Below are 72,089 nucleotides of genomic sequence, written 5' to 3'. Positions count from 1 at the left end.
ACCTACAGTCTCTGTTACAGGTGGGGCAGACGGTGGTTGAAGGGGCGGGTGGGTGGGGTGCTTGGGTTGACGTGCGCTCCTTGCGCTGCCTGCGCTTGGCTTCTGCTTGCTCCCGGCGAAGAGACTCGAGGTGTTCGGCGCCTTCCCGGATGCTTCTCCTCCACTTTGTACGGTCTTGGGCCAGGGATTCCCAGGTGTCGGTGGGGATGTTACACTTTTTCAAGGAGGCTTTGAGGGTGTCCTTGAAGTGTTTCCTCTGCCCACCTGGGGCACTCTTGCTGTGTCGGAGCTCCGAGTAGAGCGCTTGTTTTGGGAGAGTCGTATCGGGCATGCGGACAGTGTGACCCGTCCATCAGAGCTGATCGAGCTTGGTCAAAGCTTCGATGCTGGGGATGTTGGCCTGAGCAAGAACACTGTCGTTGGTGCGCCTATCCTGCCAATGGATTTGCAGGATCTTGCGGAGGCAGCGTTGGTGGTATACCTCTCCAGTGCTTTGAGGTGCCTGCTGTACATGGCCCATGTCTCTGAGGCATACAGCAGGGCGGGTATCACTGCTGCTCTGTAGACCATGAGCTTAGTGCCGGGTTTGAGGTCCTGGTCTTCTAACACTCTCTTCCTCAGGCGACCGAAGGCTGCACTGGCACACTGAAGGTGGTGTTGGACTTCGTTGTCGACGTCTGCCCTTGTTGACAGTAGGCTCCCGAGGTATGGAAAGTGGTCCATGTTGTCCAAGACCTTGTCGTGGATTTTGATAATCAGGGAGCAGTACTGTGTGGCAGGGGTAGGTTGGTAGAGGACCTTTGTCTTACGGATGTTTAGTGTAAGGCCCATGCTCTCGTACGCTTCGGTGAAGGTGTTGACAATGGTTTGGCATTCGCCCTCCGAGTGAGCACAGACGCAAGCATCATCTGCATACTGTATTTTGATGACAGAGGATGGGACAACCTTGGATCTGGCCTGGAGGCGACGGAGTTTAAACAGTTTTCCGTTTGTTCTGTAAATTAGCTCCACTCCAGTGGGGAGCTTACTGAGGGTGAGATGGAGCATTGCAGCAAGGAAGATCGAGAAGAGCGTTGGTGCAATGACACAGCCTTGCTTGACCCCGGTTCGTAGGTGAATTGGGTCTATGGTGGGACCATTGGTCAGGATCATGGCTTGCATGTCGTCGTGAAGCAGGTGGAGGATAGTGACAAACTTTTGAGGACACTCCATAATCCCTCACGGTTGACAGTGTCGAAGGCCTTTGTGAGATCAAAGAAGGCCATGTATAGCAGTTGGTGCTGTTTCCTGCATTTCTCTTGTAATTGACGTGCGGTGAAGATCATGTCCATGGTGCCCCTTAGTGGGCGGAATCCGCATTGCAACTCTGGGGGGAGCTCTTCGGCCACTGGGAGAAGGCGATTGAGGAGGATTCTTGTGATGACTTTCCCTGTGGCAGACAGCAGGGAAACTCCTCTGTAATTACCGCAATCGGACTTGTCACCTTTCTTGAAGATGGTCACAATTACGGCATCTCTGAGATCCCCTGGCTTGCTCACCTCCTTCCAGATAAGAGAAATCAGTTCATGAATTCATGCCAGTAGTGCTTCCCCGCCAAGCTTTAGTGCCTCGGCGGGGATTCCATCTGCTCCTAAGGCCTTGTTGTTCTTCAGTTGTCGGATGGCCTTTTCAACCTCATGCCGGGCTGGGGTTGTGCTGAGATGGTGGCGGGTAGCATGCTGTGGGATGGAGTTGAGGACACTCGTGTTGAAGACAGAGCCATGGTTAAGGAGATCTTCGAAGTGCTCCTTCCAGCGGGCACTGACTGCTTCCCAGTCCTTCCCTGAGTACCTCTCCGTTCTTGGCCCGCAGTGGGGAAGGGCCTTGGGTACTTGGGCCGTAGATGGTCTTGACTGCGCTAAAGAATCCACGCACATCGTGGTTGTCGGCTAGCTGCTGGATCTCCTGCGCTTTCTCCACCCACCATCTGTTCTTTAGGTCGTGAGTTTTTTGTTGGACCTCAGCCTTCAGGCTTCTGTAGAGCTGCTTTCTTGCTCTTGAGTTCTGTTGCTGTTTCCAGATCAGGAATGCCTTGCGCTTGCGGCTTATTAGTTCCTGGGTCTCCTGGTCATTCTCGTCGAACCAGTCTTGGTGCTTCCTGGTCGAGTGACCGAGCGTCTCTTCACAGGTGCTGATTATGGAGGCCTTCAGTACAGACCAGGCGCTGTGGACACTCTGTGTCTCTGCATCACTGGGAGTCATCAGGTTGTTTGTGAGGCGCAGGCTGAATAAGGCTTTCTTAGCAGGGCCTTTGAGTGCTCCAGCGTTAATTTTCCTGCGGCATTGTTTCTGTCGCCACCGCTGTTTTGGGGCTACATTGATATTTATCATTTTATTAAATCCTCCCTGTTTCATGACTCATGGGCCCAGAACCCCATTTACAGCAGATTTAACTCTCGGATCTTTTGAGCTGAACTGATTCTTGCCCCCCCTCATTTTCAAGGTCACGTCTTTACAAAGTGAGCTAGCTGTAGCCAGTGTTGAATTACTCAACGTTCACTTCAGATGGTGTTCTTTTGAATTTCAGAGGAACAACTGTGTTGAATACATTTAGCTCTCCATCTGCTCTTTACAGTATTCCAAGGGGACAGGGAAACAACTGCTCCAACTGATTTGATACAGTAGCTCAATCCCTACAGAATGCCCTTTTGGGACTGTTACAATTTCAGGGCTACAATAGATATCTTAATGCTACAGTGGTGTCAGTCACTCCTGTAAGCCTTTTACGGAGACTGACTCCCACTGCCCTATTTCTACTTGTGCGGTAACAAGAAGCAGGGGTGTAACAATGAAAGTCCCTTGTGATCTGGACCGGATTTTCAACTTCTCCGAAAGCAAACTGAGTTCATGCAGGGTGAGATGACATTTGGTTCAAATAATAAGCTGATTTATTCCAGTCGGTAAAAGACATAGGTCAACGGGATTGATGAGAGTCTCTTGATATAACAACAACAACTTGCATTTATATAGCACCTTTAATAGTAAAACGTTCCACGGTGCTTCACAGGAGCATTATCAGACACAATTTGACAGCAAGCCACATAAGGAGATATTAAGACAGGTGACCAAAAACTTGGTCAAAGAGGTAGGTTTTAAGAAACGTCTTAAAGGAAGAAAGAGAGGTAGAGAGGCAGAGAGGTTTAGGGAGGGAATTCCAGAGCTCAGGGCTCAGGCAGCTGAAGGCACGGCTGCCAATGGTGGAGCGATTAAAATTGGGGATGCTCAAGAGGCCAGAATTGGAGGAGCACATAGATCTCAGAGGGTTGTAGGGCTGCAGGAGATTACCAAGATAGGGAGGGGCGAGACCATGGAGGGATTTGAAAACAAGGATGAGAATTTTAAAATTGATGCATTGCCGGACCGGGAGCCAGTGTAGGTCAGCGAGAACTGGGGGTGATGGGTGAATGGGACTTGGTGCGAGTTAGGGTATGGGCAACAATGGGTACAACTTCTGTTTGCGCACTGTGAGGCAAATAAAGAATGCACAAGTGCTAGCCCAGTCTGGTGGGTCATCTAATGCAACTTAGCAGCACAGTCCTTCTGCACCCTGTCCTACCACCAAGGGCTGCCTTTCACTGCCTTTGCAGCCTCCTGCTGCTCATCTCCCTCTTGACGTCTGTGTTCTCAGTTTTAAGAGCATCTCTCACAGTCAGCACAGAGCCAGCACCAAGGTGTGAAGTGGTCTTCTGAATTACCAGACATGGCTAATGAATTATCCATTGCATAGACCTGATGTCTGATGTCCGTGATGGCGGCCGTGGCGGTCCGGTGCTGGGATCGCTCTCCCTGCTTCGGGCGGCCAGCTCTCGCCGCTCGCTCCCGCAACCGGAGTGAGGTGCTCGGCGAGTCGGGCAGAGGCAGCGCAGCGTGGTGAGCAGCAGCAGCAGCCAAGCCAACCCGCTGGAGCACATCGGCCGGCAGCTCCTTGGCGGGAAGGAATTCCGACTGGGAGGAGGGGAGCCGAGCATGGCGGCCAGAGGCCGACCCGCGAAGAGAGAGAAGTAGGCCCCGGGCCGTGGAGTGTGGAGCCGGCGACGGTGAAGAGGAGGCCGAATTGGAGCATTCACATCCCAACGATGTGTTCGGCGAGTCGGGCGGAGGAGCGCAGCGCAACGAGCAGCAGCAGCAGACTCATGACACGCTGCAGCACGTCGGCCGGCAGCTCCATTTCGGGTAACTCACAGTCCGGATGGGAGGAGGGGAGCCGGGCATGGTGGCCAGAGCGGGAGAAGCAGACCACCACACGTGGAGCCAGCAACAGTGAGGAGGAGGCCGCGGTGAAGAGGAGGATGGAGCGGCTGAGGGACATTGTGCTCCCACTGCCACAGGAAGTCATTGTATTGACTCTGAACGCGGCGCTGTATGTATAGCTGACGCGTCCCTACGGGGAACAAGCATTCCATTGTACTTGTTACATATGGCAAATAAATCTAATCTGAATCTGAATCTGAATCTGAATCTCTGAGAATAGCCTCGCATCTTGCATTATAATTATAATCCATCTGCCTACTGTCACCCAACGCAGCATGGGGCTGTCTTGGGGAGAGCTTTAGTTTAAAAACACATCTTAACATAACTCATGCCCAAGCCCTATCCATGAAGAATCCTGAGCCTTGACAGAGATCTACATTCCAAAGATCACAACCAGTTGGAAGGGGTGCTCAAGAGCTCCCTCATTTCAGTTCACTGGGTGACTTTGTATAAAGTATTAATTTCAAGCATCAGGACATACTCCTTTCCACAGTGTTTTAATTCTTGTACTGAGCTTGTACTTCACTGTTGGACTCTTCAGGTACCAACTACAGGCAAAGCTCTGGCAAAGCTCAGGAACAAAATAGTTCATCCTGATCATTGATCAGAATACTTATTGTGTCAGCTGTGGCTCAGTGTAGCATTCTGAGTCAGAAGGGTATGGGTAGACTTTAAAATATAATCCAGGCTGACACTTCAGTGCAGTACTGAGAGCGTGCTGCACTGTCAGAGGTGCTGCCTTTCGGATGAGATGTTAAACTGAGACCCCGTCTGCCCTCTCAAGTGGATTGTAAAATATCCCACGGTACTATTCGAAGAAGCGCAGTGGAGTTCTCCCAGTGTCCTGACCAATATTTATCCCTCATCCAACATAACGGAAACAGATTATCTCGTCATTTATTTCATTGCTATTGATTGTCCGACCCCTGTCCTACCTCCGTTAAAACTGGAAGTGGCCGGGTTTGAAGAATGTTGGCTTTGGGTTTGAAATGTTAATATTTTTTACATCCCACCAGACCCAAACCTGCCCAGTTTTGGGGGTTAAAATTCCTCTCATGATGTCATTAACTGCGCCATCATTGTGGTAATCTGCCTACCCAAATGTTGAAATGTAGTTCCTGATTTGAGACCAGAAAAATGAATGGCCTAGAAATTCAGGTCGGGGGCTTCCCGCGGGTGTAAGCCCCCGACCTGCACTTACCTTGCGCACCAGCTGTTGAGCTGTGGGCCCACGTGGAATTCTGATCCTTGGCCTGCTCCAGCTGCCGGCGCGCAGTGCTTGCATATCCCAGGGGCGCAGTTAGTTCGATGCATCCCCTGGGATCACATGGGCCATGGGGAGCCAATCGGAGCAGGGAATGCTCCATTCTTAAGTTTGACAGGAAGTGTTGTCAAAACTTAGAAATACTACGGGCCCCAAAACAACACTAAATCTTCAAATATTTTTTTTTTAAATCACATTTTTTAAATAAACTATAAATTACATGAAATAGCTATTTTAAACAATAATTTAAATTTTTGAAAAAATAATTTTATTTTCTATCGGGGCTAAAAATAAACTTACCTTCCTTTAAAGTATTTAAAAATAATAAACCTGTGGAAAAAATGTTTTCATTTTAATTAATTCACCACTTACCTTGTAAAAAGCAGGCCTTACGCCTGCTTTTTAAATGTGTAACTTCTGCAGACTTACCCTCCCGGGAAAACCTGTAAAAAAAACGTAAGTTCCATGCGCACGCGCTGCCTCTCCTGCGCACACGTTCGAACTCTGAACCCCTTCTTTCAGGGGAACGGAAGTGCCAGTTTCCCGTGCATGCGCAGTGCATGCAGGAAACCGGCACTTCCATTGGGCTTACGGGTGAGTACCCCATGCGTACTCACCCGTGGAGACCCGAATTTCTGGGCCAATATCAATTAACAATTGGGACATAATCAAATTCAGTCCTGAATCCAATACAAAAAGGCCATAAGTGAAAGAGATGTGTGATTGTATTACTTTGGAGCCCCAGCAATCCAAAGGCTGATCAGCCATGGCTCAGTGGGTAACACTGTCACCTCTGAATCAGAAAGTCATGGATTCAATTCCCACTTCAGAGACTTGAGCACAAAAATCTAGGCTTACACTCCAGTGCAGTGCTGAGGGAGTGCTGCACTGCAGGAGATGCTGTTTTTCAGATGAGACATTAAACGGAGACCCCGTCTGCTCTCTCAGGAGGATTTCAAATATCCTACGGCACTATTTCGAAGAAGAGCAGAGGAGTTATCCCCAGTGTCTTGGCCAATATTTATCCCTCAATCAACATCACTGAAACCGATAATCTGGTCATTATCACATTGCTGTTGGTGGGAGCTTGCTGTGCGCAAATTGGCTGCCGCATTTCCTACATTACAACAGTGACTACACTTCAAAAATACTTCACTGGCTGTAAAGCACTTTGGCACATCCTGAGGTCATGAAAGGCGATTTCTAAATGCAAGTTTTCCTTTTTTGATCATGTGTTCCTGTGCTCCCAGCCTAATCATCAACCTCTTTTCTTAGGGAGCAGAGGTCCAGGATCAGATTACAACACCATAACCCTGATTCGCTGAGCCATGCCCTCCGTGAGCACAGCTGCCTCCTGGGAGCACAGGATCATGGAATTATCCCTGTGGACTTTCAAATTAGAGACTGATCACTGCATTTCAGGTTGTTTTACACAGGGGCCATTACATCAAGCCTCCAAACGTAAGATGCTATTTGGCCAGATGAGGTTCGTAAAGCATGGAGAAGGGTGTTTTCCGAATCCAAGATATCCAGAGACCCTGTGGAGCGCATCATGCTGTTTGTGGAATGAGGTTGGCAAGGTTGTTGGAACCAAATGTACGGGTAAGATTGTGATTTTTCTCCTTCAGTTATTGAATTTTTTATGTGCTCATTATGTTACAAATGCTATTTTCAGTGGCACATGGTGAGGTAGCTGAAGAACTATCATGGCATATGTATGGCATAGAATTTTATTTTGGTCGCATGTGATTGGTTATTTTACCAATCAGTAAGGATACTATAGCGATGGCACTGGTATGTGATTGGTTCCTGGTCACATGGCTCTGGGATTATGAATGGTGGAAGGGACAGGCTGAAGAGGCAGTGGCTTCTGGGATCAGATCAGTTAAAGTTTCAGGTTGTGATTGGTTGAAAGCACAGTGCTCTCCGCGTTTGCTTTCTGATTCTGCATTCTGATTGGTCAAAGTGATATTACAGTATGTATTTATACACCCACACAGACGTAACATTTTACCGTCGGCCATGCACTTTCTTCAGAGTTTCAGCCGTTGCTCAAATTGTGCTGCTCCGTCTTGATGTGTGCATGGGATCTTTGTCTCGCTGGGACAATCCATCACCGACTGCCTGTCAGGAGCTGCAGTCGGACACCTGTGCAGGCAGACTTCATTCCATTTACACAGAATCCAGCTTTGACAATTGCACATAAGAACTTGAGGGTATTTTGTATGATTCAACTGAAATAAAGATTGCGAGGGAAGCAAAACAAATCGCTTGTGGTACAATATTTAAACTAGCATTTGGGTATTTCAATAATGACAATCACATACTCCCAACAAAGCATTTAAAGTGCAAACGTGTGAACAAAAGGTAGCTCTGAAATAAGAACTGTAGACTGGCCTACTCTTATCCTCTTCTCCATCCCCCATGCCATTGCTATGGCAATAGGATTGGGAGAAATATCACACAGAAGGAATCATCTTACTGACTGCCCTGGTAGGGTTTGATTGACAGGCTAATGCACAGCATGGTGGGAGAAATTGAGGTATAAATGTAAACGCATTTTTAATTCACACACATTGTCTTTACTTTTAAGTTTTTCTGTCTCTCTCTTTGTCTCTCACATGCACACAATGGGAGAAGAGCTGTTATTCTCCATAATAAATGAAATCACAGCAATGCAGGGCTCTGAAACATGCCAATTCAGGTGATTCTATTTCACTAGCCTGACTTTCTCCATGATTAATATTCTCCCATTTTTTTTTTGCTCAAATACGAATTTCACCTCCTTGCTGTTTGTTGCAGGGTTTTGCTTTCGGTTAACTGTGTCTAGAAAACCTTGCTGATGAAAAATGGGAGTCAAGTAGTGCCCTGTAGAGTCTGCTTATGAGGCTGAGAGACCTACTTACAAGTATATACACTCATGAGTTGAACCAACACTCTGTGATATTAATAACGAGCATGTTAATGCATTTTGTATGAAATTCTTCTGTCCATTATTTTAATAAAAGTGTTGTACAGCACAGATTTGAAAATCCTAACTGGACCTTCAAACTGTATCACTTACTACACACCAGACAGCGCCCAGAGGGTTGAAGGACAGAATGTTAAATGCAGGGGAGGTGATAATAAATAATGGTGCTATTATAATACGCTATGGGAGTAACATTCACTTGGGCGGTATCGCAAAATGGACAATAGTGAATTGACTGTCCATTTTACACCCCACTCGATTTTCGCTTCCATTTAGAAGATGCAAGATCAATTTTACTCTTTATAGTTCTTGTGGATAACACAGCAAACTATGGTATCCAGGTTTGAAAGGTTTTTACGCACATATTTGAAGACCAAATGAAACAAAATTTGTAAATTTGTTCAACCAGACATGCCAACCTCCAAAACTCACAAAAGCTGGCACAGCCCCCAGGAAACATGATGAGTTATTAAAAAACAAGACATTTCAAAACCAGGCCTGAATACAGGCCCATGACCAGAGGTACTGCTTCAGAGTGATCAAATAAGTAAAGTTCTGTTTTTATTACATGGGTTTCCAGGATTCTTACCAATATTTTCGGGATCGTATTTCTCAATTTAATCAGCTGTTCTGTGAGAACTGAAACCCAATGGCCTTACCCGCAAGGTGAGAAAACAAGTAGCTACACTGCAAGTGCAGTGGGACATGAGCTTGATGTGACTTCAAGCTGGGGGTTGCTGATATTCCATTACTTGTATTGGAGAGAAAAACAACACAAATACTGCAGTAACAACAGAAAATGCTGGAAGCACTCAGCAGGCCAGGCAGCATCCGTGGAGTGAGAAACAGAGTTAACATTTCAGGTCTGTGTCCCTCCGTCAGGACTGGAAAAAGTTAGGGATGTAACAGGTTTTAAGCAGGTGCAGAGGCAGAGAAGGCGGGGGCGGGAGGGGGAGAGGAAGAAGGAATAAAAGAGACGGTCTGTGCTAGGATGGAAGGCAGGAGAGATTAAATGCTGCAAATGGGGTTGGCAGAATCATCAACAGCTGCCGCCTGAAAAAATAGGGGCAGGGGTTATAGCCTGAAGTTGTTGAACTCAGTGTTGAGTCCAGAAGGCTATAAAGTGTCGAATCAAAAGATGGGGTGCTGTTCCTCGAGCTTACGTTGAGCTTCATTGGAACAGTGCAAGAGGCCGAGGACGGTGAGGTCTGAGTGGGAGTGGAGCGGAGAATTAAAGTGACAGGCGACCAGAAGCTCGGGGTCACTCTTACGGACTGAACGGAGGTGTTCTGCAAAGCCGTCACCCAATCTGCGTTTGGTCTCCCCAATGTAGAGGAGACCGCATCGTGAGCAGCGAATACAGTATACCAAATTGCAAGAAGTACAAGTAAATCGCTGTTTCACCTGGAAGGGGTGTTTGGGGCCTTGGACAGTGGGAAGGGAGGAGGTAAAAGGGCTGGAGTTGCATCTCCTGCACTTGCACGGGAAGGTGCCGTGGGGAGGGGAAGGGGTTGTTGGGGGTGATTGAGGATTGGACCAGGGTGTTGCGGCGGGAGCGGTCCCTTCGGAATGCTGAAAGGGGAGGGGAAGATGCGTTTGGTGGTGGGATCACGCTGGAGGTGGTGGAAATGGCAGAGGATGATCCGTTGAATGTGGAGGCTGGTGGGGTGAAAGGTGAGGACAAGGGGAATCCTATCATGGTTCTGGGAGGGAGAAGGGGTGAGAGCAGAAGTGCGGGAAATGGAACGGATACGGTCGAGGGCCATGCCAACCACGTTAGAGGGGAATCCTCGGTTGAGGAAAAAGGAAGACATATCGGAAGCACTGGTATGGAAGGTGGCATCATCAGAACAGATGCGGTGGAGACGGAGAAACTGGGATTTCCAGGTGAAACAGCGATTTACTTGCCCCTTTTGTTCCTTCCTCCCCTCCCCTCCTTTCCCTACCTCTGCACCTGTTTAAAAGCTGTTACATCCCTAACTTTTTCCAGTTCTGACGAAGTGGCACATACCTGAATCGTTAACTCTGTTTCTCTCTCCACGGATGCTGCCTGGCCTGCTGAGTGTTTCCAGCATTTTCTGTTGTTATTTCAGATTTCCAGCATCTGCAATATTTTGCTATTGCAAATACTGCAGTGGTGGTTTTCGAGATTTCTGAAGGAATTGCGAGCACTGAAGGCATGAGATTTATTTCTGGGGGTTTGGGTGCTATTCCCTTATCCCTCCCCTGGGGAATTGTGACTTTAGATACCTCTGTGGTGCATTTTCTAGCATTTTGGAGGCTTTTGCATGGAAGCCACAGCCGTGCCTTGGAACACACATGATCTGCATGCCTCAAACAAAATCATATTCACCAGTCTAAGAAAAGACAGCAGCAAGACCAGTCCATGGTTCCTGGTACTGCTCTCCACGCCTAAAGCAGCAGTGGGACACTGACAGTTATTAGCATGTAATTGTCAACTCCTTGGTTATACATTGTACAGCACTCTCTCGGTATATCTATCAGTCTCTGCTGCATGTCTTCCTTTGACAGATTTTACTTCACTTAGTCTCTCTAGTATAATTTATGTGATCTGTCTCTGCAATATATCTCTCCCTAAAGGTTTGAAGTGCGTATACCACACCGAGTGCCCTTTTATTGTGAGTCAGTACTAGAGCCACCTGATCACATGGACACATATGCATGCAGGTTCTGTACACATGCAGAAGATATTTGCACCAGAGAATTTCAGGGTTACCTTAGGGCAGTGTGGAGAAGTAAACATTTCTCCAGCAAATACTGAAAAGCAGACGTCACTAGTGGAGTAGACAAAGGGGAACGGGTAGATGTGGTGTATTTGGATTTTCAGAAGGCCTTCGATAAGGTCCCACACAAGAGGTTGGTGAACAAAATTAGGGCACATGGACATGGGGGTAATATACTAGCATGGATTGAGAATTGGTTAACAGACAGAAAACAAACAGTAGGGATAAACGGGTCTTTTCAGGATGGTTGTCAGGGCGAGGCTGGTTCTGGACCCAAGTGCAGACAGACGAGGCGAGAAGCAGGTATGCAGTCTTAAATAAAAGTACTTTACTAGAATCACACAGGTAAACAGTTACAAACATAGGAGCTCAAGACAAGCTACCACTAGGCCAATGGCTTGTCAAGACTGAGTACAGAGGGAAGAAACAACAGAACTTAAATACAAGCAAAACCAGGTGAAACCAATAAACCTGATAAAAGGCAGTTAAGTAAACTAGTAACAATTTAGCAAAAGGAAACAAACAAGTGAAGGTGCTATCTAGGGGTTACTGAGGGAACTAACCGGCACCCTCACAGGACCCCCTCCCCTAGGAACGGCTCCTGACGTTCCTCCTGGACGATCAGGGAGGCGACGGCAAAATTCCCTGATGAGTTCATGATCCAAAATGTCCCGGGCCGGAACCCAGGAACGCTCTTCAGGACCATAACCCTCCCAGTCGACCAGGTATTGAATGCTCCTCCTAACCCGGCGACTATCAAGGAGGCGACGGACAGTGTAGGCTTGCTGACCGTCAATCATGCGGGGCGGGGGGTGAGGTCTGGAAGCAGGGACCAAGGGACTGGTAAGTACCGGCTTGAGGTGACAGACGTGGAACGTGGGATGTATCTTCATCGACCGAGGAAGGAGGAGCTGGTAGGCCACAGGGTTTACTTTTTCCAAGATCCTAAATGGTCCGATGAACCGGGGAGCCAACTTGCAGGACTCCACATGGAGCGGAAGATTCCGGGTAGACAGCCAGACCTTCTGTCCGGTCCGGAACCGAGGAGCTGGGCAGCGGTGTCGGTCAGCCTGAACTTTCTGCCGAGAAGAAGCGAGCTGCAAGGTGGATCGGACCTTCCTCCAGGTACGGCGGCAGCGTTGGACGAACCCCTGGGCAGCCGGGACTCCTACCTCCCTCTCCTGTTCAGGGAACAGTGGCGGTTGGAAGCCATATTGACATTCGAAAGGTGAGAAGCCAGTGGAGGAGCTCTGAAGGGTATTGTGCGCGTACTCTGCCCAGACCAGATACTTGCTCCAGGTGGAAGGATTGGAGGACACAAAGCTTCTTAGCACCCTCTCCAGGTCTTGGTTGGTTCTCTCAGTCTGGCCGTTCGACTGTGGGTGGAACCCAGAGGAGAGACTGATGGAAGTGCCCAGGAGGGAACAAAAAGCCTTCCAGAACCTGGATGAGAACTGGGGACCACGGTCAGAGACGACATCCAGGGGCAGGCCATGGAGGCGGAAGACATGCTGGACAACCAGCTGGGCAGTCTCTCTGGCAGAGGGAAGCTTGACAAGAGGGGCAAAGTGAGCAGCCTTGGAAAAGCGATCGACCACAACTAGGATGGTAGTGAATCCCTCAGATGGAGGTAGCCCGGTGATGAAATCCAGGGCGATATGAGACCAAGGACGGCTGGGGATGGGCAAGGGATGCAGGAGACCAAGCGGGGGTTGTTGGGATGTCTTGTTCTGGGCACAGACGGGACAAGCGGAGACAAAGGCCCGGGTGTCGGCTTCAATAGAGGGCCACCAGAACCTCCTCTTCAGGAACTCGAGAGTCCGACGGATCCCAGGATGACCAGTCAATCGAGAAGAGTGCCCCCATTGAAGGACCTGGGCATGCACCTGACTGGGGACATAAAGGCTATTAGGAGGGCCTCCTCCAGGGTCAGCCTCCTGACGTTGGGCCTCTTGCACCACCGTCTCAATCTCCCATGCGACGGGAGCAACGATGAAGGAACTGGGGATGATAGGTTCCGGGGTCCGGTCCTTTTCCGAGGGGTCAACTGGCGAGAAAGGGCATCCGGTTTGAGGTTCTTAGACCCTGGGCGGTACGACAGGAGAAAGTTGAACCGGTTAAAGAAGAGAGCCCACCTGGCCTGCCGAGGGTTGAGGCGCTTGGCGTCCTGGATATATGTCAGATTTTTATGGTCGGTCCAGACGACAAAAGGATGCTCTGCTCCCTCCAACCAGTGTCTCCACTCCTCCAAGGCCAACTTAACTGCCAAGAGCTCCCTGTTGCCGACATCGTAGTTACTCTCTGCTGGCTTCAGACGACAGGAAAAGAAGGCACAGGGATGTAGCTTTTGGTCCTTAGGGGAGCGCTGGGACAGGACAGCCCCGACTCCAATATCCGAGGCATCCACCTCTACGATAAAGGGCAGGGTGGGGTCCGGGTGTACCAGGATGGGAGCAGAGGTGAAACATTGTTTGAGCTCCTGGAAGGCCCGTTCTGCTTCAGAAGACCAACTGAACCGTAGAGACAAGCCCTTGGTCAATGCGGAGAGGGAGGCGGCAATGGAGCCAAAGTTGCGGATGAAGCGTCTGTAAAAGTTGGCGAATCCCGAGAACCGCTGAACCTGCTTAACCGACGTGGGACGCGGCCAGTTCAAGACGGCTTGAACCTTGCTAGGATCCATCTGGACGCTTCCACAGGAGATGACGTAGCCCAGGAAGGTGACCTTAGAGACGTGGAATTCACATTTCTCGGGTTTGACAAAGAGACGGTTCTCCTAAAGCCTCTGCAGAACCTGTCTGATGTGTTGGACATGCTGCTGGGGGGACTTTGAGAAGATGAGAATGTCATCCAAATAAACAAACACGAACTGGTTCAGCAGGTCCCGGAGCACGTCATTGACCAGAGCTTGGAAGACAGCAGGAGCGTTAGTGAGACCAAAGGGCATGAAGAGGTATTCCCAGTGACCGCTAGGGTTGATAAAGGCAGTCTTCCATTCATCCCCCTCCCTAATGCGGACCAGGTTGTACGCGCTGCGGAGGTCAAGTTTGGAGAAGATGGTAGCTCCCTGCAGCTGCTCAAACACTGAAGACATCAAAGGGAGGGGATAGCGGTTCTTAATGGTAATTTTGTTAAGCCCCCGATAGTCTATGCAAGGCCTGAGACCACCATCCTTCTTCTTTACAAAAAAGAAGCCAGCACCCGCTGGGGAGGTGGAAGGGCGAATGAAACCTGCAGCGAGGGCTTCCTTGGTGTATTCTTCCATGGAAACATTCTCAGAGCCAGAGAGAGAGTAGAGCCGACCCCGAGGGGGGCTAGTGCCAGGCAGGGGATCAATGGCGCATTCGTAGGACCGGTGTGGGGGGAGTGTAGTGGACCGCTTCTTATTAAACACAGCATGGAGGTTCGAATATTCAGGGGGCACATGAGCAAGGTCCAGCTGATCAGCTGGCTCGGGAGAAGAAGGACGGGGCAGACTAGGGAAGACCTTAAGACAGTTGGCTAGACATGAAGGACCGCACTCCAGCACAGTCCCAGTAGTCCAGTCAATGTGAGGGTTGTGAAGAGAGAGCCACGGATGTCCAAGAACGAGAGGGAGCTCAGGTGAATCGATAAGGTGAAACTGCAGCAACTCTTGATGTCTCTCCCCTACTTGGACATGTAATACTCCGGTGATATGATGAACACGCCCAGAACCAAGGGGCCTGCCGTCGAGGGCGGTGACTTGTAAAGGCTTGTCAAGGCGGGAAAAAGGAATTTTCAGACTGTGCACAAGGGTGGCATCGATAAAACAGCCAGCGGCCCCGGAGTCAATAAACGCCTGGAGGTTGTACTGTTGTCCCTCCCAAGAGAGACGAGTGGGAAGCAGGGTTTGGAAGACAGAAGGGGTAGGAGAAGGGATTCGATCTGTCCGTATTTTCCCAATCCTCCTGGCTTTTTCCTGAAGCTCAGGGCATGTGGCTCTGAGATGGCAAGACAGGCCACAGTAAAGACAACGCCCCTCTCTCAATCTCCTCTGTCTCTCAAACTGGGAGAGCCGAGTTCTGCCGAGTTGCATAGGTTCCTCCTCGGCGCTAACGGGTGGAATCAGGGGTACTTGGAAACTCTTGGTCAGATTTGAAACACCTGAAGATCTCACCTCTGTGGAAGTAGTGAATCTCCTCTCTCGACCATGCTCCCGGAGGCGGTTATCCACTCTGATGGCAAGGGAGATGAGCATGTCAAGGTCCTCCGGAACCTCTCTGGACGCCAGTTCATCTTTGATAGATTCGGAGAGGTCATGAAGAAACATGGAGAGAAGGGCCTCAGTGTTCCAGTGGATCTCCGCAGCGATTGTGCGGAACTCAATGGCTAAGTCGGCTACGCTGCAGTTGCCCTGGCGGAGATTCAAAAGTCTCTTAGCTGCCTCCCGTCCACTCACAGGGTGGTCAAAGACTTTGCTCATCTCTTCGACGAAAAGGAGAATATCCGAGCAGATGAAAGATTGTTGCTCCCAGATAGCGGTAGCCCAGGCGAGAGCTTTTCCTGAGAGTAGTGATATGATGAACACTACCTTAGAGCGGGGTGATAGGAACATGGAGGGTTGGAGTTCAAAAACTAGGAAGCACTGGGTCAAGAAGCCGCGACACTTGCCCGGATGACCGTCATAGCGCTGTGGCGCGGGTAGGCGAAGCTCTCGGTGAGTCTGGAGGTCGGCGACCGGTGGGGTAGCACCCAAAGGAACTGACTGAGGAGGAACATCCTGAGCAGAAGCCACAGCGGCTGGGTGTTGAATGGTCTGAGTCCATGTATCTACCTTGTCTGAAATGCTTTGGAGAAGTTGCTCAAGGCGGCCGAGGAAAGCACCTTGATGGGAGAGAATAAAACAAAGTTCCTCCATCACTGCTGGGTCCATACTGGCTCAGTCTTGCTGTCAGGGCGAGACTGGTTCTGGACCCAAGTGCAGACAGACGAGGCGAGAAGCAGGTATGCAGTCTTAAATAAAAGTACTTTACTAGAATCACACAGGTAAACAGTTACAAACATAGGAGCTCAAGACAAGCTACCACTAGGCCAATGGCTTGTCAAGACTGAGCACAGAGGGAAGAAACAATAGAACTTAAATACAAGCAAAACCAGGTGAAACCAATAAACCTGATAAAAGGCAGTTAAGTAAACTAGTAACAATTTAGCAAAAGGAAACAAACAAGTGAAGGTGCCATCTAGGGGTTACTGAGGGAACTAACTGGCACCCTCACAATGGCAGGCTGTGACTAGTGCGGTACCGCAAGGATCGGTGCTTGGGCCCCAGCTATTCACAATCTATATCAATGATTTGGATGAGGGGTCTAAATGTAACATTTCCAAATTTGCTGATGACACAAAGCTAGGTGGCAGTGTCAGTTGTGAAGAGGATGTGAAGCGGTTCAGGGGGATCTCGACAGGCTCAGTGAGTGGGCGAGAACATGGCAGATGGAATATAATGTGGATAAGTGTGAAGTTATCCACTTTGGTAGAAAAAACAGAAAGGCAGAGTATTTCCTAAATGGTGAAAGATTGGGGAATGCAGATGCTCAAAGGGACCTGGGTGTCCTTGTACATGAGTCACTGAAAGTGATTATGCAGGTGCAGCAAGCCATTAGGAAGGCAAATGGTATGCAGGCCTTCATTACAAGAGGATTTGAGTACAGGAGTAAAGAAGTCTTACTCCAATTATATAGGGCCTTGGTGAGACCACACCTGGAGTACTGTGTACAATTTTGGTCTCCTTACCTAAGGAAGGATATACTTGCCATAGAGGGAGTGCAACAAAGGTTCACAAGATTGATTCCTGGGTATGGCGGGACTGTTGTATGAGAAGAGATTGAGTAAACTAGGCCTGTGTTCTCTTGAATTCAGAAGAATGAGAGGGGATCTCATTGAAGCATACAAAACTATTACAAGGCTTGATAGGGTGGATGCTGAGAGAATGTTTCCCTTGGCTGTGGAGTCTAGAACCAGGGGCCACAGTCTCAGGATAAAGGTGTGAGCTGAGAAGAAATTTCTTTACACAGAGGGTGGTGAATCTATGGAATTCTCTACCCCAGAGGGCTGTGGAGGCTCAGTCATTGGGTATATTCAAAACAGCAGTCAATATATTTCTGACTAGTAAGGGCATCAAGGGATATGGTGATAGGGCCGGTGAATGGAGTTGAGGCAGAAGATCAGCCATGATCTCATTGAATGGCAGAGCAGGCTTGAAGGGCCAAATGGCCTACTCCTGTTCCAATTTCTTATGTTCTTATGTCACTTGCGAGGCATTTGGCTGTTGGCATGAGAAGTCGGTATTTGGCGTGTATGAAGACATAGGCCATTTAAAACCATGGGCAATGGTAAACGTTAGGACCAAGTGCAATAATACACTCTAGGCTAGAAATTCATCTACTAACTGACACTCCGTAGCGCCATGAAATGGCGATAAAATGGTGGCTGCTGCTCTTTCGCCAACTGGTGGCAGTTCCCACGATGGCCGCCATATTCCTCTCCCCCTTTGCACTGCCGGTAACTGGCAGCGCCCTGGGGAAAAAATTGTGGCGTGGTGACGTCAATCGGGATACAACGCTGACTTAACATCACCAATGCAAACTTCGACCCTAGTGCTGAATTCAGCACGCCAGTGCAAGCAGGCTGACTGTGGCAATGTCTGCAGCTCTTATAGGGACTCACACATCATTCAGGTAAGTTTGAAATTAAGGGTTTGGACTGTTTTTTTATTGAAGTGGTGGCTTGCTGTAATAGATGTGAAAAGTTTTTTAAGTGTGTAGGGAGTGTTGCTGGACACTTCCAAGGGCTCAGATGGTAAATGAAGGCCTTGAGAAGACAGAACATGCTGCGAATGCTTAGCAGGTCATGCAACACCCATGGAGAGAAAAACAGAGTTCACGTCTCGGGTCGAGATGCTGCCTGAGCAACTGAGTATTTCCAGCATTTTATGTTGTCATTTCACTTTGCAGCATCCGCTTGCAAAGGGAAGAGGAAGATGCAGGAGAGGAGGAAGCCGAAGAGGAGGAATCAGATGGAAGGATACATCCCAGACAGCCCCTTTGTGGCCGGGATACCCAGGATGGAATCATCTGCCTGCGGTCCCACTGGCTGGGCAGGTTGCCTCTTCTTGTTGACCCATTGGCTGGGCAGGCTGCATTTCTTGAGTGTGTGAAAGGAGGAAGGCACAAGGGTGGAGTTGTACTGATGGGAGGGCGGGAAAGCAAGAGGTGCATGCCAGAAGTAGGATAACGTACGAGGATACCCACATCTTGCATCCTTTCAGCCCCGCCGCTGGCCAAGGGCTCAACCATGTCCCTGCCAAGAATGGCCTGCACTGTCTCCTCCAAGGGGGTGAGGTGAGGCTATGAATGGGAGATGTGCGTCATCATTGGTGCAGATTGTTGGTAGGTGAGTGATTGGGGGTTGTGCATTGAATAGTGTGTGTGAGGCTAGTGGTGCAGTTGGTAGGAGATGGCTTTTGACGATGCATTCACTGACCTTGACCAATGGTCTGAGGTCATGAAGCTTCTTTGGGCACTGGAACCAGGTGATGGGGGCGACACTGCTGGCAGTGACAGCCTTAGTGATGTACTCCCACATCGTTCTTTCTGGAGGACCTCCTGGCCCCTGTGGATAGAGGGCCGCTCTTGCAGTGTTGACCCCCTGCACAAAGCTGGAGTGCTGCGTGCGAGATCCTAAGTGCCGCTTCCCTGGCTTGCTGAGCCATTTATGTTAGCACTGAGGCAGTTTTCCCAACTGTTGAGGTTAGGAAGGTAATTCAGCTTTAACAGCTGAATATTCCCATTTGGAACTTCTTTTAAATATTAAATATTTCTAAAAAGGCAGAAAGGACTGAAAAATGTATTGATTCACTGCATTTTATTTTGCATTGCTTCAGTGTGCATGGTCCCTTTAATTCTCAGACTTCTTCATTGCCCACAATTCCTTGCAAGCTCCACAGCTTCGCTCACAGAGGCTGTGGGAAGCTGTAACACCGGACCTGGAAAGGAACTTCATCCCGGATCCCTCCAGCAATGCCACCAGGATGCGCTGCAAGGAAGGTGAGTGCTGCGCCACCTATCTCCATGTCCCCCAGGGCAATTTCGCTAAGTTCACGTTGCGGCCATTTCCAGCGGCCGTTAACTGCAGTTGCTGGTAACACTGGCAACTTTGCTGGCGAACACAAATTTTTCCCCCTCTGTACATCCCACTGTCTTTACAATTGATAACACAGCATTTGGGTTAACACATGAACAGTCAAATATATTACGAGACAGCGACTGTCCTAGTAAAATAGTCTAGAGTAAAACAGCCTTGACTCTGGGTAGTACTCTTGCCTCTGAGTCAGAAGGTTGTGGGTTCAAGTCCCACTCCAGAGACTTGAGCACAGCAATCTAGGCTGACACTCCAGTGCAGTGCTGAGGGAATGCTGCACCGTTGGAGGTGCTGTCTTTTGGTTGAGATGTTAAACCAAGGCCCTATCTGCCCTCTCAGGAGGACGTAAAAGTTCTCATGGCACTATTTCAAAGACGTGCAAGGGAGTTCTCCCCGGTGTCTTGACCAATATTTATCCCTCAATAAAAATTACAAAAAATAAATCTGGACTTTATCAAATAGCTGTTTGTGAGAGCTTGTTCTGTGCAAATTAGCTGTTGCGTTCCCTACACTACAACAATAACAACATTTCAAAAGTACTTAATTGGCTGTAAAGCGCTTTGGGACGTCCTGAGGTTATGAAAGGTGCTAAATAAATGCAAGTACTTTCTTTCTTTACACTTCATGTTAATCTCCTCCTCATCACGTGATCATCAGTCATTGAGTACATTGACTGCAATACCTGCAATGAAGGATTCCATGTATGGAAAGGGGATCAGGTTGAGGAACCTATTGCAGAGGGGGGTCAGGTTCAGAAATCTATTGCAGAGGAGGGTCGGGTTCAGGAATCTATTGCAGAGGGGGGTCGGGTTCAGAAATCTATTGCAGAGGAGGGTCAGGTTCAGGAATCTATTGCAGAGGGGAATCAGGTTCAGGAATCTATTGCAGAGGGGGGTCAGGTTCAGGAATCTATTGCAGAGAGGGGTCAGGTTCAGGAATCTATTGCAGAGGGGGGTCGGGTTGAGGAATCTATTGCAGAGGGGGGTCGGGTTCAGGAATCTATTGCAGAGGGGAATCAGGTTGAGGAATCTATTGCAGAGGGGGGTCGGGTTCAGGAATCTATTGCAGAGGGGAATCAGGTTGAGGAATCTATTGCAGAGGGGAATCAGGTTGAGGAATCTATTGCAGAGGGGGGTTCGGGTTCAGGAATCTATTGCAGAGGGGAATCAGGTTGAGGAATCTATTGCAGAGGGGGGTCGGGTTCAGGAATCTATTGCAGAGGGGAATCAGGTTGAGGAATCTATTGCAGAGGGGGGTCAGGTTCAGGAATCTATTGCAGAGAGGGGTCAGGTTCAGGAATCTATTGCAGAGGGGAATCAGGTTCAGGAATCTATTGCAGAGGGGGGTCAGGTTCAGGAATCTATTGCAGAGAGGGGTCAGGTTCAGGAATCTATTGCAGAGGGGGGTCGGGTTCAGGAATCTATTGCAGAGAGGGGTCAGGTTCAGGAATCTATTGCAGAGGGGGGTCGGGTTCAGGAATCTATTGCAGAGGGGAATCAGGTTGAGGAATCTATTGCAGAGGGGGGTCGGGTTCAGGAATCTATTGCAGAGGGGAATCAGGTTGAGGAATCTATTGCAGAGGGGAATCAGGTTGAGGAATCTATTGCAGAGGGGGGTTCGGGTTCAGGAATCTATTGCAGAGGGGAATCAGGTTGAGGAATCTATTGCAGAGGGGGGTCGGGTTCAGGAATCTATTGCAGAGGGGAATCAGGTTGAGGAATCTATTGCAGAGGGGGGTCAGGTTCAGGAATCTATTGCAGAGGGGGGTCAGGTTCAGTAATCTATTGCAGAGGGGGGTCGAGTTCAGGAATCTATTGCAGTGGGGGGTCAGGTTCAGTAATCTATTGCAGAGGGGGGTCAGGTTCAGTAATCTATTGCAGAGGGGGGTCAGGTTCAGGAATCTATTGCAGAGGGGGGTCGGGTTCAGGAATCTATTGCAGAGGGGAGTCGGGTTCAGGAATCTATTGCAGAGGGGGGTCGGGTTCAGGAATCTATTGCAGAGGGGGATCAGGTTGAGGAATCTATTGCAGAGGGGGGTCAGGTTCAGGAATCTATTGCAGAGGGGGGTCGGGTTCAGGAATCTATTGCAGAGGGGGATCAGGTTGAGGAATCTATTGCAGAGGGGGGTCGGGTTCAGGAATCTATTACAGAGGGGGGTCAGGTTCAGGAATCTATTGCAGAGGGGGGTTCGGGTTCAGGAATCTATTGCAGAGGGGGGTCAGGTTCAGGAATCTATTGCAGAGGGGGGTCAGGTTCAGGAATCTATTGCAGAGGGGGGTCGGTTTCAGGAATCTATTGCAGAGGGGGATCAGGTTCAGGAATCTATTGCAGAGGGGGGTCGGGTTCAGGAATCTATTGCAGAGGGGGGTCGGGTTCAGGAATCTATTGCAGAGTGGGGTCAGGTTCAGGAATCTATTGCAGAGTGGGGTCAGGTTCAGGATTCTATTGCAGAGGAGGGTCGGGTTCAGGATTCTATTGCAGAGGGGGGTCAGGTTCAGGAATCTATTGCAGAGTGGGGTCAGGTTCAGGAATCTATTGCAGAGGAGGGTCGGGTTCAGGAATCTATTGCAGAGGGGGGTCAGGTTCAGGAATCTATTGCAGAGGGGGGTCAGGTTCAGGAATCTATTGCAGAGGGGGGTCGGGTTCAGGAATCTATTACAGAGGGGGGTTGGGTTCAGGAATCTATTGCAGAGGGGGGTCAGGTTCAGGAATCTATTGCAGAGGGGGGTTCGGGTTCAGGAATCTATTGCAGAGGGGGGTCGGGTTCAGGAATCTATTACAGAGGGGGGTCGGGTTCAGGAATCTATTGCAGAGGGGGGTCGGGTTCAGGAATCTATTGCAGAGGGGGGTCAGGTTCAGGAATCTATTACAGAGGGGGGTCAGGTTCAGGAATCTATTGCAGAGAGGGGTCAGGTTCAGGAATCTATTGCAGAGGGGGGTCGGGTTCAGGATTCTATTACAGAGGGGGGTCAGGTTCAGGAATCTATTGCAGAGGGGGGTCAGGTTCAGGAATCTATTACAGAGGGGGGTCAGGTTGAGGAATCTATTGCAGAGTGGGGTCAGGTTCAGGAATCTATTGCAGAGGGGGGTCAGGTTCAGGAATCTATTGCAGAGGGGGGTCAGGTTCAGGAATCTATTGCAGAGGGGGGTCAGGTTCAGGAATCTATTGCAGAGGGGGGTCAGGTTGAGGAATCTATTGCAGAGGGGGGTCGGGTTCAGGAATCTATTGCAGAGGGGGGTCAGGTTGAGGAATCTATTGCAGAGGGGGGTCAGGTTCAGGAATCTATTACAGAGGGGGGTCGGGTTCAGGAATCTATTACAGAGGGGGGTCGGGTTCAGGATTCTATTGCAGAGGGGGGTCGGGTTCAGGAATCTATTGCAGAGGGGGGTCGGGTTCAGGAATCTATTGCAGAGGGGGGTCAGGTTGAGGAATCTATTGCAGAGGGGGGTCAGGTTGAGGAATCTATTGCAGAGGGGGGTCAGGTTCAGGATTCTATTGCAGAGGGGGGTCGGGTTCAGGAATCTATTACAGAGGGGGGTCGGGTTCAGGATTCTATTGCAGAGGGGGGTCGGGTTCAGGAATCTATTGCAGAGGGGGGTCGGGTTCAGGAATCTATTGCAGAGGGGGGTCGGGTTCAGGAATCTATTGCAGAGGGGGGTCGGGTTCAGGAATCTATTGCAGAGGGGGGTCGGGTTCAGGAATCTATTGCAGAGGGGGGTCAGGTTCAGGAATCTATTGCAGAGGGGGGTCAGGTTCAGGAATCTATTGCAGAGGGGGGTCAGGTTCAGGAATCTATTGCAGAGGGGGGTCGGGTTGAGGAATCTATTGCAGAGGGGGGTCGGGTTCAGGAATCTATTGCAGAGGGGGGTCAGGTTCAGGAATCTATTGCAGAGGGGGGTCAGGTTCAGGAATCTATTGCAGAGGGGGGTCAGGTTCAGGAATCTATTGCAGAGGGGGGTCAGGTTCAGGAATCTATTGCAGAGGGGGGTCAGGTTCAGGAATCTATTGCAGAGGGGGGTCAGGTTCAGGAATCTATTGCAGAGGGGGGTCAGGTTCAGGAATCTATTGCAGAGGGGGGTCAGGTTCAGGAATCTATTGCAGAGGGGGGTCAGGTTCAGGATTCTATTGCAGAGGGGGGTCAGGTTCAGGAATCTATTGCAGAGGGGGGTCAGGTTCAGGAATCTATTGCAGAGCGGGGTCAGGTTCAGGATTCTATTACAGAGGGGGGTCAGGTTCAGGAATCTATTGCAGAGGGGGGTCAGGTTCAGGATTCTATTGCAGAGGGGGGTCAGGTTCAGGAATCTATTGCAGAGGGGGGTCAGGTTCAGGGTTCTATTACAGAGGGGGGTCAGGTTCAGGAATCTATTGCAGAGGGGGGTCAGGTTCAGGATTCTATTGCAGAGGGGGGTCAGGTTCAGGAATCTATTACAGAGGGGGGTCAGGTTCAGGATTCTATTGCAGAGGGGGGTCAGGTTCAGGAATCTATTGCAGAGGGGGGTCAGGTTCAGGAATCTATTGCAGAGGGGGGTCAGGTTCAGGATTCTATTGCAGAGGGGGGTCAGGTTCAGGAATCTATTGCAGAGGGGGGTCGGGTTCAGGAATCTATTGCAGAGGGGGGTCAGGTTCAAGAATCTATTGCAGAGGGGGGTCGGGTTCAGGAATCTATTGCAGAGGGGGGTCAGGTTCAGGAATCTATTGCAGAGGGGAGTCAGGTTCAGGAATCTATTGCAGAGGGGGGTCAGGTTCAGGAATCTATTGCAGAGGGGGGTCAGGTTCAGGAATCTATTGCAGAGGGGGGTCAGGTTCAGGAATCTATTGCAGAGGGGGGTCAGGTTCAGGAATCTATTGCAGAGGGGGGTCAGGTTCAGGAATCTATTGCAGAGGGGGGGTCAGGTTCAGGATTCTATTACAGAGGGGGGTTGGGTTCAGGATTCTATTGCAGAGGGGGGTCAGGTTCAGGATTCTATTACAGAGTGGGGTCAGGTTCAGGATTCTATTACAGAGGGGGGTCGGGTTCAGGATTCTATTGCAGAGGGGGGTCAGGTTCAGGATTCTATTACAGAGGGGGGTTCGGGTTCAGGAATCTATTGCAGAGGGGGTTCGGGTTCAGGAATCTATTGCAGAGGGGGTTCGGGTTCAGGAATCTATTGCAGAGGGGGTTCGGGTTCAGGAATCTATTGCAGAGGGGGTTCGGGTTCAGGAATCTATTGCAGAGGGGGGTCGGGTGAATCAGTAGCTGGTTTTATATTGGGTTTGGTGGCATGTTAGTCATTCACTCCCAAAGTGCAACTTCTGCACAGCTAACGACAAGCCAAGAGTAAACTTAACAGATTTGCTAAGACTGGCATCTGGGGGAGAACTATATCTTGCCGGATCTTTCAGGCACTCTGTTCAAAGTGCTACTCTCTCAGCAGTTGCCCCTGTGCTGTCTCTGTATGTCTGTCAACAGGGACATTTTGTTTTGAGCTGTCGTTATAAATTTCTACCGCCAGGTATGGTGATTATGAGCCTTCAGATCATGCCGCTGTGTATCCACACACACATTCCACGTAAGTGCAGAAGAGATTTGTACCAGTACATTCTGGCGTGACCCTGGGATAGTGGCAAGGCAGCGTAGGAAGTTAAAATCCCGCACTGATTTTAGTCGGCAAACATGGACAAGCGGGCACAACTCACGAGACATTGGCAGGTTGGCATTTATAGCCAAACTGTCCGAGGGCACAGCACTACTGGACTATGCAGTGTGGGTTAGGATTGTGCAATACATTGAAGTTACAACACAGAAGCCGGCCATTCGGCCCAACCAGTCCGTGTCCGCATTTATCCTCCAGGCAAGCAAATAGTTCTAATCACATTTACTTACTGTGTGAAACAGTTTCTCCTGCCTTCTGCTCCAAATCTCTTACAGTTACAAATCTCTTATAGCCCATTGTTCTGGACCCCTCAACTACTGGAAACAGTCTGCTTCTGTCTCCAACATGTCCCATCCTATTATAATGTTAAAACTTCTATTATATTGACCCGTAAGCTGCGTTCTTCTAATGAAGAAAGACGGAACTTTCAAAGTCTTTCTTTGTATTTGTATCTGTTCTAATGAAGAAAGGTTCAACTTTTCAAGTCTTTCTTTTTAGTATTACATTCGTATTTGTGTGAGCTGCTGGCAAGCCTGCTTTTGTTAAAGGTCAGAGGTTGAGAGCTGCAGTTCTCCACACACTGTACTGAGCAGATGTTGTAGAGCTAGATACAGATTGAGGCCTTTTGTCAGCAGAGCCTTTGAAAACACATCTGCTCAATTGGATCTTAAAATCTAGTCCAAAAGATGTCACGTCAGACCTCTCCTTTCCATGACTCAGCACCAATAATGTTGCTCTTAAAACAAGCAATAAACATAGTGCTTCTGAAAGCACTTGGCAGTAATGGGTTTAGTTGAAATCAGTAAAAAATTCATGCAAGAACAGTAAGGCAAGGTAGCATTAATATCTCAGATAGAATCAGTTATCTGTTTTTAACTGAATGATGTACTCCATACAGGGCACATTACTCTATCTCCTCCCTTGACATAATTAAGTACTAATGTTTCTCTTGTGTATTACCCTGTCACTCAGGTCAAGCAGGACCTTCAATGTACATCGGATCAAAATCTATGCTTCCTGCAAATATTTTCCAAGAAAATATCAAAGAATTGGATTTAAACGAACAATTATTCAAGTGTTCTTTTGAAATTCCCCTTGGTTGGTGTAATGGATAATATAAATTGCCAAGTATGAGTGTCAGGTTCTGGGATTTTTCATCACTTGTTTGCTCTTCACAGAAGAGGATTTGGGGAAGAGTTAAATCTTGTGTTTTAAAGTAAAGTGATTTCTCAGAGGTTTAATAAGTCATAGGCTGCAGCCACTGAAACAGGGGTGGGGGGATGGGGGCGGGTGGGGGATGATGGATTAGTGAGTCAACTATCCCTGTTGCTGTTCACAATGGCCAGGGATATTTTGCAATTTGTTATCTCAACTCTGCAAGCCTAACAAAAAAGGCCAAATATGGTGGGGGCAATGCTATCCATGTGAGACCAGCCGAAGTTACCTACTGAGAATATACCCTTGGCAGAGGAGGTAGTCAGTTTGGTTGGCAGGCCTACTGTAGAATCCCTGAATAGGAAAGGAATTGAAAGCACTAGCCTTCCTCTTTCTTTGAAAGGGGAAATAAAACGCTTGAACAGAGAGTAAGGTTTTTAAACCAGGAGACTCTGTGGTACAGGCCTGGGTCTAAAGCTGGAAGCTAAAATGCAGGAGGCCTGCGTTTGCAGTTAGATGTTATCTCGAAAGAAAAGTAATGCCAAAACCAAGTAATTCAGCCCAAAAAACATGGGATATCAGGTTTATTATTTTTTGCTCACTTTTCAAGGAGTGACGTGAAAATTGAGTGGTGAGGATTTCTCGCAGCTGTTCCTCTGTATGTTTACTTGCTGTCTGTAAATTAAAAAGAAAGACTTGCATTTCTGTAGCATCTTTCATGACCTAGCATGTCCCAAAGCACTTTACAGCCAATGCAGTACATTTGAAATATAGCCACTGTAGTAATGTAGGAAGCACAGCAGCCAATTTGTGGACAGCGATGTTGGTTGAGGGATAAATTTGTCCATGGATGTTTAAAGAGAAAACTTAAAGATTGAACAGCTTAATGATTCGTACCTGGCCTCGTCTCAATAGCATGTTATCAGTCTGCATTTGGAAAGATTGGAAAAGTGCACGATGGCATGTGCAAAAGACATGATATCCAATTCAGGTCGCAAGGGGGGCCTGTTGTTACACCCTCAGGTTATGCTATTGTGTTATTAGATATTGGCAGTATTATTTATGGGAGTGACCAGCATCGTTGTACCTGAGAGAATATCAAAGGCATATCCAAAACTGGTAACAGTGAACCTCACTAAATTCCAAATAGCAATAGATGGAGGTGAATATAGGTAAGAACAAAAGGAAATGGTTTACTTATTAGAACAATCATTTTTAAGTTACCTTGCCTTACACATAAATGGCTCACTAAAATGTCAAAGTCTGAATACAGGCCTACAATTACCCACGGGGCTATTGACCATTACCCAGGTGACCTTTGGATGTGATTCCTATTTATCATGCCTTGTATTGACTGGGGTATTGATTAGGGGAGTTGTTGGCAACATGAACCTGGACGTTTTTCAGATACATTACATATCTCGCTGGGTATTCGAGTTGATGTAAATCTCTGGCTCATCGCTACCTGCTTCCAAACGACTATAATCCTGCTGGAGAAAAAGAGAGAAACCGCATTTTTTAAGGTAATTCTATGGTGTGGATCCAATAGTTGCGGAGCTGACTAGGGTTGGCCAGGTTGTGAGAAAGTGCCCCCTGACCCTCCATCCACATCTCTTCTAGTTCTTGGGTCCTATGCCTACTCAATGCATGATCCTTGTAATTAGACTTCATTTGAATGGATTCTGAGCTCAGAAGTACCCTCTCTCTGCAGGGACGTTCCATAATCCAGCATGCTTTCTTTGTTTAATTTTGGTGATCGCCATGCGATATCCTAGCCTCTGTGGGTTTCCAGGTCAGGGTCATGCTGTACAATCTAGCGGTTCTCATGACATTGGACATCTTTCATTATTGATGGTGTCCCTTCCAGTGGAATCATGGGATATGGGGATAGGGCAGGAAAGTGGGGTTGAGGTAGAAGATCAGCCATGATCTTATTGAATGGCGGAGCAGGCTCGAGGGGCTGAATGGCCTACTGCTCTTATTTCTTATGTTCTTAAACCCATCTAAACCAAGGTTCAAGCAGACTGCCATAAATCATCATTGGGATTAAGTATTTCCATTTGATGTGAAGGTTTATGGCGTGAAAGCAAAGTCTTTTATCTCTGAGGTTGTGAAAGATGTTACATAAATGCAATTCTTTCTTTTCTTTCTGTTTTTCACTTCTTGCTGTGTACATTACTGTGGCATTCTTGTTTCCATAGCAATCATCCTTCTGTCCTTACTGAGTGCAATTTGTCAACTCTTTTGTGTCAGCCATGGCTCAGTGGGTAGCACTCTCGCCTCTGAGTCAGAAGGTTGTAGGCCCAAGTCCCACTCCAGAGACCTGAGCACAAAATATAGGCTGACAGTTCAGTACAGTACTAAAGAAGTGGTGCACTGTCAGAGGTGCCGTCTTTCAGATGAGACGTTAACCCAAGGCCCCTTCTGCTCTCTCAGGTGGACATAATGATCCCATGGCACTATTTTGAAGAAGAGCAGGAGAGTTCTTCCCAGTGTCCAGTCCAATATTTATCCCTCAACCAAAATCACCGCTGTTTGTGCAATCTTGCTGTGCGCAAATTGGCTACCACGTTTCCTGCATTACAACAGGGACTGCACTTCTAAAGTACTTCATTGGCTGTGAAGTGCTTGGGGGCTTCCTGAGATCGTGAAATGCAAGTTTGTTCTTTTTTTCTTTCAGTTATTGCCATATCAGGGTTAGTTTTGTGCTTAGGGCTTAAACCCACCAGGAACTAGGTTGAGACCATCCAAATCCATTTCAGTCAGCAGGGGAGGCAGCTTTAATTGCATTGGTCTGGAGTGGAGTCAAACCCTATCAGTTGCTGATATCCTAAGATTAAGATGGTGCAGTGGATTAGACATGGACCTTTCACTTCTAGTGCCTGGTTTTGAATCCATTGGGTCAATCTTAGTAGTCCTGAGCCATACAGACCAGAAAGATCCCAGGTTCTATCTATGATTGAGTTAGCTGATCTCAACTGAGGGAGTGGTGGGAAACACTCCTGGGCTAGGGAAGAGAATAAATTCAGTCAGGTTCCTACTGCTGGATGCTATGTAGTGGCCTCCGCTGGAAACTATGTATGCGTGAACATTAGGCAAGGACAGGATTGGGCTTGGCTGCGATATTAGCCCGCAACTACTTGCTGCCCAGAAACATGCATAAAAAATGGCCACATGGAGGACATCGGATGCTCATGGAAGCATAACCCAGCATGAGTCACAACCTTACGGAGAGTAAATTGGGTGGGAAAAAGTAACCTCTTCAAATATTATCCTACGTGTGTATCATGGTGTGATGAGTTTAACAGCTGCACTCATGAGTCTGATCATTTGTGACTATCTGGTCAGCCTCACCTGTAAAAATATTTATCATTACTCAATGATGTCTATCAATCCGACATAACCATTGAATTCTTCTTGATACAGTGCCTGTCACGCAATGTTATGTACTTTTACATTCTTACTGTTTGGATGTGGGGAAGAATTTAGTTTTGTGCTGATCAGGAGGATTTCCCCATTCCTGGGCACGCAGTGCCAGCATTGCGAATTGCCAGGTCAACAGTAGCATGGGTTAGAGATACAGAAAATCGCACTTGCTCTGTCCCAGCAATGCACAACTCCTACAGAATCAGTATAATGTTTCAATTTTCAGCACTAACCATCTTTAGGAGTGAGTCCTAATGGCCTTTTGAGTTAGATTGTCAATTTACTGTTACCTAATGATGGATTCTGGCTATCTTCGGACTGTGCCTGTATCCAATTAGTTTTGAGTTGAGTCTTCCTCAAACTCATTTTGCCTTGGGATTCACACAACAGCCATTCAAGAGAATGAGCATGAAGGTCCACTCTGAGTCTTCTGCCAATGCTAGTCTACAGTTGGCAGTTAGGAAAGGCACTAGATGCGGTCTGGATAATGCATTCCATTTTTCCCCCCTTTATTTGCCTATAGGGGAAAATTCTGGCCACTTTATTTTGCCATAGCCAAGATGGACTCAGCACATAGGAAATCATAGGAATGAATCTGCATCTCATCAACCTGTGTCACAGCCTATTAATCTAAAGGAAGAACTTGCATTTATATAGCACTTTTCACACTTCAGGATATCCCAAAGTGCTGCACAGCCAATGGAGTTCTTGTAAGAGCATGGGAATGGGAGTAATTGGATAGCTCTTTCAAAGAGCCGACACATGCACAAAGGGCTGAATGGCCTCCTTCTGTGCTGTAAGATTCTATGAAATGTAGTCATTGTTGTTATTTAGATATTGGTGCTCCAACACGCTACATCAACACCTATCAAGGCACTGTGGAACATTCCAAAATTCTAATTGGGTTGCACATTGACGTTCCACACTGAAATGACGTCTGTGCTACTTGTAACACCAGTTATTCCTATAGGGAGGATACAACTTGACTCGTGGTTGTAGGCACACCTAAAGTCTGTTTTTTTAAGGTTCTGTAAGGTTTAAAAATTATTCCTTATTATTGAATAGAAGCGTAGGAATTAATTGGGTTGGCCCCGAAGACAAATAGAGTCTGATTGGAAACCAATGTGTCTCTACTAGCTGCACACAATTGTTGCTATTACTCACTCCAGTATAAAATTTAGTAATAACATCAAGCAGAGCAGCAACTATTGTAATTCAATCCAACAAGCATGTCCCATCGCAGAACAAGGTTTAGCTTCAGGGTGTAAAGGAGGTAGAAGAACTACCAGGAGTGCAGAAAAAGCCAGCCAGCCAACAAACCTGGGGCAAGGGTTGGAACATAGGCTAGCCCCTCACCCTCACGTGACACTCTCATTCCATCCATGTTAATTACTGCAGGCCTATCACTGATTAGTCTAGCTTTCTCAGAGAGCTTGACAGAATTAACTATGGTCTTTGATTATTTATCAAACAAACCTAAATGAACACTGAACCTGTGATGTAAGAAAAAGGAGACTTACCATCAAGTAACTTTAAAGTAAGCTTTAAGTAACTTATAAACACACTATATACACAAGAGAGGTCTTTACCATGCCTCTGGTAGAAGCCTCTTACAATACTGAACAGACCAGTATTTATACCAGTCCAACAGGAAGTGACATATGACAGGAAGTGAGGTATGTACACAGTTCATAGTTCATAGTTCACAGTAAGTGATGACATAACTTCCCGGATGTTATCATTTTTATTACATTCTTCCCTCCTGCAGGATTAGGAGGCTGTGGTCTACCTTTTGGTCTGCAGTCGCCGAACAAGGAAGAGTCGCACCCGTTTGGATTCCCGTCGTAGAGGGTCGCTGGTCCGCTTACATGCGGTTGGCCATTGGTCAGAGTCTGTGTGGCCTGGATTGCCCTGTGAAGGGTCGGGGAGATCATGGCTTCGAGTACGAGCCCCAATAGGTTCAAAGTCGGACTGCCTCTGTTCAGAGGGAGGTGCAGAGCTGGTCTGTGGCGGATCAGTACTTTCATGCGCGGTACTGGGAGGGTCGCAACCTTGAGCACGGGGTTCTACCGGCACCAAGCTAGTTGGTGTCCGATCAGGATCCTGGAGAGGGGTACCCGATAGGTCCCAAGAGTTTCCTGGTGAAATGCCATCACCCGATGTCCCACTAGGTCCTGGTGGGCAGGGAGCCAGATCCCGTAATGATACGGTAGATTCTCGGCCGTCGGAATATCGTATGTTTGCATAGGTGGGGTTGGCATCGGTTAGTTCGACCTCGTCTACAAGAGGGTCATTTTTAGACGTCCGAACGTATCTTCGGAGTAATACAGGTCCAGGAGTAGTTAGCCATGACGGGAGTGATGTCCCATGAGATGAGCGACGCTGGAATCCAAAGAACCGCTCATGAGGTGTAGTATTTGTGGCTGTAGAAAGCAGGGACCGTATAGAGTGCAATGCATCCGGAAGCACTGTTTCCCATTGCTGGTCTGGTAGGCCCCGAGATCTTAAAGCGAGACGTACGGAATTCCAGATGATACCGTTATACCTCTCTACCTGCCCATTTCCGATGGGATGGTATGGTGTTGTTTTGCTTGTAGCAATTCCCCGTTCTGAGAGGTAGTCCTTGAGTTCCCTTGACATAAAGGATGGACCCCGATCTGAGTGAATATAAGCCGGCATGCCACAGAGAGAAAATACCTGCTCAAGGCAGCAGATTACTGTGGACGCCAGCATATTGGAGCAGGGGAAGGCAAACGGAAAATGTGAATATTCGTCGATCATGGTGAGCAAATATGTGTTCCGAGTTGAAGAGGGCACTGGGCCCTTAAAATCGATGCTAAGTCGTTGCATCGGTTGGGTTGCATGTATGAGTATACCATCTGAGGGGCGGAAGAACTGAGGTTTTAATTCCGCACAAAGCCGGCATTCTGAGCATATTTTCTTTACATCTCCAGTGGAAAAAGGGAGATTCCGTGATCGTACGAAATGTAGCATGCGCGTAACGCCAGGATGACACAAACCATTGTGGACATCCATGAGAGTGGAGGATGACATAGTGGAGCAGAATGCCCGTGTGAGGGTGTCCGGGGCCACATTCTCCTTGCCAGGCCGATAGAGAATGGTATAACCAAAAGAGGCCAGTTCCATCCTCCAAAGTTGTATTTTATTATTCTTAATTTTGGTTCGTTTTCGATTATCGAGCATGAAGGCGACTGATCGTTGGTCCGTGATCAATGTAAAGTGCTGGCGAGCTAGAAAATGGTTCCACTTCCGTACTGCCTCTATGATGGCTGTGGCTTCTTTCTCAACCGGAGGATAATGTAGCTCGGCACCTTGTAAGGTCCTGGACATAAATGCTACAGGACGACCTTCCTGATTCAGAGTAGCCGAGATCGCCACCTCCGAGGCATCACATTCAACCACGAAAGGGAGATTCTCATCAATGGAGTGAAGAGCCGCTTTCTCCAACTGTTTTTTGAGAAGGTTAAAGGCTGCAACAGCCGCTGTTCCCAGTGGAAATGATCTAGCATGCAGCAAGGGTTGGATTTCGTCCGAAAAATGAGGAATCCATTTAGCGTAGTATGCAAACAGACCGAGAGCCCGAGGCAAAGAAGCCGGATTCTTAGGTGACGGGAGCTCTTGGAGCGGGCGAAGTCTTTCTGGGTCTGGCTTAATGATACCATTGCCTACGCAGTAGCCAAGGATGTTGATGGTCGGTTGCGACTCAACAGATTTGGATTCATTCAGGGTCAAACTACGGCGATGGAGGGCATCCCGAAATTTTTGGAGGTTGGAGTCGTGTTCCTGTTGATCGTGACCTGCAATGGTAATGTTATCAAGATAGGGAAAAGTGTCCCTTAGGTTTTCCTGCTTAACCAGGCCATCCATTGCCCGTTGAAAGACAGCCACTCCATTAGTAACCCCGAATGGGAGGCGACGAAATTGGTACAGCCGTCCATTAGCCTCAAAGGCTGTGTACTGCTTATCTGAGACCTTCAAGGGTAACTGATGATAGGCACTTTTTAAATCGTAAGTTGAGAACACTTTGTATTCGGCCAGTTTATTAACCATATCATCAATGCGTGGCAATGGGTAGGCGTCCAAGTCGGTATATTGATTGATGGTTTGCGAATAATCGATGCATAGTCGCTGTTTGTGAGGTTTTAGAGGGTTCTTGACAATGACGACTTGAGCCCGCCAGGGCGACGAACATGGTTCAATGATATCCTCTGCTAGAAGTCGAGAGATTTCAGCCGCAATAAAAGATTGGTCTTCCTGATTAAAGCGCCGCGATTTCGTTATTATCGGTTGGCATTGAGGCGGAATACTGGCAAATAATGAGGGTTCATCAAGTGAAGCTGCTGATAATGCACAAAATGGTAATTTAGATGGTATATTAGAAATAGTAAGTCCGGGTTTGGATCCACCAAACTCAATGGTGAGTTTCTTATGCTGTTTTTGGAAGTCCAGCCCTAAGAGGAGATCACTACATAAGTCTTTGAGCACCGAAAGTCGGGTGGAGGGATACATACGACCATGAAGTGTCATATCAACAACACAAAAGCCGGAGATTCTGGTATTAAGTGATGACTGGGCCATCGCAATTGCCTGGTCCGATGGGAAGACATGTAGTTTCAATTTCGCAACAATCTGTTCCTTAATGAAACTGTCAGTACTTCCTGAGTCAATTAAGGCATCTAAGGTATGCCCTTTAATTGAAATTTTTGTGGCTGCCTGAGACAGGTTCTGTGGGCAAGCAGCTGTAATTGGTGTCGTTGCACAGAGAGTGGCTAAAACTCTCGGTGTGCTTCTTCGGGAGAGAGCTTGAGAGGAAGCTTGATAGGTCCTAGCTGGAGCATCTTGATAGGCCCTAATTGGGGCAGTTCGGTAGGCCTTAGCTGGATTGGCCCTCGTAGAGGCCCTTGATAGGCAAACTTTAGCAAAGTGTCCTTTTTTCCCGCAATAACTGCAGATTGCATTGCGAGCAGGGCAGGTTTTCCTAGGGTGAAAAGCATCTCCACAAAAGAAGCATTCCTTCCTAGATTGCCAAGAGGCTGCTAAAGTGGGGTCGTCCTCCTCTTCTTCATCAGAATTATCAGAATTAGATTCCCCCATGATAGGGTTCACCTGAGACCGCTTGAATTGTCTGGTTGCAGCTACAGCAGCAGATCGAGATCTGGGCAGCTGATAGAGGTCTGCATTTCTCTTTGCCAAATCCAGTGAACAAGCTAGGTCAAAAGCTTTTTGTAGCTCAAGTGTTTTACTTTCTAGTAGACGCTGGCGTATAAATGGAGAGGCAATCCCGCAGATGAAAGCATCACGAATCATTTCTTGGCGGTACAGCTCAGCTGAGGCTGCCTGAAAGTTACAATCTACGCTGAGCCTGCGAAGTTCTTGCAGGAATTCGTCAATTGATTCCCCTGGCCCTTGTCGGGCTGTGGCCAGTAGATGTCTAGCATAGACCTCATTTGGGGTCTTCGCATACAGTTTCTTAAGTGCCCGAATCACCTCTTCGTAACTATCCCAGTCATCAACATATTCGAACACTTTTGGGGTCACATAATTGACAAGTATCTTCAATTTAGCAGGAGCATCCGCTTTACATTCATCCAGAAAATTCTCAAAAGTACGATACCAATGCTTCCATACCCTGCCAGCTGCTGGTGTATTCGGGTCCAAGTCCAGACGAATAGGTCTAAGGATTTTCTCCATGATGGGTGGTTCCCTGGATCCTTAACTTCCGAGTTTGTCTGAAGGTCTAGTATTTGTCAGTGTAAATACTAAGTTACTTAAATTGATGTAAGAAAAAGGAGACTTACCATCAAGTAACTTTAAAGTAAGCTTTAAGTAACTTATAAACACACTATATACACAAGAGAGGTCTTTACCATGCCTCTGGTAGAAGCCTCTTACAATACTGAACAGACCAGTATTTATACCAGTCCAACAGGAAGTGACATATGACAGGAAGTGAGGTATGTACACAGTTCATAGTTCATAGTTCACAGTAAGTGATGACATAACTTCCCGGATGTTATCATTTTTATCACAACCTGTATGTAATTTTCGCTAATGCCAGGGTACCTTTAAGCTACACATTAAACAGACAGCACCACCCACCCCGGGAGCTTTCAGGCAGGTTCAATTCTTGGATCAGTTCAATGCTCCAAAAACTCTTGCTTTTACCACCACTATTTTTGCACCAGTGAAAGTTTACATTGCACCATATACTATCAACATATAATATCTGATCGGTGAAGTTAGCCTATTTAAATGAATGGGTTAGCGCCTGCATTAAAATAATGCTAATCAGAAAATCTAGATTGTGGAACGGCTTTAAATATTTAAAGAAATCTCAGAAATATATACCTTTATTTATTTTTAGTGGAACCTCAATGACACATTATACATCACTGTGAGCCTAACAAGCACCTAGTGAGATGATACAGCGATTATTTAGCAAAACACCAATGCCCCCGAAATACATTGTATATTCCCCTAACTCCTGTTTGTGTTGAAATTCAAAGGGGAGAAATCTTATTTAACAATTACTTTCACATGTGGGGCATATTTTCCTAGTAAAGTCTCTTGCTCAATGTATTTATGTCCGGGGGTGGGTACAAACCAATGATTTGGCAATGTCATCATATTTTGCCTGATGTGGAAAAAAAAGTAAGACTTGCATTTATATAGCGCTTTTCACAAACTCAGAGCATCCCAAAGTACTTAATAACGAAAAAGAGTACTTTTAAAATGCCGGTACTGTTGTAATGTAGGAAACGTGGCAGCCAAATTGTGCACAGAAAACTCCCACAAACAGCAATGAAATAAATGACCAGATAATCTGTTTTAGGTGTTGGTTGAGAGGATAAATATTGGCCAGGACGCCAGGAAAACGCCCCTTCAAATACTGCCACGGGTTTTTTTTACGTCTACCTGAAAGGCAGACGGGACATCGGTTTAACATCTCATCTGAAAAACGGCACCTCGGATGGTGCAGCACTCCCTCAGTAATGCACTGGTGTGTCAGCCCAGATTTCTGTCCTCAGGTCTCTGGAGTGGTGCTATGAACCCACAATCCTCTGACTCAGGTGTGAGAGCGTTACCACTGAGCCAAAGCTGACATTTCCGAACTTATGTGACAAAGTTATTACTTTGATCTCAGCAAATATTTGTTTTTTTTTAAAAAAGCTTATCTTATTGTGAAGATTTGCACAGTGCCCGCTGCCACGTGATCTTGCTGCAACTCCACGTCTGAGTTTTCGGAGGATGTTGTTTCCGCAAATGAACCCGCCCCAAAAGTGCTAACAACGAACAGCAACATTTAAACAAAAGTTATATACTGCGGATGCTGGAAATCTGAAATAAAAACAGAAAATGCTGGAAATGCTCAGCAGGTCAGGCAGCATCTGTGGAGAGAGAAACCGAGTTAACGTTTCAGGTCGGTGACCTTTCGTCAGACATTTAACGTCCCTGGGTTACCTTGCTGCCAGCTACTGGGGGAAGGTCCAATGGCCACAAATGAGAGTTGCATTTGTGAGTCCCAGCTTCTTCTTAAATTAATTCAGTAACATGTGTTATGTACGGTACTTGCATATTGATAACTGAACACTAAATGGCACCCTGATGGGCGTAAACACAATGTAGCAATTACACTCAAAGGTCTCTTCATGTTACCGAATGTAATGTTCCAGAGAGTCTGGAAATAAAAGCAGCTAGTTATTACCACACCAGTTTGAGTGCTTATTCAGACATAGCAATATGAAGGGGGAATTATTCTAAATTCTACTTTGGGAGCAGGATGCTGGTGTGCCTGGCAAGTAGCAACAAAAAGAAAAAAAATGTTCCATCTCCTACCAGCGAGCCCTTCACTTTTAGCACAAATGAATGCATTTGCCTGCATAACAAAAAACCTCTAACAGAATAACTCTACTAGGAAAATGTTGCTATGGGCAGGACAATATTTATCACAGTTGTTATGGACAACAGTGAAAAAAAAAATCTACGAATCCCTAAAAGGTGAAAAAAGCATTTACATTTGTGATTCACTGATGTAGGCTGTTCCCAATTGACAGTTACCCAGAGGGCAGGGTATGACTATGAAACCGGATCTCCTCAAACCATCACACATTGGGACAAATTGCATAACAACCAAAAGAAGGGGAATGTAATCAAACTGGCTACTTTAACTTTCCATCATGGGATCAGATGCTCACCTCATTTTATTGATGAACCTAGTTTCATAACAATTAAACCAATGCCGCCTATTGTACTAGATCTAGGTGCATTAATCATCCTTGGTAACATGGCAATACATCTCTGACAAGCATGGCATTGTGTTTCTGTAAACAGCGCCAGGCTTCCATGGAAACATACTTGGGAAGCCCAGGAGTTTATCCTGAGTAATTTAAAAAAAATCTAATTTTGAAGTACCCACACACAAATGAGTATTTTGTGAAGCTGTTTCATATTTTGACGACACTCTACTTTTGGAAGGCCACATTGGTGCCTGGGTTTGTTGGCACGATTGTACATACGCTAAGAGTAACATGTATTTAAGGGTTGAAGTAATTTTTGGGGGTCTTGGTACCTGGATTATGGGTGAGTGTGATCCACCACCTACCTTCAAAACTTGTGAGTAGAACTGGAAACGGACCTCCATAACAAGGGGGTGATTTTCCCAGCCCCGAGGAGGCAGGTTTGGAGGCGGGACAGTTGGCAAAATCGCAAAAAGTGAGGGCAGGTTCGGAACCCGCCTCCAACCCGCCTCCGCGCAATTTTGCCGGAGGCGGGTTTGATGGGTGCGATTCAGTCCCGTCTCCATCAGTCGGGAGAGGTAGTTAAGACCCTTAAATAGTTGTTAAGGGCCTCTAATCCTATTTTGTTATTTTGCCACATTTTGGGCATGTTGCACAACCCTCCTAAACCACACCAGCTGATCTTGGTGGGTTGACAAGTAGGTGGCCTCCTCACAGCTGCAGCTCCAGCATTAAAATTGAGCTTTCATCAGGGATCAGTTGCAGGTGGCAGAACTTTTGTTCCACAGGTCTTTCAGCACTTTTAGCAGGCCTACTGAAGTCGGAGGTGCTGCAGCTTCTATCTCTCAACTGTGGGACCTCCTTGGAAAACCCTCTCCCCGTTTGGACTGAGCGGTTCCCCAATGGAGGAATCTGCTAGAAGCATGTGAATCATTTATTTCCTTTCATCATGGACCTCAGATTTGGATGAGGAGCAGCCACGGCAGCAGCAGAACCAGGCAGCTCAACAGCAGGAGCGCCAACCTCCTGCTCACCCACCTGATGCTGCACAAGGCAGAAGGCGCCAGCACATGGAAGCATGTCGCCGCAGGAGATACCCCCCTCTCAGGGTTTACAGACAGAGGATGAGCTACCTCAACATGACTGAGCAGCAGTGCCAATGGAGGCTGAGACTTTTGCGACAGGTTGTCGGTGACATCTGCGTACTGCTGCACCAACACCTGGAGCCCAGAGGAGCAGGTGGACACCCCTTACCAGTGGCTGTCAAAGTCACCACTGCATTCAAATTTTTGCCTCAGGCTCCTTCCAGGGATCATCGGCAGACATCAGCGGTATCTCCCAGTTGGCTACCCACAGTTGCATCACACAGGTTACCGATGCCCTTTTTGCAAAGGCGCACAATTACATTCACTTCTCAAGGGATCAAGCAAGTGTAACCACGCGTGCAGTTGGCTTTGCAAATATGGCAGGCTTGCCAATGGTGCAGGGCATCATAGACTGCACACATGTGGCCCTTAGGGCACCCTATCACAACCCAGCTATCTTTGTCAACCGGAAGGGCTTCCACTCCCTCAACGTACAGCTGGTGTGTAACCACAAGAAAGAGATTTTGCATGTTTGTGCCAAGTTCTGTGGTAGTTGCCATGACTCGTTCATCCTGTGGAACTCTAGTGTTCCTCTGCTCTTCAATCCGCCAAACTAACTTAATGGATGGCTCCTTGGTGACAAGGGCTACCCCCTGAAGAAGTGGCTAATGATGCCGATCAGGTGGCCAGCTAATGAGGCTGAGGAGCGCTACAACACCTGCCACATTCCGACCAGGTCCATCATTGAGTAAACCATTGGCTTGCTGAAGATGTGATTCCGATGCCTTGACAGATCAGGTGGAGTGCTGCAGTATTCAGCAGCCAGGGTCTCCAGAATGGTCGTGATCTGCTGTGCACTGCACAACATGGCACAGCGTCATGGCTTGCAGCTTCCTGATGAGCAAATGGCTTAGTTCATAGCCTCCTCAGATGAGGAGGAGGAGGAGGACCGAGCGGTGGCGTATCGACCAGCAGCAGCGGCAGCACACGAGCACATGGCTGCCCGTGATGCAAGGGATGCACTCATCCTGGCCAGATTTGCATAGGTTGCCCAATATGGCACATGTGCTTGGCTCCTTCTTAACACATGATAGACAATGGACATGACTCTCTGGCCTCCTTTCACTCTGACCACCAACCTGACCATGCAAGTGTCACGGAGCCCGCAATGTGGAGCTGCCTAAGCCGAAATAACAGATGCCATCACGCCAACAGTTTGCCATCACCTAATTTTAATACAATCACACAGGGATGGCATTTCATCAATAAACAGAAACAATCACCCAATCTGCACACAGATCTGGAGGTTATATCCCTTGCCAGCTGGACCGACAGAACCTTGGTTTCTTTGGGAGGCCTCTTCCTCCGAGATGAGGGGGAGAGCACTTCCCTGATAGCTCTCGCCCCCTCAACCAGTATACCCAGCGCCTCATCCAAGAACCTCAGGGAGGTCCTTGCCTTTAAGCTGGCCATTCTTCAAGGAGATAAAAGTAGCGAGGTGGTGCACCATTGACCAAAAACCAATGGAATGAGCCAAGGCAGCAAGCAGCCCTTAAATGAAACTGGATAAGTGATGTCAGCAGAGGTGAGTTTCAGTCCCAAAAGACTAATTGGCCCAGGGGAACCCACACCTCTGAAAGTAACTGGCCAATTAGGGGAAAATTGCAAATTTTTCCCACCTCTCAGTGGAGGCGGGTTTGGAACCCACCCAAACCGAAACCCACCGCCAATGGGAAAATTGCGCCCAAGGTCTCTATACACAACTTACCATTCATAGACCCCTAGAAAAAGCCTGTAGTAGCATAGAAGCACTCAACAACAACAAATTTGCATTTATATAGCGCCATTAATGTAGTAAAATGTCCCAAGATGCTTCACAGGAGCGTTATCAAACTGAATTTGACACCGAGCCACGTGAGGATATATTAGGACAGGTGACCCAAACCTTGATCAAAGAGGTAGGTTTTAAGGAGCACCTTAAAGGAGGAGGGAGAGGTAGAGAGGCAGAGAGGTTTAGGGAGGGAATTCCAGAGCTTGGGGCCCAGGCAGCTGAAGGCACAGCCACCAATGGTGAGGCGAAGGAAATCGAGTTCAGAATTATAACACTCCATATAGCTCTCAGTCTGGAGGGAAGCCTGAAGATTCCTCTTAGTTTGGTGGCTATTCTCCCAGTCTGTCACAATATTGGACTTCCAGAAATTGTAACTTTGAGTCAGTTCAGAGCCTAGAATAAAAAAGATATCACCAAACTAGATCAACTCCTCCACAACAGCAAGAGTCTGCCATTCTGAATTAGCATATAAATCCCACATTACCCAGAATGATAATGTCAAATATAATTGTCTTCAAATTAGAGACTACCTCAAGGACTCAGCTAAATTTTACTTTTTGTAACCATCAAAGTAAGGGATAGTAGTGCTGGGGAATGGAATGTTTTTCCCCCTATTTTTTGCATCCAGTGTAATCTATTCCCAGATCAGGTATAATGGATTAAATGCAGAGTAAAGCTCTCTCTACCCTGTCTGAACAAATGTGCCTTAACTGCAACCACAACCTCTGGAGAGCACTTTCTACTGCTATCAGTATTAACATCTCCATTTCCCATATCAGTCATTCTCATGGCTTCACTAATACAGGCTGTCAGTTTACTGTTGCGGACCAGTATTCATTATGAACTGGGTTCAGACTGTCCCAAGCTGAATTCAAGTAGGATTCTCATAGATAGGGGAGACATCTATTCTATCAATCGGGCTGGTTTAACCCAAGTCACTGTATAAAAGTGCAGACCAATTAACCATCAAGTCCTTTATATTTAAAATTAATTCTAAAACTGTAAAAATAATGGGGTTTTTTAAACTTCCAAAATGCACTTCATTATCATAACTTGAAGTTATAAAAATGTAAAAAAGTGTCAAAGAAGAAAATCATTTTGTCCATCATGCTCCCTCCCTCCACAAACCCATCTATAATCTACCAGAGCACGGGCTTTCTCCAACCCGCTTAATCTCCAGAGAACAATTCTGCATAAATACTCCCTGGTCACCAAAGAATCTCAAGCATAAATTCCAGGATGAATCTATTCTCATATCTCTACCAATCAAGCCTGGCCGACTGACCACCACATAATTTTGGATATAAATCCAGAATTGACTAAAACACATGAAAGCAATTCAAAATATGGTTCAAACCACTGAGACAATCATTTCCCCATCTCAGATTTGGGTTCGTGTTATAGTGCCATTTAGTAATTGAATCTCTTTTATCATCCGATTGTGAATATTCCATCAGCATTGTCAGAGAGGGATGCAACTAAATATTTTGATCAAGGATGTCAAACTTTATCAAAACATGAAATAGAACCAGAAAATGCTGGAAACACTCAATGGGTCAGGCAGCATCTGTGGAGGGAGAAACTGATCTGAAACATTAACTGTTTCTCTCTCTACAGATGCTGCCTGACCCACTGAATATCTCCAGCATTTTCTGTTTTTATTTCATATTTCCAGCATCCGCAGTATTTTGATTTTGTTCTATTAAAACCTGACCTGATTACACCACTGTGGAACTATTCCAGAGACAAGGGCTTGGTTTATGCTCTCTTTTTCACCAGTAAATGAAAATCTGTCAATTCACTGGCAACGCACCTGTGTGGCATTTTTCACTTTCATTGTAGTGGTCGTTCAGTTACCCAATTAAATAAATGCAAGCATAAATTTATCTTTCCAATATTGTTTCACAAAGCTTAACTTTCTTTTCAGAAATCCAATCTTCAGCCTTGTTTTCCTGGTATAATTAAGAGTGGTCTTTATAAAGGAAATCATTTTCATTTTCGGATACTGTTGCCAAGTATTGAGGTGGGCGTTTATCTTGAGGGATGTGACATATGATTTGTATTCGGGCTCATCTAGTTACTGTATATAAATGTATGGGGGTGTTTGACATCTCAGTATTCTGGAGAATCTGCTTTGATGTAGTCAGTAGCTTAGCAATTGCTGCCGATGTCACATTAAAGACAACAAGTAACATATTTGAAATGACAGTAATGTATTCATACACTTTGTGTTTAGAAACATATTTCATGCAGAAGTTATCTAGGAAGTATACGTCTTAGTTATTAGTTATGACTTAAAGCAAAGAGGGTTCTTGGGGCTGAATGTTGATAGTATTTTTGGTCATCTGGATTAAACAGCAGTTAACAGTGGAATTTGTGACTGAAAAATATAACTGCTCAGCTTTCTTACCCTTTAATTATGAAATCATTTGGTTCATAATGATTAGCATTTTGGCCAGTGATTAATGCTGAGCACTAAATTGACTGGTAGTAATTTTACCAAACATTATTAGGCTGTCATTAAATCCCCTAAATGCTACTGTAAGTACAATATTATTGTCCTGTGTCAGTCGAGGCTCAGTGGTAGCACTCTTGCCTCCGAGTCAGAAGGTTGTGATGTTCAAGTCCTACTCCAGAAACCTGAGCACAAAATCTAGGCTGACACTTCAGTGTGATACTGAGTGAGTGCTGCACTATCGGAGGTGCTGTATTTCTGATGAGACATTAAACTGAGGCCCTATCTGCCCTTTCAGGTGGATGTAAAATATTCCATGGCACTATTATGAAGAGGAGCAGTTGTCCCCGTGTCCTGACCAATATTTATCCCTCAACCAACATCACTAAAGCAGATCATCTGTTCATTATCACATTGGCCCTGAATTTGCGGTCGGAGGCTCCCCACGGGGAAATGCCTCCAATCCGCAAATAAAATGCCCGCGTACCTGGTGGTCTGGGAGTTACGGAGACTCACGGTCCTGGGCCTCTCTGGGTACCCGCGGGTAGAGGCCCACATATCCCGGGGGCGCACGCAGTTCACAAGCACCCCTGGAATCATGTGGGCCGGCCCAACCAATGAAAGAAGGGGATCCCCATTCATGCTTCTGTGGATTCCGTATGTACGGAACCTCCATAAGTATGAATGGGAATACCCAAAAAAATACATCTACACTTCAAATATTTTTTTTTTACATATTTAAAATTAATTAAATTGCCATTTAATTAAATATTTAAAACAAAAATTTATCTTTTTGAAAAATAAATTTAAATGTTTTAAAGGGGCTAAAAATAAACTTACCTTATTGCACGGGTTTTTAAATGTATAAATGATTGATAAAATATTATTTTTATGTTTTTTAAACTCGTAAGTGCAAGTTACGGCTGCTTTTACCAGACGTAAGAATTTCACAGGCATTCGCTAGGCAGACGTTGGGCAAATAGTGCAACTCTCGGCCCGCAGATACCCTTTTCCCGGGGATGCGGATGATCTGTTAAGAAAATTCTTGACAGATCGCAAGTTCTGGGTTTTCATGCATACGCTTCACATGCCTAAACCCGGAACTTGCACGGCCATTACAGGCTCATATACACATCGTACGCACCCATAGGGGCCGCAAATTATGGCCCATAGTTGTTTGTGGGACCTTGCTGTGCGCAAATTGGCTGCCGCGTTTCCATTACAACTGTGACTTGTATTCTCCAGAATACAGGGAGTGCTAAGAAAACTACCCCCCTCCCCACTCCATTGTTCCCTTGATTGTTAGTACAGTGTATAACACTGACTGTTCAGTGCAATTAGCTCAGTAACTAAGTGCACTGGCCTGAGTTGTACAGGCATGAAGATTAGGAAGTACCATGTGCAATCCTTGAGACAGATGATCTCAACCAGAATGGTAGTAATGCTACAGCTCGTCTCCGTACCCAGGCAATGAGTGTTCCTTTTCCTGTTCACCACCCAAGTGACTTCTGCTGGATGGATGGACATTAGATAAGGACAAGATCAAGCTCAGTTGTGATGCATCCACAGTCTATGTTCACACCTGGGAATGGTCACATTGGGTAAGGTATTAGAGGTTTGTTAGCATCATGGAACCATACCCAAGCATCTGTTGTATTATTGTAAGAAGTTGCACTAATTTGGAGATGCTGGTTAGCACAGCCTGTGAAGTGTTTGTGTCTCATACACCTTTCAATTGTCCTGGACAAGGGTCCAAGTTGTGACCTTATCTGGCTGATATTCTGAGCTGGTTGAATGGGTCTGAATTTGTGAGTGTTTAAGTCTCTTGTTAGGTTGTTTTTTGACTAGTGTCTAAATTCTGCTGCTAACACGACAGCAGTCACCTCAACAAGCAGTCATCTCAACAGATTGTGGAAATACAGCTGGATTCAATGTGAACTGCCAGACCATGAAAGGTCAGGAGACATTTGAATGTGAATAGTGAGGTTCAAAGTTTAGGAAGAAGAATGTGAAAAGATAGTTTGCTGGCTGTCACTCAGTGACTTTGGGACTGTGACTGATCCCAATCAGATTGGAAACAGAAACAAATCACTTCACATCACCCCAATCTCCAGCCCATATAAATAAATATAAAATGTATAGAGACAGAATCACATACACACATGTGTAAGATATGTCAAAAGGCAAGAAGAAATGATGTAGAGATAAAAATGAGAGAGCAGGAGAGATCTGAGTTTTATGGAGATTTGTGTACAGAGATGATTATAGATAGTTTATGTTTGTATGTGTTTGTACATATGTATCTATTCCTTGACTTCAACATCATTGCTCTAAAGTGAATGAAGTAACATTGCTGCATCTTGAGGCTTTGAGACCCACCTAAAGAGGAGGATTTTACCAACACCTCTGGAGGTAAAATCTGTAGAATAAACCAACAAAATGCCAATTGCACTGTATTCCCACAGTAACCACTGCAAAGTGCTATTGATTCACCATGGGCCAACAAAAACTGCAGGTGCACGGTAATTAATTATACGATCTGTGCTCGTGTGGGTGGTGGGCCAAGAACTGAACACTGAACTGTTTTTGTGTAAGCTGAATTGAATCAAACAATGTTTAGTATAGACTTACCACTCTGGGAAGAATCATCAAGTGATAAAATGAAAACAAGAAAATATGATTTATTATTTCTGAAAATAGGTAGTTTGTGTAGACTGAACGTTGACACACATGTAAAGGCACACACATATCCACACGTGCAAATGCAAACACATACACACAATTACAAACACATCATGTAAACAAAAACATGAAAATACAGATACATGCAAACGCATATATGCACACAAACACATGTACAACATGCATGTGTGTATTTAACACAGCTCTTTGTGATCTGTGGTAAGCAGATTCTAACCATTTAAATAATTTTAAAGAGGCAGTACCTTCATAAAATAAAATGCTTGGGTTTGGCAAGAAGAGCCAGAAGATTCGTATCTCGGTTTTTGTCATGATGTGACATCCGAATAGTTCGATTGTGTGTTTCCATGATTGATATGGTGGTAATTATGCCTTTCCAAACAAATTTTAAAAATATATATTTCTTGAGAAAACATCAGCCTTTTAACATTGTGAAAATGAAGAATTACAGGATTGTGGAGTTCTTTGTGAGTTACGTGGAGTAGAGACAGTTAAATTTTGTAACTCCATAACACTTTACTGATTTCATGTGAGTGTATTTATCCTGTTCATGATCTGTTATTAAAGCATCAGGATTAAACAGGTTTTGTTCATGAACTAACTGGTTAAGCTACTTAAAGTACGATCAAGATTTAAATTAGTGGCATTGACTACACACAACAATGGGGGCTCATCACAAGATGAGACTTGTACTGATGGGGTTTTAACCTCTGTTGTTTAGTATGGCTGGTTAGATAGACAGAATGTGTTTTTATTAAAATGGGGGGTTGACATGAAAAGGAAAAAAATTCTCCAAGCAAAATATCCCCCCCCCCCATTCAAACATAATTAGACTGTGAGCACCGGTGTCTGTCATCTTTATTCAGTCTCTGTCTGCAGCCTGACTCAAGCAGATTTATTGGCAATTAGTTGTGTGTTTCTGTGTATTCAGCTCGGTAGGAGCTGAGACCCCAGACCTCTGCCGTTGAATGGCCACATGTGTGTGCCTTCCTTCAAAATCATGTTAACACCAAAGCTGCAAATCCCCACTCTATAATTTTGTTACTGTTTTAAATGGCATGGTTATAGCACACAAAAATAAGGAAGAATTTGCAATTTGTCCCAAAAATATATAATTAAAAAACAAACTAAGTATGAGTTGCCCTATTTGCAGTGATTTTCTCAGGAGATTCTATCCCATCAGCAGTGCATAAATCAGAAGCCGGGATGTGTTTCTCTCCCTCTGTCCCAAGCGGCTGTGATTTACTAGCTCGCTTACCTGCCAGCCCTCCGGTGTCCTGTGCGAAACCTTCCACTTGTGGATCGGAGATCTCTGGGCTCACCCCTCCTTAATCCTCCAAAAAAGACGATTTGCTAATGAGTTGCCACTTGCAATCCTTCCTCATAAACACTCAGTGTAATACTCCATGCACCAGAATTAGATCAAAAAAGCATTTCAGTTGGCATATTGAACTCATCAGAGCAATCCTAAAATGTCTCATGTTCTAACTAGGTTGGTCCAATATTTGCAAATCTTATTATAGCTATTAATGGAAATAGAGCACTGTATATACAGTTTAATTATTTCCTTGGAATATTGGATCTCCAAAATGCTTACTACCATGTTTTACAAATGGTACATTTAATTGTGCATTGTTAATTCCTACCATTAAAAATGTCTCATATGTCCAGGTGCAAAATATTCAGTCACCGTTGCAATGTAGCAACATGATATTTAACAGGGGCACAATCGAGAGAGAGAGAAAGGGGAATTGGGACAGGCCAGTGAGTTTAAAAATAACAAGACAAGAGGTGACCTCGGCGAAGGACAGAAAGCACCACATGATCCTTTTATCACAAGGGTTTTTTTATTATCCCAAGATCATAATTCATCCTTATCATCAACTGTGTTGGTAAAAGACATATTTTTAAAGTACGAAATGCAGATAAATACAGTACATAGATGAATTAAAGGTGAGGGCCAGCCTTACCTATTTCGGCTTAATAATCGGCTAAAAATATTAAACTTAAAAGAGGGTATAATCAAAATGTAGCTACAAAAGGCCATGGGTCAGGGGCGAGTTTACAGCCTCCCTTCTGCACAAACTCCATTCAGTCACATCACTTTCTGCTGACCTTAGCTTGCCCACTACATCTCCCAATACCTCGCTGCTCACCGTCCACTTTTCCAGCAGTTCACGAAACAGTTAAGTGGAGGAGAATTTCACTTTTTTTTGTAACATGTCATCTTATAAGAGCAGCAAATGGAAAGGCGCCGTGAGTGCAGTTTGGATGTTGAATCCATTTCGAAGTACAATACTGAATGAGAATGAAATGCCCTGTGCTCGAGCAGTCCCTCACATGAGAAGTACCCCTTCCTCCAGTGTGTCCTCGTTCGTGTCAACAAAGTCTTAGCCACCTGGCCCGGCTTTTCCAGAGGGAAGCAAAACAAAAATGCAAACAAAAAGCCGCGCGTGTATATTTTCTTTCTGCAGAATGCTCAACACTAGCAGCCAGTCCCCAGGTATTGGTGCATTTCACTGGTTCAGCTGGTAGTTGGGCTTCTACGTTGTTGACATACTTCTTGCAACAGTAGAGTCGCGCCATGACAATGTGCCCGATGGTTGTTTTATTATTTCGTTCGACATAGCTTAAATAAATATATATATATATGTATCTGCGCATTTTCTAAAGTACCTCTGAGGCGACCTCTTGAGCTCTAAAAGGTGGTGAACACAAAGTGCCCGATGTGTCAATCCAAACACCTCTGCATCAAATCACCGCTTCTTCTTCTGCCTCAGGGCTTTCCTTCTTTTCACGATCATCTCGTACAGTTTGTCCATGCCTTCGTGCAGCCCCTCGCCAATGATGGCACAGGCCGGCTGCACATGCCAGGCGGTGGAGGGGCTGAGTTCGTGCAGCGCCAGCTGCTTCTCGATGTCGGCCACGGTCAGGGATTTGGGCAGGTCCTGCTTGTTGGCGATCACCAGCAGCGGGGTGCCCTGGTTCTCCGAGATCTTGGTGATCTTGTGCAGCTCGGTCTTGGCTTCCTCCAGCCGGTCCACGTCCACCGAATCCACCACGTAGATGATGCCGTCGGTGCAGCGGCTGTAGGACTTCCAGAGGGGTCTCAGCTTCTCCTGGCCCCCGACATCCCAGAAATGGCAGCTGATCCCTTTGGCCGTGCCGTTGCTCAGTTTGATCTTCTCGGTGTTGAAGCCGATGGTTGGCACCGTGTTGACGAACTCGTTGAATTTCAGCCTGTACAAGACCGTGGTCTTACCCGCCGAGTCCAAACCCAACATGACAATGTGAAGGGATTGAAAAGCCGAGACATTGGAGAAACTGTTGCCCATTTTATCCGGACACACAGTGGGGGAAAAAAAACACAATATCAAGATTGTAATCCGTCTGGTCTGCCGGCAAATCTCACCCAACGCCGTCAGAAAGCAGCCTTCAATGCAACTGCATCCCGAGTCTGGCAGGTTTCAACTCTCATCTCGAACCCCAAGCAGCGAAACCTGATCAATTAAGTTGCTCTGGCTGTCTTTCCAATTGCAGTGTGTTTGCTTTCGGTGCCCGAAGCCTCCTGCTTGTTGCTTCGCTGTAAATTGTTGCAGAGGTGGAGAATGGAAGATTCTCTGTCTGGCTGAGGTTGCATGCACATGTGAAATGTAGAGATCGCTATTCTCTCTCTGACAGACAGTAATTCTCTCTCCCTCTCACACACAGACAGTAATGACACAGAACGGCAGTAACACCCCCAGGTCACTGTGCAACTTCCGCCTACACAAGGGCTTGCGAGAGGCTGGCTCGACATTAACACCACCCCATGATTTAAATACAGGATTCCCAGCTGACTGCATAAACGGCGATCGCCCGGCGCCGTCTGCACTCATTATTATTTATTACCCAACCCCCGATGCCCGCCAGTGCCAACCTCACCCTCATCGTTACCTGAAACGTAACCTTTTCCGCTTCTCAACAATCCAAGCCCACATTACAACATGCTCCACTCAGCAATCCTGTTTGGCTTGAAAACGCAGAGGTTTTAAAAATATATATATTTGGCAAACCTCTTCCGTTTTCTTGCTTAAACTCTCAACGAGAGCGTCATTGCATTGTAATAAATGTCAATCTAGGGTTGCTGCTCCAGTGCAGCACTGAGGGAGTGTTGTGTTGTAAGAGGTACGCTGTCTTTGCGGTCATGACATTAAAAACCTGGTGTTGTGTGACTTCTTACATTTGTCCACCCCAGTCCAACTCCGGCATCTCCACACCTTAAAAAGTGTTTTACTGGGACTTTAAATATCCCATGGCACTATTTGCTAAGTAGGACATTTTCCTGGTTCCAGGTCAACATTCCTCCTTCAATCAACATCACTGAACAGATTAGCTAGTTATTCACCTCACGGCTATCTGTACGATCTTGTGAACAAAATAGCAACCACATTTACCTACATGAAAGTCACTGCACTTCAAAGTAATTATCTGTGTATAAACGCTTCAAAACATCTCTGAGAGAAGCAATAATAAGACATATAAATGGAAGTCTCCCTTTATTGCATGTGTCTGCCTGTGTTGCAGAGCTGCCGTTGTGGCAGGTCCTGGCGAGCTGATTTTTAAAATTCACGTCCTCATTTTCAAACTCATTCCTGATTCCATTCCACACCACCACCTCAGCAATGGTCGCTACCCCCGCCCCTCACTCCTCCAAGCATCATGACTCCTCAGTCCCTACTTCCTCTGCTCTGCAATGGGGCCATTATTGCAGCCACTCTACCTCTGCCCTTCGACCTCCTCTAAAACTATTTTGCTGTACCATGCTTTCAAAACGTTCTTCTTTTTGATCATACTTTTGACCCTCCCCTCCATTTAGTCTGTACTCCTTTTACCATCATAGAATCATAGAATGGTGCAACACAGAAGCAGGCCATTTGGCCCATCATGCCTGTTCCGGCTCTTTGAAAGAGCTACCCAATTAGTCCCACTCCCCTGCTCTTTCCCCATAGCCCTGCAAATTTCCCCCCTTTGGTGTCCACCTTTTCCTGCACTGTAAAGCACTGTTTGAGGCTTTTTCTTTATATGAGGAGCACTGTAGAAATGGATATTGTTATTAAAGACTTGCATTTATATAGCGTCTTTCATGACCTCAGGATATCCCAAAGTGCTTTACAGCCAATGAAGTACTAGTTGAAGTGTAGTCACTGTTGTAATGTAGGAAATGCAGCAGCCAAATTGCACACAGCAAGGTCCCACAAAGAGCAATGTGATAATGACCAGATAATCTGTTTGTTGTGATGTTGATTGAGGGATAAATGTTGGCCAGGACACCGGGGATAAGATCCAAGGAGAGGACATATAAATTGGCCAGAAAAAGCAGCAAACCTGAGGATTGGGAGCAGTTTATGATTCAGCAAAGGAGGAAAAAGGGATTAATTAAGAGGGGGAGAATACAGTATGAGAGTAAGCTTTCAGGGAACATAAAAAACTGACTTTAAAAGCTTCTATAGATATGTGAAGAGAAAAAGATTGGTGAAGTCAAGTGTAGGTCCCTTGCAGTAAGAATCAGGGAAATTTATAATAGGGAACAAAGAAATGGCAGACCAATTAAATACATACTTTGGTTCTGTCTTCACAAAGGAGGACACAAATAAACTCCCAGAGATGTCGGGGAACATAGGGACTAATGAGAGGGAGGAACTGAATGAAATCAATATTTGTAGGGAAATTGTGTTAGGGAAATTGATGGGATTGAAGGCCGATAAATCCCCAGGGCCCGATAATCTACATCCCAGGGTACTTAAGGAAGTGGCCCTAGAAATAGTAGATGCATTGCTGGGCATCTTCCAAAATTCTATGGACTCTGGAACTGTTCCCATGGATTGGAGGGTAGCTAATGTAACCCCACTATTCAAAAAAGGCAATAGAGAGAAAACGGGGCGGTAAGCCTGACATCGGTAGTGGGGAAAATGCTAGAGTCCATTATAAAAGATATGTAATAGCAGAGCACTTGGAAAACAGTGACAGGATCGGACAAAGTCAATATGGATTTACAAAAGTTAAATCATGCTTGACTAATCTACTGGAATTTTTTGAGGATGTAACTTGTAGAATAGATAAGGGAGAACCAGTGGATGTGGTGTATTTGGACTTTCAGAAGGCTTTTGATAAGGTCCCGCATAAGAGATTAGCGTGTAAAGTTAAAGCACATGGGATCGGGGGTAAGGTACTGACTTGGATAGAGAACTGGTTGGCAGACAGGAAGCAAAGAGTTGGAATAAATGGGTCTTTTTCCGAGTGGCAGGCAGTGACTAGTGGGGTACCGCAGGGATCGGTGCTAGGACCCCAGCTATTCACAATATATATTAATGATCTAGACGAGGGAACTAGATGTAATATCTCCAAGTTTGCAGATGACACAAAGCTGGGTGGGTATGTGTGCTGTGAGGAGGATGCTGAGAAACTCCAGTATGATTTGGACAGGTTGGGTGATTGGGCAGATGCATGATAATGTGGATAAATGCGAGGTTATCCACTTTGGTGGCAAAAACAGGAAGGCAGATTATTATCTGATCAGCAATAGATTGGGAGAAGGGGAAGTGCAACGAGACCTGGGTGTCCTTGTGCACCAGTCGCTGAAGGTAAGCATGCAGGTGCAGCAGGCAGTTAAGAAGGCAAATGGTATGTTGACCTTCATAGCGAGAGGATTCGAGTACAGGAGCAAGGATGTTTTGCTGCAGTTGTACAGGGCCTTGGTGACACCTCACCTTGAGTATTGTGTGCAGTTTTGGTCGCCTTATCTGAGGAAGGATGTTCTTGCCATGGAGGGAGTGCAGCGAAGATTCACCAGACTGATACCTGGGATGGCAGGAATGACATATAAGGAGAGATTGGGTTGATTGGGCTTATATTTGCTGGAGTTTAGAAGAATGAGAGGGGATCTCATTGAAACTTATAAAATTCTAACAGGACTAGACAGACTAGATGCAGGAAGGATGTTCCCGATGGTCGGAGAGTCCAGAACCAGGGGTCACAGTCTAAGGATAAGGGGTGAGCCATTTAGGACAGAGATGAGGAGGAATTTCTTCACCCAGAGAGTGGTGAACCTGTGGAATTCTCTACCACAAAAGGCAGTTGAGGCCAATTCATTAAATATATTCAAGAAGGAGTTCGATATATTTCTTAATGTTAAAGGGATCAAGGGATATGGGGAGGAAGCAGGGACAGGGTACTGAATTTGGATGATCAGCCATGATCTCATTAAATGGCGGAGCAGGCTCGAGGGGCTGAATGGCCTACTCCTGCTCCTGTCTTCTATGTTTCTATGATAACTCCCCTGCTCTTCTTCAAAATAGTGCCACGGGATCTTTTACATCCACCTGAGAGAGCAGCTGGGGCCTTGGTTTAACGTCTCATCCAAAAGACGGCACCTCTGACAGTGCAGCACTCCTTCAGCACTGCACTGGAGTGTCAGCCTATATTCTTGTGCTCAAGGCTCTGGAGTGGGTCTTGAACCCACAACCTTCTGACTCAGAGGCAAGAGTGATACTCACTGAGACAGATTGCAATGAAATAAATGGCAGTTGGCTGTTCCTACCAAGGTCTTTTCCTTCCCTGATGACAATTAGAGTAGCATTTTAGCAATTAATGTGTTGCACACTTAGATTCTCTTGGGGCGTTTCACTACGTCAAATGCACTATATAAATGCAAGTTGTTTTTTCCACTCCTCCATCACCACCCCTGCACTAGCTAATTTTTCAAGAATTTCAGCAGGACACACAGTGATGCTGGAACAAATTCTGACAATACAGTAGTGGACCTCCAATTTCAGAAGCAGCTTTATTACTGTGACAGTAAATACAAAATCAGCACTGTTTTAACAGGTGATTTGCAGATAAGGCCATCCCTGACCATTTCCTCGCATTGCTCTCCACCCACATCCACCTTCCACCCACCCCCCGCAACCCTACTTCCTTCATTGTCCACTCCTGGAAAAAACTCTCTCCCAACTCTCTTAAAACTGCACTTATGAAATCCCAACTGTCCAGCCTTTGGCCCTCCATTCACCATGACATTTCTGCAGCTACCGATCTGCTCAACCACACCCTCACCACTATCTTTGATGCTCTAGTCCCTACGAAAACAATTACCCTCTCTCACCCTGGCCGTTCCCCCTGGTACGGCTCTCATCTTCGCTCCCTTAAGTCTAAGGGATGCAGACTGGAACGGATATGGCAGACAACTGGTTTAGCCATTCACTGCCAGATCTGGCTGGACCACATAAAGCACTATTGGGCCCTGCTCTCGTCGGACAAAATTGTTCACTATTCCAGAATCATTCTGGAATGCAAAGATAAACCCCAGCTCCTATTCTCTACTGCTAACCATCTTCTTAAACCCCTCTCCCCTGTCTCCTCCACCCTCACCTCCGATAACAAGTGTGAGGAGCTCATGGACTTCTTTGTCTCTAAGATTGACACCATCCGTTCAGCTGCCGCTGCCACTTTCCTTCCTTCCCCTAGCTCATTGGGCCAAACTTCCTCTAAGGTCCTTCCCTGCCTTAGCCCTGAACTCATATCTTTCTCCAGTTTCTCTCCGATCTCCCCTCATGACCTCCCTGCGCTCATCTTGTCTATGAGAACCACCTCCTGTGCCCTCGACACTATTCTCACCAAAATGCTGACCACCCAACTTCCTTTTCTGGCTCCCATGTTAGCTGATATTGTTAACAGTTCGCTCTCCTCAGGTACTGTCCCCCTCTTCCTCAAATATGCCGTCATCACCCCTCTCCTCAAAAAAACAACCATTCGGCTCAGTCCCCATGGATTTTTAACCCCTATTAAAAACTGGACAGGCTGCTTGGAGGGGGGAAGCAGTGAAAAACCACTCAAGCTGGAGATGACTCATTCGTATAGAAATGAACTGTCCTTGGGAACAATGGCCCAGGAGGACCAATCCCAACTCTTGATTAACAAGGCTAATGACTCATTGTTCTGGTCAAGATGAACTCGTTAAATTAATCGGCTGGAAGATCAAAATGAGATCAAGAACCAATAAGGAAGCTTGAGGACCATTCTCTGAGGCCATGTGTCTATTAAACCCACAGACAGCGGTCTGTGTATTGGAGGGGTATATTTAGAGAGCAGTTTGGACAGCTCTCTCTCTCTCTCCTGCTCTCCACACAATGGAACATCAAGAGGAGCAGAGCCTTGCTGTTCCAACCGAGGCGGACTTCGACTAAGGCTGGGACTCGCATGCCGCAAGGCCGGTACGGAACCAGGTAGCCGAGATGTACGGGAGGAAGCTGCAAGCAAGATCAAAAGGGGCAATCTAGGTGAAGATTGCCAAGCCTACACACCCACAAGATCACTTAGCTGTGTGAGGGGGTGCCTGTATATTCCTACCAAACCAGAGGGGGTTTAGCGTTGGAAGGGTCCTGTGATAGTTTAGTTCATGGGAGGGTGTTTTTAGGCCATGGTAAGTCAGCACAGCAGGGGCTTGTTGGACATGTCAGGGTTGTACTGATTTAAACTGTACTGTTGTGTTCACACTGCTCGTACTGTATGCGAGTGGAATGGTTTTTGTCAACCTTAATAAACACTGTACGGGTGAGCCCGAAAATGCTGTCCGTGTTCAAATCTGTCGTCAGTAATCCCTATCGTCCAGCACTTGCAGCAAGGGGGTTTGTGTGCTTGCTACGGGCGGGGCAAAACCACTCACAATAATTGCCGATTACGGCAGGTGCCATAGGAAATTGGCCACCGCAAAAACCGGTTACAGATCTGGCGACCGCGGCAGGATGATAGGTTGTGGATTAGATATGGACAGTTTGGAGGGCAAGAGATCTGGAATAGAGGACAGAATTTCCTCCTACTTGCTTAAAAAGGTTAATGTATCCCAGCAATGGGTGCTGGAGATGTTGCGCTCTGAGTGTCCTCAGGATAGGGCCGCAGAGTGGACAGGGAGCAAGGAGCACAGGAAGTCCAAAGGGAAGGCGATCTGGCTCCTGTGCTTCCAAAAGCAAGTTCACCTGCTCCGGGAGCAGGTTGAAAAGCTCAAAAACGAGCTGAAGGAGTCTGAAGACAAATCAGACACGAGGGGGATAGTCGGGAGCAGATTAGTGGAGGAGTTGCGCGAGGAAAGACAGGAAAGATGCGCACAGGAAGAGACCTCCCATAATATGGGGAATACCTGCGGTGCCAGGTTACGGAGTCCAGGTTAAATGAGCAGGCCTTACAGGAAGAGAACGCAAGATTAACAACGAGGGCTGACGGTTTGGAGGGTCAGCTAAGGGACATTAAAATAGCTCAGAAGGTAGCTAGAAGTAGGGGCTATGAAGACTCTGATCATGGTCCCTGCGAAGAAAGGATTAAAAGATTGACCCAAGCCTTGTCTGGGGCCAGAGGCATGGTCTGTTTAATGGCACCAGGGGAAACCCGGGTGGAGTGGGACGAGGAGGGTCAGGAAGCAGAGGATAAGGTTCAGGACAGGGAAGTCCCACTGGCGCCGGAAGTGCCACCGAGACCAATATATCCTCTGCGGCAGCAAAAGTACGGTCCACCCACACCAAACGGTGACCAGGGCCCGCTGCAGAGCGATTACGTGGTCCCATTCACCACCCCGCAGTTGCAAGCCATGGTAGCAGACTTGCCCCAAACTCAAACAGGATGGGGACCCCTCAGTTCACTTTATGGAGGTCGAGCAGGTAGGGGGGATCAACGGGTATAGCGAGGGTGAGATCCACAGGCTGATGCTGCTCTCCCTTGATGGGAAACTGTACCAGAGCCTGTCCACAGCCACAAAAATGGGGCAAGGCACCACAGAGAGGTTGAAAGAAGGAGATCCTGAGAGCCATGGGGCACACCCAGGGTAGTCCGTTCTCACAAGTGGAACGGACTCTACAGTTGGCCGGCGGGGCACCGGCTGCATTTGCGGACAGGCTATGGCCGGTGTACGCAAAGGCAACTGGAGGTGCGCCAGACCGCACGCAACTGATAGGGGTCCCCAAAATTCACTGGCTCAGGACCCTGGTAGCAAACAGCCTGCCACGGATTAAAGCCAAGGCAGAAGCATGGTTTGACTCTGAGGACCTCGCGAACACGGAGGCAGGCGTACTCCGGAAATTGGGCTTAGCTTTTAGGGCCAGTTCCGGGGAGGAGGTCAAACACAAGGGGAGGGTACATGAGATGAAGACCAGTAAGGGGGATAGAAAGGAATGGCATCAGGAAGGGGGTAACACCGATGAGTCTAAGACTTGTTTCAAGTGTGGGAAGACGGGACACTGGAGGCGGGGTTGCCCGGCCCAAAAGGGGGGGTCCGGCCAAGGGTGTCCTCCCGTGCAAAAACCCCAGGTCACCGAGGCGAAGGAGGCGACCAATGAATCATTTGATGTTCTGGTGGCCGCCCTTCGCGCAGTGCTGGGGAAGGACAAAGGAAGGCTAGACGGTGCCGTGAGCAGCATAACACCGAACGCACCCACATGTCCGCCTTCCTCCTGACTAGAACACGCCCAGCCTGAGTACCTGAGTCCGCTCACTTATGATGAGTGGGACAGGCCCTGTGTTGAGATGGGGGTGGAGACGGTGCAGGAGAGATATTTGGTGGACACCGGAGCTTCCAGCACGGTGGTCCATTCGGAAGACCCGACCAATTCACCCTGGTCTAACAAGGTCCCATTTAGCCGAATGGGATTCACAGGGAATGAGCAGGTAGGGGCGATGTCCAAACCCCTGAGAATAGAGCTAGGGTCCCTCCGCACCACGTGGAAGTGCGTGCTAATGAAATGGGAGCAACCAGGGTGGAGAGTCCTCTGGGCTGATTTCATGTTAGCCAACCGGGTCATTGTGGACCTGAGGAATTACTGTCAGTGGGGGGCAATGGTCTCGGACAAGACAGAGGAGGTGATAGTGATCCCCAGAGATAAGGGAGGAGGGGTTAGTGTATGCACCATGAAACCCAAAGGGAGTTATGACCTGGAACAGTTGGTTAGTAGCGCCTCAGCCCAGTACCAGGCGAATGTACGGGACAACCTCGCCGCATTCGCCACCTATAAACACGATTGTGGCAGGGTGACCGGGGTAGAGGTCCGGGTGCAAGGGGACCCCATGTCACGGCCACCAAGGCAGTATAGTTTCCCCCGGGAGGCAGAAGCCGACTTGAAGACAGCACTGGGATCCCTGGTAAAACAGGGGGTGTTGAGACTAATAGCCACCCACGTGAACTCACCACTCTGGCTGGTGAAGAAACCTGACCGGTCGTGGAGAGCCACCATGGACTATCGGGTCCTCAATAAGAACATCCCAGCTTGCGCGCCCACAGTTGCAGCTGTCGCTGATCTGATAGGGAGCATTCCAGCAACCGCAACCACATTCACAGTGCTGGATATCTCAAACGGGTTTTGGTTGATTCCCCTCAGACGGGAAGACCAATACAAGTTTGCATTCATTTTTAAAGGGCAGCAGTATACATGGACATGCCTTCCCCAGGGGTTCCACAACAGCCCCTCCATATTCCACTAATGCATGGCAGACGCATTAAAAGGCTTCAGGTGATCCCACCAGTTAATCGAGTACGTGGACGACCTGCTTTTGTTCTCCGCAGAGGGGGAGAACCATGGGCCACTGCTGGACGAGCTGCTAAAGCTGTTGCGGAGACGGGGTTCAAGGTCAACCCCAAGAAAGACCAGATCGGCCAGGAGGAAGTCAAATTCCTCAGGCTGACCGTAAGGGCTGGTGAAAGGGTCATAGACGAGGCTAGGAGGAAGGCAGTACAGGAGCTACCAGCCCCCAAGAATGTGACCGGGGTAAGGTCTTTTCTGGGACTCACAGGGTACTGCCGGGACTTCATAGAGGGTTACGCAGCCATGGCAGCCCCTCTGGTTCGGCTCTTCCGCAAGGGAGTCGAGTGGGAGTGGGATCAGAACTGCCAGGACGCGTTCACTCGCTTCAAAGGGGATTTGCAGACGGCGCCTGCATTGGGAGCCATTAACGGTGGGGAAGAATTCTTCTTAGAGGTAGCAGCCAGCCAGGATAGCTTGAGTACAGTGTTGCTCCAGGAGCGACACGGCAAGCTACGGTCCATGGTCTACTCATCTACGGTTCTCACCGAGGTAGAACGGGGATATTCCAACTGTGAGAGGCATCTCCTGGCCACGCATTGGACCATAAAGTGCTCACAACTCTTTACGGGAACATCCCTGATAGTTCTACTCACCCACCATACCCTCACTCAGATGTTGTTGGAAGGGAGAATAAAGGACGGGACAGTGAGCACTGCCCACATTGCCCACTGGACTTTATTGCTCTCGCAGATGAACTTGAGAGTGCAGGGGTTGACTGAGCCCACGCTAGCAGCCAACATGATTTACCCAGGGACGGCCCACACGTGTACGATAGAAGGGGTGTGGGATGTAGATGAAGGATTCGGGCTGGGATACACCCGATGGGCTGGGACATCTATATAGACGGGTCCAGTTCGGCCGTGAAGGGGGAGTGTCTCACCGGGTGCAGAATCTATGACCCTATGGCTAAAATAGCAAAGGCCATTAAACACCCCAAAACCCTGAGTGCTCAGCACACCGAACTGGCGGCGGTGGTGTATGTGGTCACCCATCCCGAGGAGTTCCCCACCCGCTACACCATTTGCTTGGACTCTATGTTCACGTGCAACTCATGCACGGAATACTTGGCAATCTGGGCCAGGCGCGGATTCAAGTCCGCAGATGGGAAGCCCCTAGCAACAGCACCGCTGCTAGGTAAAATTTTGGCGGCCACAGGCACCCGGGGAGATCACTATATTCACACAGTTAAAGCCCATTAAAAGACAGAGCCCAAGTGGGAGGGCATCCAGAAGGCAGGCAAGCTGGCCAAACAGGGGGCCAGGGAAAGCGTATTCTGGGATCCGTACAAAGCAGGTCCGGTAGTCGCAATCCAGGACAAGGGAGGCACACAGGGGGTAGATTTGGCCCCGGACTTAAAGCAGGTCCAAGCCCAGGATCCCGCCCTTAAGGCCGTCCTGGTAAAGAGAGAGAATGGGGAGTCCATAGAATGTCCGTTCAGGGCAACGGACATTAGTATCAAAGAGGGGATGCTTTTCAAAGGGGATCGGTGGGTAGTCGCAGCGCAGCACCGAGAGGAGTTCCTCCAGTTGGCCCATGGGGGCCCGGGAGCAGGAAACCCAGGGCCGGAAACTACCTGGCAAAGGGTAGAGGAGGCAGGGTGGTAGCCCCAGCTCAGGGAGGAAGTCAAAGAATTCTGTGCGAATTGTTTGGTGTGTGCGGCTACCAACCCCGATCCCCAGCGCAGGAAAGCCCCCGTAGGACACACCAGGAGGGTAGAGGGGCCGTGGCGGTCCCTGCAGGTCAACTTCATTGGACCACTGCCCACCACTAAAGCAGGTAGCAAGTACTGCTTAGTCCTGGTGGACGTATTTTCCAAGTGTGTGGAAGCCTTCCCCTGCCGAGCAGCCATGGCACTAGCAACAGCTAGAATCCTGGTGAGGGAAGTGTTCTCCCGGTTGGGGCTGCCACAGGTCGTGGAGTCCGACTAAGGGAGCCATTTCACGGGGCAGGTGATGCAGGCCACCTTAAAACTCTTGGGAATACAAGGGAAGTGGTATGTGGCTCACAACCCCCAGTCATCGGGGATTGTGGAGCGCATGAATTGGACACTGAAAGAAAGACTGAGGAAAGAGATAAGCCCGTTCCCGCAGAGATGGGACGAGGTCTTGCCCCTAATCTTAATGGGTGTCCGGGCCAGCCCCTCCAGAAGCACTGGGTACTCCCCACACGAGCTGATGACCGGGAGGATTATGCGCACCCCAACCCATGTTTTGGCGCTGGTCCTCACCGAAGCGCAGGTCAGGGAGGTAAACCGGGACAGGTTTGTCCGGAATCTGTACGAGACTTTAAAACAGATTCACTGGCAAGCAGCCAGTAACCTGGGGAGCCAGCACCAGAAAAATCAGCTGCTGTTAGAACCCCAGAGAACCCACGAGTGGGAGGTGGGAGACCAGGTAATGGTCCGTAATTTCGCCCCAGCAGGGGCGTTCGAGCCGCTGTATATGGGGCCTTATAATATCGTGGATAAAGCGAGCCCCATGGTATATGCAGTAAAACTCCCGAAACGCACAAAATGGTTTCATGTAAACCAGTGCAAGTTGTTTAACCCCGAGGAGGGGAAAACAAAGGTCAAGAGACACCAGGACACAGTCATGAGCCTGATGGACCCGGGTCTTCTTCCCATGGTGTGGGGCGATGATGACCCGGAGGACGGGGCTGTAAGAAGGAGCAGTCGGGTCCCACGGCCGAGGGTGCTGTGGACGCCTCCCTACTCGACGACCACGAGCCACAAGAGGCCCCGATGGGAGAGGTCTTAAATGGGGCGCTCGTTAATGCGGCAGGGAACACTGTAAATATTTTGTAAATAACCAAAACCAGATCCGTGGATGTAGTGTATGTGCTTTAAGTCAGAACTACTTTTTACAGCTCCTGTATACTGTATAGTACCGGCAGTAGCCACACCGGTATATAAGCTGTGCGCATGCCTCTGTACACAAGTCTAGAAATTACCCTCCTCCAGTAAAGACCTGTTATTTGTTTATGTACAGCATCCGTGTAATTATTTATCCACTGAACCACGGATCTAACAGTGGCGACGAGTGTTGATGCGAATCTACCTACAACATATTAAAAAAAGATAGTCGAGTCCAGGAACACGGGCGTCGACCGCGAGCAACTGCCCAGTAGTCAGGCAGAGATCCAACTTCGCTGGGGAGGCTGTGGAGAGCCGGGCTTGGTTCCCCAGCCACAACGAACAGTAAGAGACCGACGACAGGTCCAGAGCAGACACTTCCCGAGCAGTGGCGGCTGGAGCCGACCGACGGCAGAGTGAGAGAGTCGTGCAGTGTCGACGGGGTAAGGAAGAGGGTGAAGAGAGCAGGGCGCAGCCGGGGGTTGATCACCGAGCGACGTCGAGGAAAAATACTGCAAACCGGAGAGAGAGAGGGTAAGAAACAGCCGGGTTCTAGACTGAGCGGCGTCGACAAATATCAAGAGAAGAACGCGCAGAGCACAGCCAGGGATCATGGGGGGATGATCAGGGTCCGCGGGGCGAAGCAAGGGGAGACGCCATTGAGCTGCAGAGAAGCAGGGAGAGCGCGGGAGGTGCCATTGAGCGGCGGAAAAGAAGGAAGAGCGCGGGAGATGCCATTTTGCAAAGCCGCAGTGGAGAAGACGGGCGAGCTCGGGAAGGAAGGAAAGCGCGGGAGACGCCATTTTGTGCCAGTGGAGAAGAAGGGGAAGTGCGGGAGGCACCATTGGGTTTGGTAACGCACAACCAAGGATGCCGAAGAGTGGCAGTATCTCTACGTTCGACAATGAAGTCGAAGATTGGGCGACATATGTGGAACGTATTGAGGTGTACTGCAGGGCGAATGAAGTGCCAGATGCTAATAAAGCACTGGTTCTGTTAAATTCCATGGGTGCAAAAACTTATGGGTTACTGCGAAATCTAATAACCCCAGAGAAGCCGGTAAACAAGAATTTTGAAAGCATAGTAGAAATCCTACAGGACCACTTAAACCCCACACCGCTGCTGATAGCAGAATGATTTAAGTTCCATAAAAGGAACCAACACAAAGACGAAAGCAATGCTGAGTACCTAACGGAACTGCGCAAGCTATCGAAATACTGCCAGTTTGGAGCGGGACTAGCAGACACGTTAAGGGACAAGTTTGTGTGTGGGCTACAAAGTGAAGGAACCCAGAAACGGCTTCTATCAGAAAAGGACCTTACGCTGGACAAAGCTTTCAATATGGCAGTATCACATGAAGCAGCCGCAAGGGGCGCTGCAGAGGTACAACGGAGACCGCAAGAATACGGCACCAACGAAATGACCTATGGAACAGGGAAGTGCAATCGCTGCGGCAGAACAACACATGACCAGAAAGATTGTTGGTTCAAGGACCAAGTGTGCAGACAGTGTGGGAAAGCAGGACACATAGCAAGAGTCTGCAGGTCTGGGAAGAAAACCAACAGTAAGAAATCTCCACAGGAGAAGTACAAAAAGGTACACCAGGTGATGGACAGTGGTTCAGACGAACAGAAAAGTGACACAGACTCCGGAAGCAAGGAGCTGGGTTGTCTGAAACTACATAATGTAACCGAAATGGAGGATCACCAGACTATCTGGGTTACACTCAAGATAGACGGAGTCCAAGTGGAAATGGAATTGAACACAGGGTCAGCTCTAACAGTCATAAATCAAATAGACTACAAGCGGCTATTTTCACACATACCCTTGAAAGCTACAGAGATTGTCTTGAAGACGTATACGGGGCAAAAAGTCTACCCCAAAGGGAAAATAAGGGTGAAAGTGACATATAAAGGTCAGGAAATACCTAAAATGGATATATATGTATTGCCAAATGGAGGACCACCACTGCTAGGACGTGAATGGATCCGAAAGATACAATTAGACTGGCATTCCATACAGGCACTGAAGGTTGAGGCCAAAAAGGATGATGACGTCACACCTGGACGACTGTCAAAAATGCTAACTGACGCAAAAGAAGTGTTCCAGGAGGGACTAGGAACACTAAAAGGAATAACAGCAACAATTAAAATAGAGGATAATGCAAGCCCAAAGTTTCTGAAGGCCAGACCAGTGCCTTATGCGATCAGACCAGCGGTTGAAGCAGAGCTGGAAGGGTTGGAATGTTCAGGAGTACTGTCCAAAGTGGACTGGAGCGAGTGGGCTACACCCATCGTTCCTGTAATGAAGGGATCGTTGAGTAATACGCCTGGGGAACCAAAGAAGGTCCGCATCTGTGGGGATTTTAAGGTGACAGTGAACCCAATCCTTCACACGGTGCAATATCCGCTTCCACGAATTGAGGATATTTTCGCCTCGCTATCTGGTGGTAAATGCTTTACCAAAATTGATCTAGCCCAGGCGTACTTGCAAATGGAGGTAGAAGAAGCTTCGAAACATTACCTTACGATCAACACCCATAAAGGTCTCTATCAATACAACCGGCTGGTGTTTGGAGTAGCCTTGGCTCCGGCTATCTGGCAAAGGGCGATGGATCAGGTCCTGCAAGGGATTCCAGGGACCCAGTGTTATTTGGACGACATCTTGGTCACGGGCGAAAATGACGGTGATCACCTCGCTAACCTGGAGAATGTGCTCGCCAGATTAAAGGAATATGGGCTACGAGCTAATCACCACAAGTGCGAGTTTTTCCAGAAACAGATCTCGTATTGTGGCCACGTCATCGATGAAGAGGGGTTACATAAGTCCCCTGACAAGATTGAGGCAGTAGTCAAGGGTCCAGCACCGGAAAATGTGTCACAACTGAGGTCGTTCCTCGGGCTGGTAAACTATTACCACAAGTTCTTACCAAATTTGTCTACAGTACTACACCCGCTGAACACCCTACTGCAAACAGGGGTACCATGGAAGTGGGATGACGAACGTAGACGAGCTTTCCAGAAGTGTAAAGAATTGATCACATCAAAAGAGGTGTTGGCCCATTTCAACCGAGCACTACCAATTCGTTTGGCATGTGATGCATCACCCTACGGCATTGGAGCGGTGCTGTCGCACAAATTCCCAGACGGGTTGGAGAGGCCAGTAGCCTTTGCGTCTCGGTCACTAACCTCAGCCGAGCGCAACTACGCCCAGATTGACAGGGAGGCCCTCAGCCTAATATGGGGAGTAAAAAAATTCAACCATTATCTGCATGGGCAGAAGTTCACCTTGCTGACTGACCACCAACCACTTGTCTCCATCTTTAATCCTAAGAACGGCGTGCCAGTAATGACTGCACAGTGGTTACAAAGATGGTCCCTGTTTCTAGGGGCGCATCAATATGAAATAGAATATAAAGGCACGAAACAGCATGGGAACGCTGATGGGCTATCGCGCTGGCCACTGCCTACGGTGGAGGAAGCACCAGCTGTGGACCCTATCGAGATATTTTATTCGTCGATAATTGAACGATTGCCAGTAACAAACGCGGATATAGAGAAGGAGACCCGCAATGATCCGACGCTGTCACGGGTATATGAATTGACGGTGAGGGGATGGCCAACACATGGCGACTCACTGTTGCCAGCATTCTCATCCAGAAGAGAACAGCTGTCAGTATGCCAGGGGACAGTGTTGTGTGGATCCAGAGTGGTGATTCCACCCAAGTTAAGGGAGAGAGTGCTAAAGGAGCTACATGAAGGTCATCTGGGGGGGAGTGAAAATGAAAAGCCTCGCTAGGGCTTATGTGTGGTGGCCGGGAATCGATCAACAAATCGAAGACCTAACTAAGAGCTGCTTAGGATGCCAGAAGGTCCAAAATGCACCACCACATGCCCCTCTACACCCATGGGAGTGGCCCTCCTCTCCATGGCAACGGGTGCACATTGATTTCGCTGGTCCATTCATGGACTCGATGTTCTTAATAGCAGTGGATGCTCATTCAAAGTGGCCTGAGGTGATAAAGATGTCTTCAACCACTACAGAGAAAACGATTGCAGTCCTACGGACCATATTTGCCAGAAACGGTTTGCCAGAGCAGATCTGCTCTGATAATGGACCACAGTTTGTGTCCGATGAGTTCCAAAAATTCATGAAAAGGAATGGGGTAAGGCATTACACAACCGCCCCGTATCATCCAGCCACCAATGGATTGGCTGAGAGTTTCGTACAAACCTTTAAGAAGGCGATAAAGGCCATGTGCGATGAGGAAATTCCACTACAGCATAAGATGGACAATTTCTTATTAGCCTACCGAAACGCGACACATGCAGTTACCAACCAGACCCCGGCCATGATGTTCTTTAACCGAAGGTTGAGATCTCGTCTGGACTTGCTCAGACCAAATGTGCGAAGAAATGTTGAGGACAAACAATTCCAGCACATCAACGAGAAGCCGACAAGGAGCTTCAATGTAGGGCAACCAGTCTTGGCCCGTGACTATCGAACAGAGAAGTGGCAACCCGGAACGATATGTACAAGGCAGGGGCCATTAATGTACACAGTGGATGTCGGGGAGAACATTGTGAGACGCCACGTCGATCAGATCTTAGCGTCACAGGGAGGCGTCAACCCCATGTCTCGAGTACCTGGTGATGAACCCGACATACCGGTAGCATCTACTTCAGACCCAGTAGCAGTGGAACCCGATGAACTACCCGATGAAAAGGGGTCAGAATCGCCTCTGCACCAAGAACAAGAACCTCCGGAAAGGCGCTATCCCGAAAGGGTCAGGATCCGCCCCAAAGACTGAATCTATAAATGGACTTTTGTTATTGAATGTACATGTAAAAATGTAATTGTTATTTGAATATTAAGGGGGTATTATTAATCTAAAAAGGGAGGAATTGTAGTGTATGTGCTTTAAGTCAGAACTACTTTTTACAGCTCCTGTATGTTGTAGTACCGGCAGTAACCACACCGGTATACAAGCTGTGCGCATGCCTCTGTACCCCGGTCTAGAAATTACCCTCCTCCAGTAAAGACCTGTTATTTGTTTATGTACAGCATCCGTGTAATTATTTATCCACTGAACCACGGATCTAACAGTGGAGGAAAACCCTCTCACAGAGCGGAACTGTTTTGCTTTTGTTTTAGCAGGGAACAAAAGGAGATCGGAGGAACAAGGGGATATGGCCAACAAATTTATCGTACTTCTATTCCTAACGATGATCGGGACTGGCAGCATGGAAAGAGGAGACACCGAGATGTCCTTCCTCTACGGCTGCACAGGAGGGAACGGGCCTACCGTGACACAGGGGGGTAGGACAGGGGACACGGACAGAATGGCCACTTACTTCCACGAGGGAAGGTGGCCAGGGTGGCTGGGATCGAACTCGACTCGGTATTCCGGCAGCGAGAGTTTCACGTATGGAGAAGCTTCCATACCGTGTCCCAAACTGCAGGTCACAGCCACACGGGTTAGGGTGACCGAGGGGAAACGCGTCTGTCTAAGATGTGAGGGACACATTCCCTTGGGACGGTGGTGGTGGTTAAGGAAGTTGGGCCAGGCCAAGTGTAACCGATCCACGGACTGGGAGAAACTGGGGGACGATACGTACCGACAGATTACAGGGGCGAGGGGGGGAGTAGAAATATACTGGAATAAATGGTGGAAAGAGGAACAGGGAATTTACGTGTGTATGTGGGGGTCGGAACGGGTCTGCCCAGCAGGTGTGTCGATCGCCTTCTTGCGGCAGTGGCAGGATTCCGGGGCCGGGATCAGATGGGATCAGAGTGGGGACTCCTGCGTGATCCCAGACCCTCCCAACACAGTGAATTCCACAGAACTGGTAGCACACGAGAGGAAGCCCCTGCCCACAGCCCCACCGGTACAGGAAACACAGGTTAATTGCCCCGCCACCATACCGGGACCGAGAAATGGGTTAGTGTTAGTCCCGACCGGCAAGATCTTGTACCAAGACGTTCACTACGAAGTCGCGTCGGTCATTGTAAATTTAACCCGGGTGCAGCTGTCCCGGTGGTGCCCAGTAGAAACGGAAAAATTATATGAGGCCCTGTTGAAGGAAATGTTCCGATAATTTTATGAATTAAGTTATGGGGACGTGAATCGGGAAAGTCTGTATGATTTAACTGTAAACCATCGCGTTGGTTCAGGGAGATATAGACGGGGGGTATTTAATGATGCAGCTACAGCCTTCACACGGGCACGTCCATTATCAACAGTATGGACGATGCACAGTTGCAGATGTAGGTCAACACCTTAAGGGACCAGCTGCGAAAGATACTGGGGGAGGGTAACGAGCTAGAGGGGTCAGAGTTACGGGAGGATCATGCTATGATGATACATCTAAAGGAAGTCATAGCCGAGCTGGAGGCACACGCTCAGACGATCAATAGTTTGATCAGGGAGGATCAGAATGCCTCGGCGCAGGCAGCAAAAAATGATGCATGTGTGTTGTACGGTGCGTGGCTGCTGAACGAATGGTGCAGTAATTTGGAGGACCTATAGCAAGGTCATGTCCCTTCGTGGATCAGCAACCGGCACCTCACTGCGCTCAGCCCGTATGAAAATTTAATGAGCCCGTAGCAACTCCGACTGGCCTCAGAGGCATACCCGGTCCCAGTTGACTGTGGCCAGTCCAACCACACTGTAACGGGGATTGTACTCTGGATGCTAGTAATGGGCAGGTCACCGCAGCTGGCACTGATATACTGAGTAGAGAATATTGGCGTCCTAAGGGACGGGGTGCACGTGCGACATCATGGGGCCCCACCATTTGTTGTAAAGTGGGAGAACGCCATGACCGGCATGGACCTCAATGGATGCCAGAGCAGGGGCGCGCACGTGGTATTGCATCCCCAGCATTTGAATGCGTTTAATCGGCCGGTGTGTGGGTTGGAATCAGAGGGTGCGGAGCCCATTAATTGCACCCTGGAGGTGATGGCCCAAAGCCATGTTCCACCTCAGGCAGCATATGCGGGCAGAGGGACGTGCTGCGTCACGACAAGCGTGGACCAGTACCGGGTACACAACAACACTTGGTGCCCGGTCACTGGTAAGGCTTTCTGCTGCAAACCCCACACAGAAGTTCAGGTGGCTCAAGAGCGCATCATACCCATTCCAGAGCCCACCACGGTACACCTAACGGTGAATGACACGGTACAGGACCTGCAGCAATACGCAAAACGGTTCGGGTATGAATTTCCTCCTCTGCCCGAACACCTCACAAAATAAATAAAGGAAGTTGAATGCTCCCAAAAGCATTTCTATACCCTTGAGCAATGGAACAGGGAAACGGGGAATGAGATAAAAGAACTGGTTTCTCCGCCATGGTGGGATATCGGTCTGAATATCGAGATTCCCCCATGGATTCGTGTGATTTCTCACGTGATTGTAGCAGTTCATTGTGTGTTAGTGTTTTACCTTCTCCGGTTGTCATGCAAAAAGCGAAGTAAAACACTCCGAAACCGGTGGCAAGCTTTGATTAAAGAATAGCCCGGAGTTGACTGTCTGTTTGTATATATACCTGTAATTGTGATGTGATTTGTTGTATAAAGTGTGAGATACAGAACCCTGGGGAAAAATTTGATGTACGGTTTGGTTGGGATATACAGTGTGCCTCCCGCAGCGGAAGACGACAGAACATTTGATGATATTTCTGTTTGGAAAAAGTTGAACTATCAAAGGGGGGCCTGTAAGCAGTTGGCTCAGACCCCATGGATTTTTAACCCCTATTAAAAACTGGACAGACTGCTTGGAGGGGGGAAGCAGTGAAAAACCACTCAAGCTGGAGATGACTCATTCGTATGGAAATGAACTGTCCTTGGGAACAATGGCCCAGGAGGACCAATCCCAACTCTTGATTAACAAGGCTAACGACTCATTGTTCTGGTCAAGATGAACTCATTAACTTAATCGGCTGGAAGATCGAAATGAAATCAAAAACCATTAAGGAAGCTTGAAAACCATTCCCTGAGGCCATGTGTCCATTAAACCCACAGACAGCGGTCTGTGTACTGGAGGGGTATATTTAGAGAGCAGTTTAGACAGCTCTCTCTCTCTCTTTCTCCTGCCCTCCACACAACAGAACGTCAAGAGGAGCAGAGCCTTGCTCTTCCAACCGAGGCGGACTTCGACTAAGGCTGGGACTCGCATGCCGCAAGGCCGGTACGGAACCAGGTAGCCGAGACGTACAGGAGGAAGCTGCAAGCAAGATCAAAAGGGGCAATCTAGGTGAGCATTGCCAAGCCTACACACCCACAAGATCACTTAGCTGTGTGAGGTGTAAGATTTGCAAAATTTCTACATTTCCCCAAAGGTTATTAATAAGAAAAGGGACCCTGCATGGACATTTTAATGAAAAAGGGTACCCAAAATGGCGTCCGCACCTCGTGGCAGAAAGCCTGTGAGATTTTTAAAACTTGGACTCTGCGGCACAGGCAGCTCGTGGAGAAATCGAAACCAAAGCTGCAGTTTCTGTGAAGAGAGACTTTGTATTTTGAAAACCAAACAGGACTTTGAATTATGTATTTGATCAAATTGGAGACAAATCAAAATCCAGTTAGGCCTATAGTTAAGGCCATCAAGCAGTTTGCATAAATAATCGGCAACAGATTAAGGAAGCCATCGAGGCTGGACAGGCCCATCAAGGTGCATTCATGACAAAACAAGTCAATTATCAGGCCGGTAGATGCGATTACCGGCCATCTAAAGACAGTTAGCATAGATTGCTACCATTATTTAAAATAGCCTGCCAAGATTAAGACAAAGAACTAACCTGATTTGGCACGCAGATAAGGGTTTTCGAAAGGAGTATAATTGAAGGCCCCGGGTAGCAATCCCTCTCTTCTCTTCTCTCTGGCCTCTCCTTGCTCCTTGCCCTCATGGCTGCTGCTCTTTTGCCGTCCCGCGCTCACCCCCTGGCCTCTGCCCGTGCCTTTCCCCACTCCATCTGGAATCGCCCAGGCACTGCATCGGGCGGACATGGACAATCCAGGCCAGGCCAGGCGGGATGCGACGAGGTGAGGAGGCAAGACGAACTGAGGAAGACAACTGAGGAGACGAACAGAGGAGATGAATTGAGGAGGATGACTGAAGACAGGCTTCGAATCATCGGGCCTTCAGTCTCAACTGACCTGCGACTATCTTCATATAAACTCAAACTGTCAGCCGAGGAAGAGGAACCATCATCCCTGCAAGGTAAAGTACCCAAGCAGAGACTTTAACTTTGGGGTACTCGAACCTGGACAACGCCCTTGCAGCGCCCAGAGACCACGTGATGACGGCAGGCTCCAGAGAGCACCAAGAGCGAACCCCGAACTCCACTGCTGTTTTGAGTTCAGCTGACCCCTTTTGATTGGTGAGCATAAATTCTGGCCCCTCATAGCTTAATCTAGTTAGGTATAGGGGTGGGATAAGGATAAGGGGATTGTTAAGATAATTGTTTTCCCTCGATGTGCCGTGTGTTCCCCATTCCCTGTATAAGTATAGTTATTTTGTATTTTGCCTGTAAAAGTGTATACTAGTAACTTTTTCATAAGATTGTGTTAATTTCCTCTTCAATAAAAATCTTGGTTTTTGCTTACATCCAACCATCTGTCTACTCAAGTCTTTTCTGTATCGCCGCCTTGTACCTAAGTCCGGTGTCTAGAACCCAAGGGCGTGGGAGCGACTCGAACCGCTCATAAACAGTCAGAGGCATAACTGACTGGGCGTACGTGCCACCCCACACCACCCCCCTACAGAGGGGGTGCCTGTATGTTCCTACCAAACCAGAGGGGGTTTAGCGTTGGAAGGGTCCTGTGATAGTTTAGTTAATGGGAGGGTGTTTTTAGGCCGTGGTAGGTCAGCACGGCAGGGGCTTGTTGGACAAGTCAGGGTTGTACTGTTTTAAACTGTACTGTTGTGTTCACACTGCTCGTACTGTATGCGAGTGGAGTGATTTTTGTCAACCTTAATAAACACAGTACGGGTGAGCCAGAAAACGCTGTCCGTGTTCAAATCTGTCCTCAGTAATCCCTATCATCCAGAACTTGTAGTAAGGGGGTTTGCATGCTCACTACGGGTGGGGCAAAACCACTCACAATAATTGTCGATTGCGGCAGGGGCCATAGGAAATTGGCCACCGCAAAAACCGGTTACACCCCTCCATCCTTGCAAACTACCGCCCCATCTCCAACCTCCCTTTCCTTTCCAAAGTCCTTGAACGTGTTGTCGCCTTCCAAATCCGTGCCCATCTTTCCCACAATTCCATGTTTGAATTCCTCCAATCAGGTTTCCGCTCCTGCCAAACAGCTCTCATCAAAGTCACAAATGACATCCTTTGTGACTGTGACAAAGGTAAACTATCCCTCCTCGTCCTTCTCGACCTGTCTGCAGCCTTTGACACGATTGACCACTCCATCCTTCTACAACGCCTCTCCACCGTCGTCCAGCTGAGTGGGACTGCACTCGCCTGGTTCCATTCTTATCTATCGAACCGTAACCAGAGAATCACCAACAATGGCTTCTCTTCCCGCTCCCACATCGTTACCTCTGGTGTCCCCCAAGGATCTATCCTTGGCCCCCTCCTATTTCTCATCTACATGTTGCCCTTGGCGACATTATCCAAAAACACAGCGTCAGTTTCCATATGTACACTGATGACAC

General features: G+C 47.6%; 1 protein-coding gene across 1 annotated transcript; it reads right to left on the bottom strand.

The window, feature by feature from the left end:
• Positions 1-45,932: 45,932 nt before the first annotated feature.
• On the bottom strand, positions 45,933-49,850 carry LOC147120095 (ADP-ribosylation factor-like protein 4C). The gene has a single exon (XM_085985653.1). It carries the CDS (start codon positions 49,300-49,302, stop codon positions 48,724-48,726), a length of 579 nt encoding a protein of 192 aa, XP_085841779.1. The 5' UTR covers positions 49,303-49,850; the 3' UTR covers positions 45,933-48,723.
• Between the last annotated feature and the right edge of the window lie 22,239 nt (positions 49,851-72,089).

Source organism: Somniosus microcephalus, chromosome 4 (genome assembly GCF_052327205.1).
Source record: "Somniosus microcephalus isolate GS21.2 chromosome 4, FLI_Smic_1.0, whole genome shotgun sequence".
Lineage (NCBI taxonomy): Eukaryota > Metazoa > Chordata > Chondrichthyes > Squaliformes > Somniosidae > Somniosus > Somniosus microcephalus.
This window is presented reverse-complemented; position numbering and strand designations above follow the sequence as displayed.

Coding starts and splice junctions, on each gene's coding strand:
- LOC147120095 (XM_085985653.1), bottom strand. CDS start 49,302: ATGGGCAACAGTTTCTCCAATGTCTCGGCTTTTCAATCCCTTCACATT.